Source organism: Eptesicus fuscus, chromosome 7 (assembly GCF_027574615.1).
Source record: "Eptesicus fuscus isolate TK198812 chromosome 7, DD_ASM_mEF_20220401, whole genome shotgun sequence".
In the NCBI taxonomy this organism is placed as follows: domain Eukaryota; kingdom Metazoa; phylum Chordata; class Mammalia; order Chiroptera; family Vespertilionidae; genus Eptesicus; species Eptesicus fuscus.
In genome coordinates this window covers 43,645,094-43,717,182 of record NC_072479.1, presented here as the reverse complement: position 1 = coordinate 43,717,182, position 72,089 = coordinate 43,645,094, and the positions used below count along the sequence as shown (strand labels likewise).

The following is a 72,089-nucleotide window of genomic DNA, read 5'->3' as shown; positions in this document are numbered from 1 at the left end:
AGGACAGTTTGATGACAGAAGATGAAGGAGAAGGGAACCTCATTAAAATTTCAAGTCAAGACTAATTAATTCATTCAATTTATAAATGTGAATTCTTAAACCATGTAGGATACAGTTTTACAAGAAATGCACTATAACTAAATATTTGGGAGAAACTTCTTTCACAATGCAAAAACTTTGGGGATAGGAATTTGTGTCTGCAGAGCTTCTCAGAAAATCATGCCAACAGTAAGAAAAGTAATAGCATAGGTATAGAGAGGGGTCAGAAAATAATTTACAAAAACTGAGAAAAGATTTTAACCTATAGGAAAAAGAAGTTTACAGTCTAGCATGATGATATTAATAGTGAATTTATAAAAACCCTTTCGCAAAGGTGTCCAACTTTTCAGCTTTCTTTGTAAGTTACATCTAATTAATCACTGCTTCAGGGTGATGGATATTCCCTTTTCAAGATATGATAACCTGCTGTGGAAGAGCCACAGACTGGGTGGGAAAATGCTATGAATGTTTTGTGTGTTTTTTGTCTATCCATTCATTCCTTTTGTTTCTGGTATTTTTTGTGTGAGATAGTTAACACTTAGTTTGTTAATGTCATTATAAGATTTGTGAAATATTGTTCTTCTGTTCAGTTGGTTTCTAGTTTACTGAATTCAGGAGAGATATGGTAGCCTTTCGATAAATTGTAAACAAGACTGAGGGCGGAAAGGAATAGATAAAGTACAGTATAGTTATACACTAAATTACTATATAGCAATGATAATGTACTAGTACTTGATACTGCTACACATACAATATGGATGAATCTCACAAACAAATGCTGAGCAAAAGAAGACAAACACAGAAATATCCAACTCATGTAATTCCTTTCATATAAAGTTTACAAACAGGCAAAACTGGTCTATTATGTTAGAAGTTGGAAGAGTAACCACTTGTAGGGATGGTCAGATACAGGTATGAAATAAAAGGGGCAGCTGGAATGCTGGTAATATTTTGTTTATCTGTCTGATTATGTGTGTTTAGCTGGTAAAAATATATTGAGCTACACATTCATGATTTATTCATTTTCTATATGTGTTTTATAGTTTAATAAAAGTTTTCTTAATGTCATTATTCCTCTGAATCAGCTACATCTTTCAGCTATGACTCTATCTACATTTTCTCTAATTTAAGCAATAATTTTCAAGGTTTCCTCTGCTCAGTCTGTACCTCCGACGAAGAATGGGAATGCTGGGGGCCAGGGAGATCATGTGTTTGAAGAGAGACAAAAGGAAGTTGGTGGCTCCTGGACTTTGTCCTCGTAGAGATGGTCTGTGCACCCAAGCTGGAAAACTAATAGTGAAGACAAAAGAATATGTTGGTTGAGAAGGGTGCTGTGCTCTCAGCTAGTTGTTTTGACAACTTCACACAGTCTGAGCAAGATCATGTGTTGAGTAAGATCAAAACTTATCTATTCTTTATCAGAGATTCAAACAATATAGAGGCAGCTGAGTGATGAAAACTGATTCCTTCAGCTTCAATGTCGACTCCCCTCATTGCCACACATTGCCAGTAGAGAGAAGCCACAGGAAAGTGGTTTATGCTGAATTTTACCTCAAGGTAAGACTTTATCCAAAAACATCAAGGAAGTAAGCAGAAATGTTCCTACTTTAGTAGGATCTTTGGCATGACCTTTTGTGCTCTCTTTCCCACAAACACCCCAATGCAGTCCATCATTGGTCTCTTCTCCCCATTCCCAATTCTCCAGCCCCGCAGGGACCTCTCTTTTCAGGTTCCCTCAGAGTTTAATTACAATTCTTTCCACACTTGACATCATCTTGGTCCCTGAACCAAACTGTTGTGAGTACCACTTAGAGACTCATGCTGTTCTTAGCCAGTCCTAGAAATGTGCTCCAGATGGGCTTTCAGGAATTCTGCCAGGTCCTGTGGGACTAAGCAACAAGAAGGAAGTTAGACAATGTCCACCTGGCTTCTTTGGGAAGGAAAAGAGATAGTTTACCTGTCAGCACAACTACGACACTGACTGGTCATATACTTCCTAGTTTTTATTTCCTTTTCTCCATTAACACCAGGTTGATTACTTGCATTTGTAAGTCACTATTCTCTTCAGTTAGGCTTGTTTTGAAACAAAACTGTAGAATAAAATAAGAGTGCTTTGGGACCTTCATCTCTTTCTTTGTATGCCATTATACTCACCATTGTCTCTCTCCTTCTCTCCATTTCCCACCTTCTACTTCAGTCTGTTTGATATTCATACCAAGTCATAAATTATAAAACTAATATCATCTGTAATTTTCAAGCTGCTCCCCTAGATTTCATCTCATTTAATCTTCATAATAACCTGTCAAATTATGTTATTCCAATTCTACAGATAAGAAATATGAGACTCAGAAAGGTGAAATAACTTTCTCCAAGTCACATTGCTACATAATGACAACTTCAGGACTAATAAAGCATGTTTTCCATTCACCATGTTATTTCAGAGTGAAGTGTCAAGCTAAATGCATCTGCATTTATTAGATTTCAGCCATTAGAGATCCAGACAAAGGAAATAGTCAACAAAGAGGGTTTCCTGGAATCCATGAAACCATTCCACTAAGTCACATAGTACCCTATATTTGCTCCTATCATGGCACATATCAATCTGAATTAAAATACCCTGGTTACTTCAACTTCCCAACTATAGGTCACTAGCTCCATTATGATAGGAAGATGGACAGGTCAATTTTTACTTGCTTCTCCTGTGATTCCATTAAATATCATTCTCTCTCTCTCTCTCTCTCTCTCTCTCTCTCACACACACACACACACACACACACACACACACACACACACACACACACACACACACACACACACACACACTACACCACTTTTTCTTTTGCCTGGGGATGGCCTCGAGTAAAATGAAAAGACAAGACTCTACATAATTTCCAATAAATTACATTATTATTCAAACTGAACAAGAAGAGTTTTTTAATAGGAAATCTCCCCCTTACATTAGGAACAGCAATTCCGATAATTATTAAGGAGTACAGTGCCATGAGGCATCAAGGGGAAGTGAGGAGCAAACCACCCCCTTGCTCATGTTGTAAAGAATAAAACCTGCACTCACATGACCCACGCAACCTCTCTGTGGCCTATCCTTTGAGTTAAAATAGGGCCTGGAAGATTCACTCAAGGAAGGTCAGGTTGGAAAGGATGATGTCTCTCTCAAGAGGTTCCCATTCTTCCTACCACAAGCATGCGTGTATGCCTCTGGTGTGACTCAATGGCAATGACTACCCAAGTTCACCACTGTTCTGCTCTCTCCACACCAGTTGAAGATGCTCATGGAAACCACAATGGCAACCACACACATCATCTTCACTCGTTCAGTTCTCCACCTCTTGTTCCACCAGCCCTGGTCATCCTATGTTGACCCCCATGCTAATCAGGGTCTCCAACATTTCCCCCATAGAGACACAGCCTCAGGGAAAACACCCCATGCTCTGGACCCTACATCCTGCCTCAACCTTATCAAAAATGTTCCTGGCCTTTGTTGCTACTACACAAGGTGGCACCAAGTCACTGAGACTGTAGTGGCCAATCAATCCATACCTAGGCATTAAGAGCTAAAAAACACTCTAAATGCAAATAGACAGTTTGCAGGATTCTTTAACATCTTAGCTCAAAGGAGTGACCAATGGGAAATTTGGCCAAAATGACAGATTTGTAGAGGAAAGATTTTTGGATAAATGTCTCTTGGCAACTTCCTGCACTGTTACAACTGTTACACGTGTTGAGCTAAGCCTTACCCCTGACCCTCTAACTTTCCCATAGCATTAACATTTCTGTGACCTCTTTGGAAATATTTGTGGTTGATTGCATTCACTGTAATTGAGGAAGAGTAGAGAGTGTTTTGATATTTTTGCGTAAGATCCGAAGTTGACTTCAGGGACCTTCCACATATTACTACCAGGTAGCCATTAATTAACTGCCCCAGGATGTCCAGAGACCCCTCTGAGAACACAGTCTAATATCATGTTTGCCTATGGGATTCCCCTGTACTACCTAGTGGTTTAGTATTCTCGACAATGACATAAAATGAAGAAGATTGGGGCAAAGAACTGGAAGCCAGCATTACTTTACCTCAAGAGCCACAAATGCTTCCTTCTTTCATTTTTTGCACCCACAGATAGAACCAAAACTTTACCTTGATCTTTTGAGATAATCCACTTTCCCAGATGTCCACATTCGTCACACTGTGTATCTAGGTGATTTATTTCGTGAATTAGTTAAACAACAGCTGACAAGAGCTTCATTCATCACAATAAATTAAAAGTTTTATTCTAATACAAGTTCTGTCCTAAAATCCTGATCTAGCCACAAAAGACCTTTCCACAACTTTACCAAAAGCCGCTTCTCCCCACAATTTAGTTTCTCAGCAGAGCATTTACTGAGTGACTTCTGTGTGCCCAGCCCTGTGCCAGTCCTCATTGTGTAGGAGAAAAGAAGCATAAGAAAAGATTCCTCATTTTACAGGCAAATTAGTAGACAAACCCAAAGACTCAATTAGGGAGCATTAAAGTAACAAACAGTGTTGACATTAATTATGATCTAGATTCAGATCAGAGTGAGAAACAAGTACATGTGCAAATTTCTTCTTAAAAAACTCCTCTTTGAATGCCCCAGGCTACACAGATATGAATGCCTTTCTGGGACAAATGGCACTTAAGACTTGACCGACATGGGAGGAATTGATAAGGAGGCTAGTATTTGAAGTGGGGGGTGGAATGGGATGAGGTGGCAGGGAAGAGTGAGGAGGTATAGGTTATGGGTAGAGGAAATAACATGTGAGAAGGCCTGGAGTTGAGAATGAAAACAGTGCATTCAAATTTTGTTAGTTTATTTTTGTTCATTAGATTACACATATAAGAGAAGTCATATGGTACAGTACTTACCTTTCTCTGACTGGCTTATTTCACTTACCATAATAATTTCCAGGTCCATTCATACTGTCACAAAAGGTAAGATTTCCTTCTTTTTATGGCTGAGTAATATTCCATTATATAAATGTACCACACTTTTTCTTATTCACTCATCTACTGATAGACACTTAGGCTGCTTCCAAATCTTGGCTATTGTAAATAATGCTGCAATGAACATAGTTGTCTTTATATTCTTTTTTTTTTTGTCTTTATATTCTTTTAAATCAGTGTTTGGAATTTCTTTGGATAAATCCTCAGAAATGGAATTGCTGGATCATAAAGCAGTTCCATTTTTAATTTTTTGAGGTAACTCTATAGTGCTTTTAATAGTAGCTGCACCTGTCTGCATTCCCACCAACAGTGCACGAGGGTTCCCTTTTCTCCACATCCTCATCAACACTTGTTGTTTATTGATTTATTGATGATAGCCATTCTGACAGGTGTGAGATGACTTCTCATTGTGATTTTAATTTGCACTTCTCTGATGATTAGTGATTATAGCATCTTTTCATCTGTTGCCCATCTATATGTCCTCTTTGGAGAAGTGTCTATTCAGGTCCTTTGCCCATGTTTTAATTGAATTGTTTGTTTGGTGTTGAATTGTATAAATTCTTTATAAATTTGGGATATTAACCCCTTATCAGATATATCACTGGCAAATATGTTTTTCCATTAAGCAGGCTGTCTTTTCATTTTGTTGATTGTTCCTTTTGCTGTGCAGAAGCTTTTTAGTTGGATGTACCATAGTTCCATATAGTTTCTAAAGGTCTGGCTCTGGAACATTTATGACATTGTGTCAAGATAGCTCTCAGCAACCTCCAAGTATATAATACAATATCATTAATTACACTCACAATGCTGTACATTAGATCCCCAGAACTTATTCATCTGATTAGCTTGTAGCCTCAACATCTTCCCACTCCCACCCCCAGCCTCTGACAACCACCATTCTACTATTTCTATGAGTTCGGCTTTTTAAGATTCCACGTACCAGTGAGATCATACTGTATTTGTCTGACTTATCTCACTTAGCATGATGAATACCCTCAGTTTCATCCATGTGTCACAAAAGGCAGGATTTTCTTCTTTTTATGGCTGAAAAATATTCAGTATGTGTGTGTGTCACATTTTCTTTATCTATTCATCCACTGATGGACACTTAGGTTACCTCCACAATGTCTTATCTATTGTGAATAATGCTGCAATGAATGGACATGGAGGGTGGGAGTTGGAAATAGTGATTTAATTGCCTTCAGATATATACCAGTGGGATTGCTAGATCATATGGTAGTTACATTTTTAACTTTTTAAGAACTTCTAGATTGTTTTCCATAGAGGGCTATACTTGTGTTCTATAAAGTCTCCATTAACATGAATTCGCAAATACTAAACCATTGCACCTAGGGAAGCTACCGGGTTGGCTTCTTGTAAGCCTCTGGTCATAACATTTTTATCAACTTATCAATCATAGCCTTGTTTTATGTGTGTTTCTGCCTAAAAATATCTTACTTAATATATATGTTGATTCACTAACATTGATCTCAGAACCAGCAGCACTGTAACTCATGCCTGAACACAGCTTATGTAACACACGTTTTCTCCATTAAGCATATTACAGCCTTTTCACACTTAGGAGGAACACCAGACAGCACTTCAGCAGTTCGCTTGGGGGGGGGGGGCGCGCATTTGAGATAGCAAAGTCATCGATGACAAGCACAAATATGCAAAAAAAAAAAAAAAGTGACACTAAGTAGGCCACAAAAAGGAAACGAGTTTACAGTGTGAGAGCCGAAAGAAGGCAGAGAGTCCCTCACCTTGTTCGACCTCTGCTGAGAATCAGTACATAGGGCAACTCAAAATTTCATTACTCTGCACATGCCTGCAAATGACCACCATTCACTGCGTGTATTGACTGGGAGGTTCCAAAAATGTTTAAGCGTGTAAATTCTCAAATATTGGATCTGCAAATAATGAGGATTTAATATATATTCAGAAGAAGAAATAGTCATTCTCAAAAGAAATCAGTCGCTAGTTAAAGGAGAGAACAAAAAATAATTTCATAGTCCACATAGCACTCAAGTAAAACAAAGACTGAAGAAGGATCCCCCATATCCGTGGTCGGCAAACTGTGGCTCGCGAGCCACATGCGGCTCTTTGGCCCCTTGAGTGTGGCTCTTCCACAAAATACCACAGCCTGGGCGAGTCTATTTTGAAGAAGTGGCGTTAGAAGAAGTTTAAGTTTAAAAAATTTGGCTCTCAAAAGAAATTTCAATCGTTGTACTGTTGATATTTGGCTCTGTTGACTAATGAGTTTGCCGACCACTGCCCTATATGTTGTGAACATAAGGTAATTGTTGGCATTTGTTAGAGCACTTTCGTGGGGGTGATTGAAGCAAGAGTATGATTGGTATGAGTTGGAGAATAATTGGGGTGGGATTGGGGTGGGGAATGAAGAAATGAAAGGAGGGGAGGTATCATTTGAGGAAACTTGGTTTTGCTCTTCAGAGGGGAAGACATTCAACATTGAAATGTAAACTCCAATTGAGGTCTGGGCTGGTTGGGCAGGGCGGGGGAGTGGGGGTTTCACGCGATCGGGGCCCAGATCAGGCTGGTTGGCTGCTGCAGTTCATGTCATAGCCACCGGTCATCTGGTCATTCCGCCATTCCAATCACTGGGCTTTTATATATATAGATTATATTCATTTATAATTTCTAAATGACCTTTAGAAATGTTTGTTGAATGAATATAATGATTGAGAGCTTAAGCTATATTGCTCATTAAACTAGAAAATGTGTAGATCTTGCTTGTATTATTTATCATAATTTTTCAGCTAGAATGCAATGCTTGGGGTAATGCTATTTGCTATTCTACGGTTTAGGAATTTACCAAATAATTTACATCAAAGGAGGTAGAAGCATAGAAGTCAAGCTTGTGGACTCGAGAGCCTGGGTTTGAATCTTAGCCTCATATTTTATTTTTTGTGCAATCTTTGGCTAGTTAATTTTGTGCATGCCAATATGTCAACTAATGATAATAGTACCTGTAGTAATGATTGGTTATTTACAAATATCTGTTCTTCTCCTTCTAAGTAAATGAAAAAATGGTTTTTGCCCACTTCTTTGAAGTTAAACATGACCATGTGACTTGCTGTGGTCAATAAAATATAAGTAGAAATGATGGGTGTCACTTCTAGTCAAAACTTCTAAGAGTCAATGTGCTATTTGTCATTCCCTTTCTCCTTGTTACAATGACTGGAGATATTCCAGATGGTGGAAACTCTGTCATGCTAACTGACAACTATATAGAGCACAATTTCTAGCTACAGCATATGAAGACTAAGCCAGAAATAAACCTTTATTTTATTAAGCCACTGCTGTATAACATAGCCCATCCTGCTGATATGGTAATTTCTTTGAGTTGTAAATACATTTAAAGAAGTAAACACATGCAACATCCTTGGAAACACTGAATAGAAATTAGTTGTCATTCTTATAGTAGGCTGTTGCATTGGAACTGCATACATATTGGCTATGTCTTTGGTTGCATAATTTTGTTCACTTCTTCATTTGACAACAGTTTTGTAATACAATTATTTTTATAAATAGAATACAAAGGGTATTCAGTCTTTCCTCCAATAGCTAACCAAAATTTGTTTTTTATTAATAGTAGTTTAGAACATTTTTTTGGCTTTATAATTTTTATGGGTGATGTCATGTAAATTTTTATGATGGTTGCTGAATTTGGGAAAGCCTACCAAGTTTCTTTTATAGGCAAATTTGCTGTTTACAGTACTGCTACAGATTCTGATAAATTCTGTTTCCTATAATGCCTATTAAAAGTGATCAAAAGAAATAGTGCTTTAAAAATGTATACACTGCACTATTAAACATTGTTTTGATAGAGAAAAATAAAAAGAAATGTAAGCTCTAGCCCTAGCCGGTTTGGCTCAGTGGATAGAGCGTCTGACTGTGGACAGAAGGGTTCTGGGTTGGATTCCAGTCAAGAACACATGCCTGGGTTGTGGGCTCAATCTCCGTAGGGGGCATGCAGGAGGCAGCCAATCAATGATTCTCTCTCATCATTGATGTTTCTATCTCTCTCTCTCCCTCTCCCTTCCTCTCTGAAATCAATAAAAATAATAATAATAAAAATTTAAAAAAAGAAATGTAAGCTCTATGAGGGTAGGGGTTTTCTTATGTTTATTCCTGCTTCTACAGTGCCAAGGAAAATGCATGGAACATAGTAGGTGCTCAATACAAATTGTTCCCAATAACCTTGGTCTGTTAGTGCTGGGAGGGACCTTTGACATCATGTGCCCAACCCCCTAACTTTACAAAGAAAAAGTTCCAAGGCCAAAGAGGCTGAACAATTTGTCTACAGCCCACTGCTAGTTAGTGGCAGAATTATAGCTAGAAACCCAAGAGTCCACTCTTACTTCAGTGTACATTTTTCCTACACTAGGGAGCCAAAAATAGGAGAGTGGGAATGGGAGGAAGCAAAAGTATTTGGCCACATCATTACAACAGGGATTTCAGTATATGGAGGGGCTAGTAGGCTTCCTAAGTAAAGAAAGAATATTGCAAAACAGTATATATAGCATGACCCCATTTTTGTAAAATAAGAACCATTTAGGCAGCATACTCTTTGGGGGGAAAATTGAGGATCACTATACGGTTAAAGTGGTTTTCTCTGCAGGGTAGGATTCCAGGAAACCTTTGCTTTTAACAGCACATATTTCTGCACGATTTGGATTTTATCTAAGTACCTATCACTTTTGTTAAGAAAATAAATAAATAAAAGAAATACTTTTAACACCCACAGAGAAAAGTCCACCACTGTTAGACCTGTACAATGTTGCCTGCATAGATGGGTGGATCTTTGGCCAATATGTAGAACAAGCTTTGTGAGGATGCTTGCCACAGCCTGGAACAGCCACGGAAGTTTTTTTTCCAATGCCATAGGGATCTAGAAGAAAAATGAGAGAAGATAGAACTTACTACTGCAAAGTAGGAGAAAGAGAAGGTGATGGGAAGGAATAGAGAGGCATTTCCACTGAGATGGGGGAGCAAGAGATGCTAAAAACAAACCACAAATAATCTGGGGATTAATAACATGGGCACCTACTGAGAAAGAAAATGACTCAGAGATTTGTAGTATCATAAACAGAGGGTTTCCTGCCCACCACCACCCCAACCCTCGCCCCCTCCTTGCCCAGCTCACATTCACACATGCAAGCAGAAACAGCCCCGCTGCGCTCCTGCTGCCTGCACAGTTTGTAAATTACTAAACCCCCTTGGAGCTACCTGCATCAGGGCTGCCTGAGGATCCAACAAGCTGAGGCGTACAGAAAGGAAAGCACAGCGGCAGACTCATAATAAGCTATTATCAGGGTGGCTGAATGAAACGGCGATCTTCATATTGCCTACACCTTGGGGAGATTCACGGATTTGTTTTATGCTGCCCATATATTTTTCTCGTAATTAAATGCCATTCTATAACATCGTTTGGAATTGGGAAAAGTCGGGTGTACATGTGTCTACCTGAAGACGACGCTGGAGAGTCTCTTACACGGTGGTTCTGTTTTTTGAGAACATGGTGGACAAAAGATGGTTTAGGGGGCTTGTTAGCCAAAGGTCATGGGGTACTCCTCTTTTTTTCCAGGCACTAAAATAACAAAATCTTTTTGAAAGTGAGCAAAAAGTTTAGAATTCTAAGAGACAGGCATCATGCATAAGACTTTCAACTTATATATCATTTGATAGCAACAGATATTCTCTGTACTGCTTTTTCGGGAATTGTTCAAACATCCAAGTAGAATAGGAGATCACTTCCCCCTCTCACCCTCAAGCCCATGCAATTCTCATACCATCCCTCCTCTACCCTTACAAATTAGAAGTTGTAAAAGAGCATCCAACTCCAGGTACATGACAGCGGTTGCCTCCCTTGCCAGGAAGTTAGTGATGGAGGCACCCTGGTACTAACTAATATGTTGGTGTGTAAAAAGGTGAGACTTTCACACTCAATATAATTGACAGAAACAACCTTCCCATTTGAAGCACTAAGAGGAGATCTTCTTCTCTTCCCTAAAAGAAAAGTCACAAATTATTGAAATATGCTATAGCATGTCAATAATTGAAGCAGTGTAGTACTACTGGATGAACAGAGCAACAACAAAGAACAGAGTCAGAATTAGGACCAGATGCCTACTGGGCTTTTGCATATGATAAAGGGAACATCTCCAGTCAGTGGAGTAAAGGTGGACTTTTTAATAAAACAGGGCTAGGGTAATCAGCGGGTCACATGCAAAAAAAAAAAGTTTTTAAATAAAGTAATACTCATCAGAATACTGTAAATCAAATAAATCAAAGATTTAAACATGGGAGGAAACAGAAGAAACTTCAAAAATGTAAGAAAATGCAGGTGACTTCTTTTGTAGCAGAGTAAGGCAGGCCTTTCTACGATTCAAAGTCCATATGAGAGAGAATAATGACGCACTCAGCTATATAACAAACAAAAACCCTCTAACTGGCAAAACAATAGTAATAATAAAGATACACCAAGAGCAAGTCAGAAGGTAAGTGCCAAACTAGGCAAGATATTTATAACTTATATCTCAGGCAACGTAATGTCCCCACTATATATTTTTCACAGAATGGGTCTATAAATGCCCTTTAACACATGAAATGATTCTCAACATCAGTCACTGAAAAGACAACTAACTGTAAGTCAGAACTGTATTGGGAAGCCATTTCTCGTCAGTTGGATGGGCATCAATCCAAGAGTGTGACAGCACACTGCTGGAGGGCAGTGGAGACGCCTATAAAGGAAAATTTGACAGTAATCATCAAAAATGCATTTGCCCTTCAACCTGGCAATCCCACTTCCAGGAATTTATCCTACAGATATAGCTGCATAAGGAAAACATAATTTGTACCAGTTTATTCATTGCAATGCTGTTTGTAATTACAATATTTCAAACAAACTTAATGCCCATTAAGATTATCCTAATGCCCCATAAGCCCACTAATATGGACTAGTTAGGATAAACTATGGTATAGCCACACAAATAGAATACTATGCAGATGTAAACAGTAAAAAGTGTATGCTTTCTACATATTGATACAGAAACATCACCAGATGTGATATTGTCATATAGTAAGAAATATATATTTGGTCCCTGGTACCTGGCACAGAGCATAGGAAACCATTGTAATTTCCTAAAAAGTAAGGGTGACAGGAGCATCTTTTGTTATATTATTTGGTTTTTGTCCTGGGTTCCTGACACAAGAGCTTCTAAGACCCTTGAAATCTCAGGAGTGATAAGAATGAATGTCTCTTTGTATGCTCATGAGGTGCCTCTAGTTGGGCTCAAAGATGGCTTCTGGATGTGGGCTAGTTTCCAGAGAAACCAAATCAAGGCAGAATCAGAGGGTTTAAATTTCAACCTCAAACCTCAGACCTTCCAGCAGGGAAGAGGGGCTGGAGACTGAGTTAATCATCAGAGGCCAATGGTTTAATCAATTGTGCCTATGTGATAAAGACTCCATATAAACAAAGGGGTTTGAAGAACTTTAAGCTGGGAAATGTATCCACCTGCTGAGGGCATGGCATTACCCAAACTCCACAGGGACAGAAGCTGCTATGCTTGACCCTTCCAGACCTCTTCATGTCATTTGTATCCTTTATAATATTCTTTACAATAAATTAGTAATAAGTGAAGTGTTTCCCTGGGTTATGTGAACCATACTAGCAAATTATTGAATCTAAGAAGGGCATTATGGGAACTCTATTTGTAGCCAAACTGAACAGACGGGTGTTCTGAGTAACCTGGGATCCCTCTACCTGTAGCTGGCATCTGAAATGGGGCAGCCTTGCAGGACTGGGCCCTTAGCCTATGCAGTCTGCACTAGCTCTGGGTAATATACGTCCTCTAGACCTTATAGAAAACATGGAGTTGTTCCTTTGGCCACATACATGTCAATCTAGAAGAAAGGTGATATTGTGGACATCAAGGGAATGGGCACTGTTCAAAAAGGAATGCCCCACAAGTGTTCCCATGGCAGTGGGCATTGTTGTGAACAAGCAAGTTAAGGGAAAGATTCTTGCCAAGAGAATGAATGTACATATTGAGCATATTAAGCACATGAAGAGCTAAGATAGCTTCCTGAAACGTGTGAAGGGAAATGATCAGAAAAAGAAGGAAGCCAAAGAGAAAGGTACCTGGGTTCAACTGAAGTGTCAGCCTGCTCCACCCAGAGAAGCACGCTTTGTGAGAACCCATGGAAAGGAGCCTGAGCTGCTGGAACCCATTCCCTTTGGATTCATGGCATGGTAAGTGGAGGGAAAAATACTGGTTCAAGGATCTTCAAGCACAGGACTGTGATCAAAGGAAGACTCCATATTTGAAGGGAAGTCGGGATATGGGAGTATTGGGTTTGCGCTTACAATCCCTCACCCAAGAAAAGGAATCTGGGTTCTATTGGGCGGGAATGTTGAACAAAGCAGAACTCTACAGTCTGGTGGAGTCAGTCTAATTGTTTACTGGTTACATTTTCTAAGAGAGGCAATATACCATGGTGCCCAAGACTGAGGTCCCCAAAGTCAGTTGGGCTTAAATTTCAGACTTAATTATAGGATGTGAACTTGGCTTAGCTACTCAGTATCTGTAAAGCTCAGTTTCCTCAACTGCAAAATAAAGGTGGTAACTGGTTAAATTATGCACATACAGACACTTAGCACAATGCCTGCTACATAGTCAGGACTTAGTAAACAGTAACCATCAATATTATTTGGCCTGTGCTCAAGGGGGCCTGTTGTCCTGTATCTCAGCAGGTAAAGTATCATGCAGAGGCAATGCAGTTTTGAAGGAAGGCTACCAAAAATTTCACGATCTCCCTGTCATTTTATTTTTCATGTCAACCTAGATTTAAATTAAAGAGAGCGAAGCCCTCATTTGCACAGTTCTGGGATTGTTTTTAGTGTGACAACTCTTTCAAAGAAACCCATTCTTTATGTTTCAAGCCTAGAAAGCTACTCCAATAAGGAGGAGTAAGCCATTTACAGCAATTTAACCACGTGTGGGAGAAAATCTCAACCGAGGATGGACATCTTCGAACTCAGTTAAGCCTTTAAAAGCAGTTCAATCATTTGGCCTCAGAGAATCTTTTTTTTTTTAAGAAAAAGACTAAACATTTCAACTTTATTAATAATTGATCAAATCTCAAAATACATTCCAGTCAAGTTATCAATCATTTAAAAAGTTTATCAAAGATCTATGTTTTTTATTGAATTTATCAGGGTGACATTGGTTAATAAAATTATATAGGTTTCATGTGTACAGTTCTGTAATACATCATTTTTATATTGTATTATATGTTCACCACCCCAAGTCAAGTCTCCTTCTATCACCATTTATCCCCCCTTTATCCTCTTATTACCTCCCCTACCCCCCTTTTCCTCTGGTAATCACCATATTGTTGTCTGTGTTTATGAGTTTTGTTTTGTTATTTTTCTTTGCTGATGGGGGTTGAGAGTTGGGTGAAAAAAGAAAATCTTTTTAATACAAGTGCAAATAGCAGCTTGGCTTCCCCCTCCCCAGATTTATTAATACGTTATTAAGATATAACATATGTATGTTCAAGGTATGCAATGTGATGTTTTGTACATGTACGTATTGTGAAATGATTACACAGTAAGATTAGTTAAAATCTTCATCACCTTACCTTTTTTTTTTTTTGGAGGTGAGAACATTTAAGATCTATTTGCTTAACAACTTTCAAGTATATAATACAATATTGACAACTATAGCCACCATGCTGTACATTAGGTCCCCAGACTTATTAATCTTTCAGCTGAAAGTTTGTACCCTTTGGCCAACACCTCCCCCATTCCCCCCACCCTCCAGCCCCTGGCAAGCATTATTCTCCTCTCTATTTCTATGAGTTTGGCTTTTTTAGATTCCACATATGTGAGATCATACAGTATTTGTCTTTCTCTGTCTGATTTATTTCACTTAGTATGATCCCCTCAAGGTTCATTAAAATCATTATAAAAAGCAGGATTTTGTTAGCTGAATAATATTCCATTGTATATATACACACTACATTTTCTCCATTCACTCATCCATCGATGGACACTTAGGTTGTTTCTATGTCTTGGCTATTGTGACTAATGCTGCAATGAACATAGAGGTACATCTATCTCTTCAAGGCAGTGATTTCATCTTACTCACATATATACCCAGAAGTGGAATTGCTAGATCATATAGTAGTTCAAATTTAACCTTTTTGAGAAACCCCCATACTGTTTCCCATAGCGGCTGCACCAATTTCTATTCCCGGCAACAGTGCATAAGGGTTCCCTTTTTCTGCACGGCCTGACCAACAATGGTTGTCTCTTATCTTTTTAATACTAGTCATATAACAGATATGAGTAGTTTGGCTTTAGCTGTTGCATTGTTCTTCAATTTTCTTTTTCAAAATTCTCTCATTCCATTGTTTATGGTAACAGTGATATCCGTATCCTAGAGGTAACTCGGTAAATACCACACTTTGTGACTAAGAATTGAACCATTACCCAGAGAAATCATTTCACTGACACGCCAGTGCAGGGGCGTTTATCTGTTATCTTCCGAGACACCACAAGCTCTGAGAGGCTGGTGCTTATCTGGGAATCCCGTTTAGGGAAACGCAGCACACTTACCTCCAGTGGTATGTCTATGGCCCTTCCACAGTTTTGCAAGGGGGCCAAATGTAGTAAGCCCTTTATTGGAATCAATGCCCTTGATTGACCTCGTTTCACAAGCAGTTTGGGAATGCTGAGTTTTCAAAAAGCATTTGCAATTTCTGTGTGTACAAGGATGCTTATCACGCCCTTAGTGAGACTGGCGGTGGCGCCAGAGAAGATGGGGGAGGCTGCTTTGATTTGGAGAGGCAGGACAGAGAGGCAATGGAATGAAGAAGAATAGCTTCATGGTCACACTCTGAGGCCCGAAACTGAATCGGCCTCATTGCCAATTCTTCCTCTGCCCTCTGCTAGTTTTGAGAACCTCAGAAAGTTTCCGAACCTCTCTCACCTCAGGGTCCTTCTCTGAAGAATAAGGAAAACAGTAGTATTTATCTTACAGGTAATAAGTTCATTCATGTAGAGCATTTAATACAAAGCTCAAAGCTGCCATATATATAACCTGATAAATATTTCAAGTGGAAATAATAATTGTTCTTACTTCATAAGGTTATTGTGGTACTAAGTGAATTAATATATATAAAACCCTTAAGCTCAGTTAGTATAAGTGCTTACAGCAACAAGGACTCCTCGTCCTATTATGATATGCAATTATAATCCAGTCCTACCTTGCAGAAGAAAAGTTACACTGGGATTGAAGTGTGAACCTAATCGTAGTTTGAACTACATAAATTGATTTGGGATTTGAAAAACTGGCAACTTCCTATGATGCAACCTAATTATTTAACTTCAGCCTCTTTTCATTTAAACCTTGTCTCAGAGAAGCAAGTGGAACTTTCCCTGTTACATATGGGCAATATTATGGGATTGTACTTTTAAGGACAAGCCCCTCGGCCTGGGTGTATCTATGTATCTATTGATGTCACTCCTTTGGCATTCATGTAGCTGCCACCAGGTGAGTAGCGGTGTCTTAGTCTCAGGCTCCACAGAACAGCCAGCTGGGCCTTCCCCAGGCATGGCAAAAATATAGCTATATGAAATACCTAGTGTGGCTATCTTCACTAATTTATAAATTATTTGTAAAAACAAAGTAGTGTACAATTTAGAGTAAGCTATTATGGTATTTATTTTAAATAAAAATGAATACATGAGTCTATGGTAACACCTCTCTTAGACTGAGTGGTTGAGCTTTGTTTGTCTGTTTAGAATAAACTTGGTTTCTATATTCTTCTCTAATAAAAACCTTTTAGTTTTTCACTTATATTTCAAAAGTCAAAAAGATTTTATGTAGCTCCTCATGACTTTAGAATCAGAATCTCTTGCCATTAGTTTATCGACAGTTTTTCAATATATTTTTATTGATTTCAGAGAGGAAGGGAGAGGAAGAGAGAGATAGCAGCCTCAATGATGAGAGGGAATCATTGATTGGCTGCCTCCTGCATGTTGGACCAAGCCCACAACCCAGGCATGTGCCTTTGACTTGAATTGAACCTGGGACCCTTTGGTCCCCAGGCTGACACTCTATCCACTGAGCCAAACCAGTTAGGGCAGTTTAACAACATTTAACTATCAATTTGTCACTGATATGAGATGTAGGTGCCCCTTGTCCATTAATTTCTTCATGGCAGTGAAGAGGAACATACATGGTTTTGTAATTTAAAAATCTGAGTTTGGATTTCAACATATCTGTCTCAATATTTTTTAATTTAAATTATTTATTGTTTAAAGTATTACATATGTCTCCTCCCCTCCCCCATTGACCTCTCCCCAGCCACTCCCACCCCCAGCACATCCCCTAACCCCCTACTGTCTGTGGTTTGACGGTCTGTTTGATGTTTTTATGTCTCTGGCTCTATTTTTGTTCATCAGTTTATGTTCATTATATTCCACAAATGAAGGAGATCATGTGAAATTTATCTTTCTCCGACTGGCTTATTTCGCTTAGATAATGCTTTCCAGGTCCATCCATGCTGTTGCAAATGGTAAGAGTTCTTTCTTTTTTACTACAGTGTAGTATTCCATTGTGTAGATGTACCACAGTTTTTCAATCCACTCATCTGCTGATGGGCACTTAGGCTGTTTCCAAATCTTAGCTATTTGTGCTTCTATGAATATAGTGGTGCATATATTCGTTTTGATTGGTGTTTCTGATTTCTTGGGATATATTCTTAGAAGTGGGATTACTGGGTCAAATGGGAGTTCCATTTTTAATTTTTTTAGGAAACTCCATACTGTTTTCCACAGTGTCAGCCTCAATATTTTTTACTTGCAGGAGACAACATTCATTAGATTGTTCAGAAAATTTAACTAAATAATGTAGGCAAAGGACAAGTCACATAATGCCTTGATTACTGTTACTTCTCTTCTAATAATAGCTAGAGTTTGCTGTGTACAAGGCACTGTGTATGGAACTACTCATGGGAGCTATTCAATAATGTGTATGGAACTATTCAATAACTTGCCTAAGAGATGACATCAACATTTCAAAACAAAGATCTAAACCCAGAAAGTGTAACTCCACAGCCTATATGCTAAACCACCACATCACTCAAGGAGATGCTTTTCCCAAAAGATATCCCAAGTTTATTAATACTGTGGTGCTTTTACTTACTAAATGTTTAGAACTTTATCAACTAAAAGGCTTTGAGAAGTGGCTCTCAACTAGTTGATGCAGAGAAACCCCACGGGGTCTTATGACTTCCTTAACAGTTCAAGTGGTGAGTCTAAAGCTCAGGCTACAAACTCAGGTGTGCAAAAAATAATATTTCGCTCATTTTTCTCTCTAATGGGACTTAACTTTCTTTCAAGTCCCATTCAGGTGGGTGGTAGAATGGAGTCCAGGTCATCACAAGCAGTTAGGAAGCCCTCTCACTTCTCTATCATTCCTGCTCACCAGTGAGGGCAAGAAGGAGACTAAGTCCTCTGTTGTCACCACTCTTTTATCTGCTGAGATAAACTGTACTAGTACATCTTCCTGACTGGTGATCATCAAAGCCCACGGACATGGCTCCATTTCAATTACTTCCGAGCCCTTCTCAAAAGCTCAGGACAAATGTGAGTGCTCTCTCATGCCATCTATGGCCATGGGAAATTCTGGGATACTGTTTTACTGTCTTACAACCTTTCTACTAAAATCAGCCACAGTCATTCCTACTTTTTGCCAAACATGGGCTAGACAGATTTCCAAAGGTTTGCCACTTCTCTAGACTCTACCTAGGGCGTGAAACAGAGATCCCTTTCTTCTCATAGTTCCCAAACCAGAGGTATGCTGGTAAATGTTTACCAATCAGTTCTCCAAGAGGAGAAGTCTTGATTTGTTAAAATTCCCGATGTCTCCATGGCCAATTTCAAGCTCTCAATGTGAGAATATTGAAGGTGCCACAGTTGGCTCCCGAGAGCAGATGCAGCCAGCTCCAGCACACCATTGCCCCAAACTAGCTGATCTCAGTCTTCTAGCCTCCAAAAATGTGAAAAAAAAAATAAATTTTTGTTGTTTAAGCCACCTAGTCTGTGATAATTTGTCATGACAGCCCTAACAAGCTAATACAATGTCCTAAAAAAAAAAAATGCTTGCCCATTTCCACAAGGCAGGTAGTTGTGGGACAGTCCTCAGACTTTTAGAACTTGACTTCAGACACTAAGAGTGCCCCTCCCTCTGCCCCCCTCCCCACCACCCCACTCCCAGATTTCGTAGTGCACTTCTGCTGACCTCCAACTGCAGCCCCTGCTCTCCTCAGCCTGAGGGCTTTCTCATCCCTTTCTTCCGGCAGAGTTACCAGGGTATTTATGTTATTAATGCTTATTCACTTCCCTCCCCATCCCAGCATCCTTCAGCCAGTGACTGACAGTGCTCCCCAACCCTCAGTGCTGAGATGTGAGCTCCCAGAGTGTTCTCAGCTGTACTAAGCTCCAGTTAACCAGCATGGTAGCCGGTTTAATAATACACCTGTTTACTGGATACTTCTCTGGTTAATCTCCAGAGTAGATGCATTTGCTGTAGTTGTTTTCAATGTGAAAAGCATCCTCTGTCTTTTCTCTAACTTCTCTTTCAAGTCCCGTTCAGGTAGGTGGTAGGATGGAGTCAGTGGAGACAATGCTTGAGGTCTGGATCAAAAGATGCCAACACTATAATACACCTGTTAGCATTGGTCCTCCTGGCCCTTGGGCCACTGCCCTAAATTCCTGTCTCACTTGCTTAAAATACTAAGTTAAAATAATTTTTATTCCTCCTGGAATCCCTCACCTTCTTTAAAATAGAGCAATTTTATAAAATAAGCTAGAAAGTAATAGTAATAATTACAATTATTGAGTTCCATGTGCCAGCACTAAGTGCTTCACGTGCTTAAAATTATTTAATTCTCACAATAACCATTTGAGACAAGATATTATTATTCCTATTTAACATACTCCCTGATTGGTGCTCAGAATAATTAGGCAGCTTGCCCAGGGTCACACAGCTAACAAGTGGCAGAATCAAGATTCAAACACTCTCTTGTCTGATTCAAGAGTATAAGCTGTTAGAACAAACACTGACGGATATTTCTTTTTCTAAGCTTCTTTGTGGTCTTGTTAAGATTGTTTAAAGAAAATCTATTATAGGAAGACTTGTGGAAGTTTACTTATTCAGCCAGAGAAAAATATGGTAATATACTCTAACACATTTAATCTTGTATCATCGCCAAGTCTGGATTTGAGACACCTTGCAGAGGCCACAGAAAAGACGAGTTTTAAAGTTAACCAATGCCTTGGACCCATGGAAAACCAGAAGGCAAAGACAGGGCAAACACTCTTTAAAGCAGGTGGGTTTGGCAGAGGGAGAAGCTTACAAGACTTATTATAATTTTCTTTTAATTAATGCGAATAAAGCACCTGCAATAAATGATACATGGCTGTGTGTTTGTGTTATTAACACACATGTAAACACATAATAGGCACACACAAACCATACACAATGTTTTATTGTGACTTGGATTTATCATTATTAAGAACTAGGAGTTTAACAAAGGGAACCTGACACCAGAAAAGAAGAGGAAGACTCGCTTGCAGGATATGCTGACCTTCAGAGAGAAGAAATGGAAAATAGTTGTCATAGAAAATTCAAAAATTCGTGAAGCATGAGTGGAAAATGATCTTTCTCCTTATATGGGATTAACAAAAAACAATTGCTAAATGTCTAGTAACTTATTTTGAAACTTGCGATGGATTTAAGATTAAGTGGATGATTACCTGAAGAGACACTAAGATTAATGTGTTGTGAATAGCAGAAAATACCTGTGCAAATTTTGCATGCAGTTTTAATAAATGAGTGGATGAATGAACATAATCACAATTTGTAAAATGAGGGTCATCAGATGTTTTTCTAGGAGCTTCTCAAATCAAAAGTATTTAGCTCTTAATTTTTATTTTTATTATGTTATTTCAGTAATGACTAAAGAACTATACATATTGGTATATTAGTCTCTACTATTCTGTATTTTTATATTTATTCAAATTTTAAAAACCTGAATGAAAAATTTTTTTCTTGATCCCTACATTTTAATTCTGAATGGAATAAACTGCGATGTTCTTAGAGCATGGATCAGTGATGTTTTTAAACATCAGCTACCATTCACAGTAATTAATTTATGATTAATGTAGGACGATTGTTTATGCCAGGTTGTACTCTCTAGTTAGTAAAGCCCTTCAGATGTTTCATCTTGCAAAATCACAAATTAAAGTTTCTAACATTATTGGTTCTTTGGAACCAAAAGTGTGAGTATGGTCATACAAACCAATTTTCAATTTTCTTTGGATTTTCCACAACCTTAACGGCTTTGACCTGAATAATTTTTAACGGGAACAGCAAATGCAAAGGTACTCATTGTGGGCAAAATTTCTCAGAGTGATAAGCCCAAACCATGATCATACTTTAATGTATGAATGTAAAGCTTCTATGTTTTTCCATAATGTGTGGCATTTTACATTTTACATTTAGTTTAGATTTTTCTTCTTGAAATTATAAAACTTTAAATTCTAATTCATCTAACTTGAAGCACAGTAGGAAATCTTTGATATTGGCTGCATGTTCATCCAGGAACCAACCTTACTATCTTTCCTTTCATCAGTAATTAACGTGGGTCCTTTATCTCTGCATGGCCTGACTCATACCTGATAAGATCTCCAATTCATGGTTATACCAATACAGTTTGCATATATCAGGTAATTGATTCCACCTTCTGGAGTCGCTGAGTCATAATACTGTAGTCACAGACTTTTCTGCTTTACCACATAACGGAAGCAGACAAATCATTTCAGCACTCCTGCCCCAAATGGCCTCTCTGTGAGCTGAATGTAGGTCATCACAGATAGACCATGATGCGAGATGCCACGATTTCAGGAAACACTGCCTCCTGCTTTCAAAAACACGCCTTTTTCTCTCACTGTTTTAGAGAGATTTTGCCTTCAACACAATAGAACATTTTGAATTACGTAACATTGACTATATGAAACACTTTGCAGACCTTAAGCTATTGAATTGTAAATCTTATAGATGAGGAACGCAGGCTCAAAAGTTTAGCCAGTTTGTTCAAAGCTTAATATAACCCCAAAGCCAGTGGTTCCCAAACTTCCTGCATATCAGAATCACCTGGGGTCACATATACAGAATTCCATCTCTGGCTAGTCCCACGGGTGGATCATGGGTAGTTTCTCTCTACAGTCTATTATCTGCTATTTGTGGCTTGTTTTTATTTTCTAGATGCACTTCAGCCAAGAAAGGAAACTAAACCAAAGTACTTTATTTTTATAAGCCAAGGAATATGCGAACAGTATAGTAAATTAATAGTAGCTTATATTGAGCTGCCTCTGTTCTTTCTTCTGGAGTGGGTTTTATCCGAAAATGAACGGAAAGAAAAGTCTTGACACCAGTAGTGGCTGCAGCAGTGGGGCTGTAAACTGCCCAGGGAGGGTAATTGGGGAGGCAGCCCTGATCCATAGCATATGCTCACTTCCATGGTATAAATACGGCCACCATGGCAAATTTTAAACTACTGATGGTTTAATATGCTGCTCACAAAATGTCTTAATATTTTACAATTGGCCCAAAAAACAGATTCAGCATACTACTAGGTTTAGAATATATTGGGGGGAAACTGAACAATTTCCCAACATTTTCTAAATTGTCCATTAGGTGGTTCAAATTGGTTGTGAACTTCCCAAACAACACTCTATCTGTTGGCCTCATGCCCTGACTTCCAAAAAACCTGAGTGCTCCCCCCATCCCCACTCCACCCCCGGCCTCATCGCTCACGCAGTTTCCAAGGACATGCTCTGATATATCTGGGACATAATGATGGCATGGATGGAGCTAGTAGATGGAGTGTTTGGTGGAAGAGAAGTGGATGTCCTCTTTCCCTTACCTGCCTTATAGAGCAGGGGTAGTCCTATGGGAGAACTGCCCTCCACTATCTTTGACAGGCCTTGTAGGACCAGGGTGGGAATGAAACATGAAATACAGTTTAAGCAAGTTTGGCTTTAAACCTGAGAGAAAAAAAGGGGGCGAGTCTCTGTCTCCATTCACCACAGGAGAAAGACACATATGGTCAAAGCCGGGTGTAGGATCATTAGTGTGAAGTTGACCAGCAAAGGGCCAAAGATACCACTGGCCTGCCTTTAATTCATGAGTTAAGCCTCAGGGACAGACTGGTTTCTCAGAGCCCCCCATGACCCACACCCAGCAGGGCACAACCATACCTAGTCTGGTGACAGAGACTTCTTTTTCCTGAAGTAGCCTTTGTGCAGCAGAAACTGAGTGATGATGGCATTTTGACAAAATATGGGCTCTGAGTATGCCAACATGCCCAATGCTACCACCACATGTGAAAGTACCAAAACATATTCCAAAACCAAATGTAAATGGTTCCAGGATCATTTACATTTTAGATTACTTGTTCCTTTGGTAAATTTCCAAAAGTGGGGATAAATATTTTCTGAGTGTCTACAACTACAACAAAGGTACAAAATCCATCCTGGGTAGCCAACTATAACATTGTTCTATGTAAGGATAAATTTGTGTTATTAACTCAATTTCATTCTGGTTGAATCCATTTGTACAATATATCTATATGCCCATATACTCTTTTTTCCTGACTAGAAAGGTAGGTGTTTCATTTATCTTCTAAGAAAGCAAAGTTAAATTTTTAATTCCCAAATGAATCAACCAGAGAACTGAATCACAGTAGGACTCAAGTTTAACACTAGAGAGTAGGCAGCATGGGTAGATTTCGAGTAAGAAGACCTAGATTTGATTTACCAGCTATGAGATCTTGGTCCAGCCATTTAATCTAAGAGTGTTTTCTCATTTGTAAAATGATGTTTTTTATGTTTAAATCTCATGATAGCATCCCTAAGCAATTTATCATGTTCTTTATCCTTAATTCTCAAAATCATCCTTTAGGTGTTCTTAAGAGTTCAGATTCCCAGAGATGCAGAGATGAAAGCAAAAATGAACATGCAGTTTCCATATGCATATATGTGCATTTTTGTCTGAGTTTTCAACCAGGGACACATGGGAATCTCAGCATCTAGGGTGAAGGTGGGGGGATGGAAAAACAAGGGTGGTAGGTATGTGCATTTTGGAAAAACTTCCATTGTGATTCTGATGTTCTCTCTCCAGTCCAGTTTATGAAGTACCAATTTTGACAAAAATTTTTATCACCACTGATTTGGGTATATACTATATGGAGGGATGAAATTAATTGTTAAAGGAAATGAGGAAACTTTTAGAATATTGGAAATGTAATGTTTCTTGGTGTTGGTTTCAGATGTATACATTCTTTCCAAACTCGAGCTGTAATTTTTTAAATGATTGAAGTTTATTATACATGAAAGACTATCTTAATAAAATTGATTAAGCCGGAGCCGGTTTGGCTCAGTGGATAGAGCATCGGCCTGCGGACTGAGGGGTCCCGGGTTCGATTCCGGTCGGGGACATGTACCTTGGTTGCGGGCACATCCCCAGTGGGGGGTGTGCAGGAGGCAGCTGATCGGTGTTTCTCTCTCATCGATGTTTCTGACTCTCTGTCCCTCTCCCTTCCTCTCTGTAAAAAATCAATAAAATTTAAAAAAATAAAAAATAAAATTGATTAAAACATTGAATTAACAATCCCAGCTCCTAAATACCATCAAATCTCATGAACCATTTCTCTAGTAAACTACTTACCCAATTCAAATGCAGGTCCTTTGAATTGATCTTTTAGTATGAGTGATGGAACAATACTGATCCCTCAACATTGCTCTCTCCCCTGGGCAACTCAGTAGGGCTTTTGAGAGGCAATCAGCAGTACAAGAATGGAGTAAAGACCTCATGAGAACCACACCCTAACCCATCCAACACACGATAGATCAAATTCATGTGGAGTGATTTATTCCAGTGTGTGAACCTAGATTTTACCATCTATAGCTTAGCTAAGATAGACTGAGTTATGCAGTTCCCTGCAAGATAGCTGTAATTCCTTTCTTTACTGTAAATCAATGGTCAGCCATTGAAAACTCTGTCCTAGCCAACTAACCATCTCTCAGTTCCAAATTTATTTTGCAACTAATATGTCTCAGTAGACATTTATAGAATCCAAGATGATTTGTGTTCAAAAATCCACTTCTACACTAATTTTTAACTTTTATTTCCATATTTACTGCCTTTGTAACTTTTTTTATCAACAAACTATTTTAAAAGGTCAGTGAAATGTAAGCAAATAATTGTTATGCCCCCAGTTCTTTATAACCCCACTAGAGGTCCGGTGCACAAAATTTGTGCATGGGAGGGGTCCCTCAGCCCAGCCTGCACCCTCTCGGATTGGGCCTAAACCGGCAGTTGGACATCCTTCTCATAATCCAGGACCACCGGCTCCTAACTGCTCACCTGCCTGCCTGTCTGATGCTGTCAACTGCTCCCCTGCAGGCCTGATCCCCCTAACTGCTCTCCCATGCCAGCCTGATCCCCTTAATTGCCTAACTGCTCTCCCCTGCAGGCCTGATCCCCCTAACTGCTCTCCCCTGCCGGCCTGATCACCCCTAACTGCCTCTGCCTCGGCCCCGCCACTGTGGCTTTGTCTGGAAGGACATCCAAAAAATGTCCGGTCTAATTAGCATATTATCCCTTTTATTAGTATAGATGATAATACTAAGATCTTTAACAAACTTACTGTGAATCGATGATTTTGTATAAGCACTTTTGACCAAAGAAAGCAATTTAGAACAGATTATTTGTTTTCTAACCAATAAGCACAAATAATCATATATTTTATCTTCAGTACACTTTATGTACTATTATAAAACTTTTGTTTATTGTTATAAAAACTCTATTTTAAGAAAATTACATTTATCATGATTTGCAAGCTAAAGACATAACATGTCCTATGAGTGAAGAAGTACAGTCAAAAAGTTTGTGTTAAATTTTAAAAAAATTATTCTGCCTTGGAAATTCTATATTTTTCTACATTTATACAAAAATATCATGGACTTGGTTTCATTGCATTTGGATTGCTGCAAAAGCACTAAAACATTTGACTAACCTATTATGAGTAAAATGTTTCTAAAATATAATTATTTGTTCCATGTACTAATATTTTGGAGAAGCTAAACACTTGAAATAAACAGGGAATTGAAATACTTGATTTTTATTTTGAAATATCTACAAAGTTTTAGTTTTCCATTATACAAATAATTTTTCAAAATTCAGACATTATTCAAATGTAAGCCAGTACTTATACAAATAGAATACACACAAAGATAAAAATATACATATTTTCTCAGCAAATTTTGTCACATAAATAAGAAAAATATATACAGCTAGTATTTTAAATCTAAAATAAAGTATCTTAACATTGTAACCACATACGGAAGTTACTAAAAAATAAACATTACAGAAAAATAAAAGAGGAAAACATTCATTTTATGACATCTACAATTGTAAAGATAATAGAAGCAATCTTAGAGAAATATATACTTCACACTGGGATCTTAATTTTTACTTAACTTAGAATATTTTCTGGGTAGGTAAAATTCACAATTCTACCAGCTATTCTTAACACTAAAACAAAAGTTAGGACACGTGAAGAACTTTATAATCTATGTCTTTATAATTTGGAATAAATGTAAAAAGAATTCTTTAAAAGTTAAATTTGTGTAAACCTGTGTCAAAATTTTCCAAGTAAATTGAATTGGCTATTGAAAAATCAAATAATTCTTCTTAAGTAGGAATTGTTAGAAAAAAATCCAAATACTTAAAAAGTCTTAACAGAATAAAGCAATAAAGAAAAATTGTGCCAATAGTTCCCTAGATAAAAGCAACTCAAATAAATGTGTTTAATTATGATTTGCCCCAGAAATTCTCCTTCCTTTTCCGAGCTCGTGCCAGAGTTTGAAAAGCCCGGAGACTAGAAGCTGCAGAGCGAGCAGAAATCTCAGATAATCTGTCTTCGTCTGCAATGAAAGAATTATAGTCAGTGCAAAAAATATCTCTTAAAAATCTTGTTTTATAACAGTAACAGAAAAGAAAAAGCATTAAGCTTTGTAACATCAATATTGACTGACAGAAAAAAGTACTCTATTGAAATATAAGATACTAATATTTTCAGGACAGTTCATAGTAAATTTACCAAGTTTACCATATTCAGAATGAAACATTTAAATGTTAAATGAGCATTCTGTCTCCTTCCTGAAATCCCACAATGTCATCACCTCAACACACAGCTTATGATTTCAGTATTACCTGGAAACAATTCATCATCAGACTGTCCTGTCCTACTTTAAAAAGTACAGCTGTTCTGAGTGAAAAGCTTTTTAAAACTTCTTAAAAACAAAATGCCATAGCTTAGCATGGTATTTACATCACATTTCTAAAATAATCTTACTTAATGTAGAAATATTATTTGACTTTAATATGCTACCTTTCATTATTACTGAAATTCCTCACTCTGAGTAAGCAAATCTATTATAAGATTATTTGTAAATGGTGTTCTTCCATTAAAAAGAAAACAGAAATGGATTCAAATTGTCCAGATATTTGCATTTGAAAACATAACAACTTAATTTCCAGCTCACTGAATTCTGAAAAAAGTTCCAAACTTGCTAAGAAGAAAGACAACCTTTAATGTACATGAACTTAAAATACATAAAGTATTCATTTAAATTTACTTTCAAACCCAAAATTTACAAATTCAGAAATGTCTAAGGATAAATTAAAATTGTCATTTGAGTTGTTCACATCAAGAATTCAAAATTTCTCTGCCCCTATTAGAAGCAAATGAATTTGTCATCATGAAAACTACACAGAAAAAAAAAAGCTCATTTTTCAAAATTATATTTTTTAGAATTAAAAATTGATAAAAACATATCGCATTTGGAAAAATAATGGATATAATGTTAGGCCAAATTCTACCTACACAGAGGGGAAAACAGAGAGGGTATGGACCTCAGTGTGATGTGAGGCTCAATCTTTTATCACCTGTTTGCCTTAGAAACTATTCACCGGGGCTTTAGGTCTCAGTTTACTCATTTGTAAAATAGAGATAACTTCACCTCCCCCTCATAAGATTTCAAGGATCCAATGAAGTAACACCTGGTGGAAGTACTGTGTAAAGTATACAGTGCTGATCAATTGTAAGATGATTATACTATTATAAACTAAATGCCATATAATAAACCTCATACTTTTATCTTGTGTTATTGACTATGGAAATACCTTCATCATAGGCTTCATGCTGCGGTAACTGGAAATTGTTCTTTCTTGCTTTTCCCACTTAAAAAAATAAAAGGCACAAGAAATTATCTTTCAAAGCTACCCAACAGTATATCTTATTTATAGCAAACCCTTAGTGAAAGTTAGCTATCAAAAATTTTATTAGCCCTAACCAGTTTAGCTCAGTGGATAGAGCATCGGCCTGGTGACTGAAGGATCCCAGGTTCAATTCTGGTCAAGAGCACATGCCCGAGTTGCAGGCTCAATCCCCAGTAGGGGGCGTGCAGGAGGCAGCTGATCAATGGTTCTCTCTCATCATTGATGTTTCTATCTCTCTCTCTCTCCCCCTTCCTCTCTGAAATCAATAAAAATATATTCTTAAGGCATCAGTGGAGGGAAACCATGAAGCAACCATTTTGTCCTCCTAATGGCTCAGCATTTGGGAGTACTGAGTAGCACTGAAAGTTGAAGTGAGAATAAGACTGAACCAGGAAACTGGTTGGATACTGGAAATATTGGGGGAAACACTGTGTAAAGTATATGATTGTCTAACCACTATACTGTACACCTGAAACCAATACAAAATATTAAAAGTAACTATAATTAAAAAATAAAAATAAAAACTTTAAAAAAAAAACAGCCTGCCAGATCCTTCTTTAAATTTGCACAGGTGGGCAACTACTCCTCTCCCAAAAGAGAAATGGAGATTTTGTCTCTAAAGGCTTATCAAAGCTACTTTGAAATCATATATACTATTTATCTTCTGAAAGAGATAAAACATGTGATCCATAAAATAAAAACAGGATGCTGTATTTAAAAAATGCAGTGTTAAAAAAAATTCTTAAAAGTTAAAAATACAGCCAATTTCTCTTAAAAAACTCAGAAGATAAAAATGTGTAACTCTTTAAAATTAAAATAAAAAAACAGAGATGGCAAATAAGAGAGGTAAGGTAAGAAAATAAGATTATGGTTACCTGGTCAACACCTGAATAAAACGTGTATCAGAAAAAAAAGGAAACAGAAAATGGAAGGGAAGAAATTACTGACTAAATAATTCACGAAAATGTCCCAGAAGTGAGGAACTGAAAAGGCCTACTGAGTATCAGCGATATGAATGAAAAAAAAAAAAAAAAAAAAAACTATTGTAAAAATTCAGATTAGGTATGAAGAAATTATTGCAAAAAGCTTCCAGGAATAAAAAGACCCATACAAAAGATGAAAAATAAAGAGAGCGTCAGACTTCTCAACAGTAATGGTATAAGCTACAAGAGAGCAAAGCACTGCCCAATAAACCTAAAGGAAAATAATTCATTGAATTCTATACCTAGGCAACATTTGGCAATGTATGAAGACATTTTTGGTTGTCACACTGAGGAAAGGGTGCTATTGGAATCTAGTGCAATGCCTGTATGTGTATGGGAAAGAACTTGAGAGACACCTCACGATTATATAAAAGTAAACTTGGGTACAGTACAATGAACTGTTCCAAAGATTAAACTCCTATTTAAATAAAATACACTAATTAAAAAACTAAGTAACATAATTTATTAATATTTAGTAGATACTTATAGGCTTTGTACCTATGTGTATAGGACTCCAATTTTAAACGACAAAAAATTGAAACCAAAATAATTACCATTATGCTGAAATTCTGGATCTCTCAGAGAGCCGTTAATTCGATGAGAGGGATGCCAGTAGGATGAACCACAGGGTGGAGAAGGAGACTGCCCAGACCTGTTTGTTAGATATTCTGGAATTTTTGAAACTGGAAGAGTGGCTTCAGAAAATTTGGGGATATTGATTTCAGAATCTTCTCTTAAAGGCAAGGGATCAACTGTTTTTATACCAGCAGCTGGAGAAGTCAGGAGGGCTACCACATGACCTTCTTTCTAAATGATCAAAAAAACACATGTGTGTGTTTACATATGTGTGTGTGTATAGTACATATCTATACACATATATATGTGTGTGCGCATATATATATAAAACATTTAAATACACACAAAAATGTCCTATCTAATAAAAGAGTAATATGCACATTAACCATCACTCTGCTACACAAACAAGCCACGCCAACCAGCCAATCAGGAGTGAGTATGCAAATTAACCCAACCAAGATGGCTGCAGCCACAGAGAAAGCAGGAGGCTTGGGTTTCCCCGGTAATGGAGGAAGCCAAGCTTTCTGCACACCCTGGCTGCCCCAGGCCTCCACTCAAGGCTACAAAGTTTTAATTATAGAAGATAAATAAATCCCAACAAAAATGGTAGCAGCCACGGAGCTGGAGAGAGCAGGAGGCTTGAGTTGCTCCCGGCAATAGAGGAAGCCAAGCTTCTGCAGCCCTGGCCTGCCTTGGCCTCTGCTCGAGGCTACAAAGTTTTAATTATAGAAGATAAATCCCAACAAAAATGGCTGCGGCCATGGAGCAAGCAGGAGGCTTGGCTCCACTCAAGGCTACAAAGTTTCAATTATAGAATATAAATAAATCCCAGATACCAGGGCCTCCACTTGGGTTGCCAGGGGGTGTGGTCGGCCTGCAAACCACCACAGGCCCCTCTCCCAGGCTGCCCCACGCCCCAAGGGAACCACCACCCTGATCCGGGACACCCTTCAGGGCAAACCAGCTGGCCCCCACCTGTGCACCAGGCCTCTATCCTATCTAATAAAAGAGTAATATGCAAATTGACCATCACTCCAACACACAAGATGGCTGCCCCCATGTGGTCAAAGATCCTGCCCCCATGTGGACACAAGATGGCCAACAGGAGAGGGCAGTTGGGAGGGACCAGGCCTGCATGGGAGGGCAGTTGTGGGCGATCAGGCCAGCAGGGGAGGGCAGTTGGGAAGGACCAGGCCAGCAGAGGAGGGAAGTTGGGGGTGACCGGGCCTGCAGGGAAGGTCAGTTAGGGGGGTACCCAGGCCTGCAGGGGAGAGAGTTGGGGGGGACCAGGCCTGCAGGGGAGAGCAGTTAGGGGCAATCAGGCTGGCAGGGGAGGGGCAATCAGGCTGGCAGGGGAGTGGTTAGGGGGTGATCAGGCTGGCAGGCAGAAGCGGTTAGGGGCAATCAGAAAGGCAGGCAGGCAAGCAGCTGGGAGCCAGCAGTCCTGGATTATGAGAGGGATGTCTGACTAAACGAGCAGTCGGACATCCCTCGAGGAGTCCCAGATTGGAGAGGGTGCAGGCTGGGCTGAGGGGCACACACCCCGTGCACGAATTTCGTGCACCGGGCCTCTAGTCTATAATAATAAAAGCATAATATGCTAATTAGACCATGCTTCTAATCCTCCAACAGCTTCCCAGTACCAGCAGAACAACATCCCCACTCCTTATCCAGCCTCCCTTTTCCAAACTTACTCCCTACTCTCTTCTTCCCTCTCCAGGATCCAGTCACACTGGCTTTTTCACTCCTTAAAAACTGTTATATATTTGCACTTGCTGATCTTTCTACCTGGAAAACAATCTGTGCCCCAGATCTCTGATTGGGCACCTCCCCTCATTAGTCAGGTCTTAGATAAAACACCACCTCCTCAGAGATGCCTCTCTTGATGGCCCAAAGTAAAGCAGCCTCATCCACACCTTGGAAATCATTTGTGGTTTTATTTCATTCATAGCACTTACTACTACCTTAAATTGTCTTTATAAAATTTGTCTGTTTCTCCCAATAAAAACTCAAGCTCCACAAGGACAAAGATTTTGTTCTAAATATCAATTAATCCCCAGATCCTAGAACAGTGCCTGGCATATAGTAAGAGCACATTAAATATTGAATCGAGTGAATAAAAATGAAATTCCTAATATCCCCCTCTAAAAGTGGTTCCTGTCGAGAGTTCTCTTCCTCAGTGCACAGCACTCTCCATCAATCCTTTTGGGCAAGCCAGAAACCCAGAAGTCATTAATGGCCTCTCATCCCTATTATCCAACCAGCACTAGGCCTTGACATCATTGCCCTTAGACAACTCTTCAGTCTCATCCACTTCTATCTATGCCAACCCTCCTCAGTTCAAGCCATCAACATTTCCTACCTAGACTACTGCAATGACCTTTTACAGGTATCCACAGCCTACTTTCACCTTCCATGGCAGCCAGAAAGTTCTTTAAAATATTTCAATGGCTCCCAATTGCTCTTGAGATAATAACAGAAATTCTCAATATTGCTATCTTTTCCAGCCTCATCTCGTATCTTCTCCCTGCCACACTCTATAGTGGTCTGTTTCTTAAAACCCTAATTGTTCCTCTCTATAGGATCTTGGCATATGCTATGCTTCTCCTCCCTACTCTTTTTACCCGGTTAACTCTTCCTCTTCCTTCATAGCTCAACTAAATTATGACTTCTATGAAGCATCCCTGACTTCCAAGAAGCTTTCTGCCTTCTAGAACTATGCCATTTCCTTCCAGAATAGCACTGTATACTTCTTTGAAACTTATTTGCTTTAACTTTACCTTTTTAGGGGTAGAATTCTTTTGAATAATGTGAATTTCTCTCACTGGACTGTAGGTTCCATAAGATCATGTACCATGTCTACTTTTGCTACTTCATGTGGATAAATTGATAAGAAACATCTGCCGATGCCGTGACCGGTTTGGCTCAGTGGATAGAGCATCGGCCTGTGGACTCAAGGGTCCCAGGTTCGATTCCGGTTGAGGGCATGTACCTTGGTTGCGGGCACATCCCCAGTAGGGGGTGTGCAGGAGGCAGCTGATCGATGTTTCTCTCTCATTGATGTTTCTAACTCTCTACCCGTCTCCCTTCCTTTCTGTAAAAAATCAATAAAATATATTTTTTTAAAAAGAAACATCTGCCGAATTAATGAATGAAGTGAGCTAACAGATACTGGGCGTTTTTTTTGTTTGTTTGTTTGTATGTTTAAATATATTTTTATTGCCGAAACCGGTTTGGCTCAGTGGATAGAGCGTCGGCCAGCGGACTGAAGGGTCCCAGGTTCGATTCCAGTCAAGGGCATGTACCTTGGTTGCGGGCACATCCCCAGTAGGGGGTGTGCAAGAGGCAGCTGATCGATGTTTCTCTCTCATCGATGTTTCTAACTCTCTATCCCTCTCTCTTCCTCTCTGTAAAAAATCAATAAAATATATTTAAATATATTTTTATTGATTTCAGAGAGGAAGGGAGAGGGAGAAGGAGATAGAAACCTCAGTGATGAGAGAATCATTGATTGGATGCCTCCTGCACACCCCATACTGGAGATCAAGCCCACAACCTAGGCATGTGCCCTGACCAGGAACTGACCTGTGACCTCCTGGTTCATAGGTTGATGCTCAACCACTGAACCACGCTGGCTGGGCCAGACACTGGGTTTTTAATATCATTTATAAAATGTATAAATGGTACTTGACTAAAACAATACCACAAGAATTCTACTCTAAAGTTCTATGAGACAATATTGTTCAGCAGTTAAAAATATGGATTCTGGGAATAGATTGCCTGGACCCAAATTCTACTACATCATTTGGTGTGACCCCAGTTTCATCATTTAAAAATGAGAATAATAACAATATCAACCTCCCAGAGTTCATTATAAAGATACGTAAAGTATTTAGCACAGGGCCTAGAAAAAAGTAAGCATTCAGGAAATGCTACCTATTATGAATGTCCCTATATAAATTACCCAAATTACTGCTATCCCATAATACTCCCACAATTCAAAGTATGTCATTAAAAGTTAACAGTAAGCCAAAACCGGTTTGGCTCAGTGGATAGAGCGTCGGCCTTCGGACTCAAAGGTCCCGGGTTCGATTCCGGTCAAGGGCATGTACCTTGGTTGCGGGCACATCCCCAGTGGGGGGTGTGCAGGAGGCAGCTGATCGATGTTTCTCTCTCATCGATGTTTCTAACTTTCTATCCCTCTCTCTTCCTCTCTGTAAAAAATCAATAAAATATATTAAAAAAAAAAAAAAGTTAACAGTAAAAAATTTTCTGGATATCCTCTCTAATAAAATGGTAATATGCAAATTTACCATCACTCTGCTACATAAGCCACACCCACCAGCCAAGCCACGTCCACCAGCCAATCAGGGCGAGTATGCAAATTAACCCAATCCAAGATGGCTACAGCCACAGAGAGCAAGGTTTCCCAGGTAACAGAGCAAGCCAAGCTTTCCATAGCCGTTGCAGGCCTAAGCCTCCACTCAAGCTACAAAATTTCAATTATAGAAGGTAAACAAATTCAAACAAATGGCGGCAGAATGGAGCTTGAGAGAGCAGGCCAGGGTTGCCGGCGGCAACAGGGGAAGCAAAGCTTTCCGCACACCCTGGCCGGGCTCACCCGCTTAAGGCTACAAAGTTTCAATTGTAGAAGGTGAATTAACTGCCACAGAAATGGCTGCCGCCCGGAGGAAGCAGCAGGCTTGGCTCCGCTCCAGGCTACAAAGTTTCAATTGTAGAAGGAAAATAAATTCCAGATACCAAGGCCTCCGCTTGGGTTGCCAGAGGGCGTGGCCGGCCTGCAAACCACCACAGGCTCCTCGCTCAGGCCGCCCCACGCCCCAAGGGAACCCCACCCTGATCCAGGACACCCTTCAGGGCAAACCAGCTGGCCCCCACCCCTGTACCAGGCCTCTATCCTATCTAATAAAAGAGTACTATGCAGATTGATCATCACTGCAACACACAATATAGCTGCCCCCATGTGGTCAAAGATCCTGCCCCCATGTGGACACAAGATGGCCAGCAGGAGAGGGCAGTTGAGAGGCACCCGGCCTGCAAGGGAGGGCAGTTGTGAGGGACCAGGCCTGCAAAGGAGGGCAGTTGGAGGTGATCAACCCTGCAGGAGAGGGCAGTTAGGGGTGACCAGGCTGACAGGGGAGCAGTTAAGCATCAACCAGGCTGGCAGGGGAGTGGTTAGGGGGTGATCAGGCTGGCAGGCAGAAGCGGTTAGGGGCAATCAGGAAGGCAGGCAGGCAAGCAGTTGGGAGCCAGCAGTCCTGGATTGTGAGAGGGATGTCCGACTGCTCCTGTGTTGAGCATCTGCCCCCTGGTGGTCAGTGCGCATCATAGTGACTGATCGTTCCACCAGTCATGCAGCTGTTCAGTCGATTTGCATATTAGGCTTTTATTATATAGGATTCTCCCTAATTTCTATAGTAAAAAGAAATGTAGAATGATATCAATTAATTTATTTATTGAAAAATTAATACATTTTTAAATATTATTAATAATTAGCTTTTCTAAGAAAACAAAGGGGAAAAAATGATTGCTGCCTCCCAGCAATCAAGGGGGTAGAGAATGGGAAATAACCAAATCTAGCTCCTAGTACAGCCCCTGGTAGTGCTGATGGCAGAAAATTCACATAGAAGGAGTGAGAATCAAGTTAATAAGAAGCCTGCTTATTTTAGAGGAGTTTATAATTAAAATGTTACAACTGTGCTATATACACAATGAGGAGGATATTGGCATTAAAATGTTAAAGGCCAATATTACTCTATTTTAATTAATTTTATTTATTCAAAAACTTAATTCCATAATAAATAAAAATCCTACCTAATAATAGACAAATATGCAAATTGACCGCACCTTCGCTACGCCCAAGCCATGCCCACCAGCCAAGCCACGCCCACCAACCAATCAGGACGAGTATGCAAATTACCCCAACCAAGATGGCGGCTAATTTGCATATCAAGACAGTGTAGAAAGAAGCCAAGAGCTGCAGAAGGGAGCAAAGCTTCGGAGAAGCAAGCAAGCCGGGGGGAGGAGAAGGGAGGAGCAGAGGCGGGGCCGGGGGAGAAGGGAGAAAAGCAGGCAGGGCGGGGTAGAGTGCAGCAGGAAACCCAATTGCAGGATTTTTCCTGCAACGGGAACACTAGTAATATATATAAATCCAGCTGCAAATATGGATTAGGGTCACTCATTTTAGCTGAAGGTAGTCAGCCTTGTAGGCAAAGCTAACTAGAAGCTCACACCTTCCACATGACAGTCTGGATTCCTGAGGAAGGAGCAGGACAGTCCATGAGGAGCTAAGATTCCGAAATCTGATTCCAATCAATACTCTGAATTCCTATTGTCACACTTCCTTTAATAAACCAGCAGGCTTCTTATTAACCACTTGATTAGAACTCCCACTGTGTGAATTTTCTGCCACCAGCACTACCAGGGGCTGTACCAGGAGCTAGATTTGGTTATTTCTCATTATCTACCCTCTTGATTGCTAGGAGGCAGCAATCATTTTTTTCCCCTTTGTTTTCTTAAAAAAGCTAATTATCAATAATGTGTGTGGTATGTATGGGTAAGTAACAGGATATAGTTTAGACATTGTCTCTCTAGTCACAATCCTTCAACACAATTTAATGGGTACCAGCTATGAGCAGGTTTGGGGGACTGGACTCTGACCCATTCTCTCACCTCTCCCCAATACCTAATAACTTTCCACTGTGTCCTCTGGAACTTATGAATAGCCTCCAGCAAAATCCCCTAAAGAAATTCAACCTCTTCTTTGAATGTTCTCTATTTTACTTTAGCCACTTACTCCCATGATTATATGTTAAGCCTTGTCATTACTAGTAACTGCAACCTCTTTATAATCTCAACTTCTGACCACAACCTCCTAACTTTAAAACTAATCCCCATAGGTACCCCAAGTCCAACAAGTCCTGCATATACCTTAACTCCCTTTCTCACTTGGTCTCACTCCCTTGACAAAACACGAATCCCAGTTAAATCCAACTCTCTACCTATCCTGCATCTCTGCAGCCAAAAATGCCTGGACAAAAACACACAGCCCATCCTGACTGGTCTTACATCAAAATGGTGACCACTGACCAAAAATGGTTCCTAACGCTGCCCTGCAATATTTCACTTTCCCTGGCCCATTCACTCTCCCACTATCTGAAAAAAAAACTATTTCATGCCTTATTCTCTTTCCTCATACCTCCAAAATTTTCTTCCCCTACCTCATTTCCATCAAGATCTTGCTTTATATCCCACCAAACGCAAAAGAGACTTTCCAAAAGCTCCCACATTTTCCTGTATTTCATCAGCAGTGCCCATAAAATTTGTTCTGCCTTCCCTTTTTTAACAATGAAGGAACTGTCACAGTGCCTAAGGCTAACCATTTCACATTTCTGCCAGGTCCTATGCCCTTTCTCCTACTCAAGAACATCTTTCCAACAATTTTGCTCTTTCCTGCATCATCTTTTCTCTCTCTATAAAACAGACACCAGGGGGGTGAGGACATGAGTGTGTGCGGGGGGTACAATGGGGGGATAAGGACACATATCTAATACCTTAATCAATAAAGAAAAAAATATTCAGAACAACAACAACAAAAAAACCTGCTGTCATCAACATACAAGTGTGCTCTTATCTCCTCTTTCTTGATCTCACTTCTAACTCCCACTCCCTTACGCTGCTCCCTTTCATGGGAAAAACTCTTGAAAGAATTGTCTGTGATGCTGTCTCCAATTCCTCTCCTCTCCGTTCTCTTGAATTCACATGCATTCCGGCTTTTGTCCCACACTACTACCAAAACTGCCCTCTGTCAAGGTCACCAATAACCTCCAGGTTGCTAAATCCAATAATCAGTTTTCATACCTTACTGACCCATCAGTAGCATTAATACTTCCTCCTCCTTGACACCTCCAGGAGACCATAGTCTTCTGTTCCCATCACCTCATGGCTGTTTCTCTTCATCTCTTTGCTGGTTACTCCTCAACTTCCCAATATTAAAAGCCTGGGGCTCAGACCTATATACACCTACTCTTCTCTAAAATCCACTTCCTTGATGATCTTTGCCAGTCTCAAGACCTTACATACCTGTACCACCTACGATAAAGAGCCTTCAAATCTATCTGCAGCCCAGCCTCTCCTCTACATTACAAACTCAATCAACTCCCTACTCAACATGTCTACTTGTATGACTAATAAGCTTCTCAACTTTAACATGTCCAAAACAGAACTCTTGGTCTTCCCTGACAAATCTTTTCCTCACACTGTCATCCCCATCTCAGTTAAAAAGCAATTCCATCCTTATTGCTCAGGCAAAAATCCTGAGTCATCTTTAATTTTTCTATTATTCCCACCCCATATCTTATACATCAGCAAATCTTATCAGCTATACTTTCTATGAATATCCAGAATCAGACTTTATCATATGACTTCCATTACAATCCAAACTACCATCATTCTTGCCTGAATATTTTAACTGACTCATATCACTCTTCTGCCTCTCCAAATGCTTCCCATTTCATTCAGAATAAAATTGAAAGTCTTTGCTATGACTTATAAGGCTCTACACAATTTAGTGGCCCATTATGCCTCTGAACTCATCGCCCATACTACTCTCCCTCTCTTGCTCTGTTCCAGTCCACTGACTTTCTGTCTTTTCCTGAAGAAATGAGCTACCTTCTCACTTACAGGACTTTGCACTTGCTGTTCTTTTGCCTAAAATGCCTTCCTAGATATGCATATGGGTCAATCCTTCAACAACTTCAGCTTCTGCACAAATGCCACCCTCTCAGTGAGAACTTCCCTGGCCACTTCATATTCATTTTCCCTGTTTTATTTTTCTTCTTAGTACTTATCACCATCTACCATACTACATATTTTACCTAGTTATCCTGTTTATTGTCTCCTCCACTAGAATGTAAGTTCAATAAGGTTATATCTTTGGTGCTAAAATAAGGCTGGAACATAATTGCCACACATTAGATACTCAATAAACAGAACTGTTTTTCTTCTCTTGCTGTTGAGTCATTACTGACAAAATTTGAAAGTATATAGCAGAAATACAATGTCAAACACCAGAAAAAAAAATTCAATGACTCTGCCTTACTAAAAATAGTTAACAGATTATCTCCACATACGATACACAAAATTTTCTAAAGTCTGAAATTATCATTTATTACATGTGACTAACAAAATCACTTCCTGAAGAGATGTTTTCCCCCCAAATAGAAATAGTTACCTTTCTAAAATCACTCTTGGAAGTTTCTAAGCCATCCTGCGGAGACATTCTTTTTCTCTGTTCCGGGACTGGAGGCTTCACTTTAGATGGAGACACTAAAACAGCACCACCTGGAAAAATGCAGATGATGATAAGTTTCAATTAAACTACATTTTCATGTAGATAAGGCAGGTGAAATAAGAGCTGCATAGTGTTTGCCTATTACCAACAGCTGGAGTGGTAAGATCGTGATGAGTCCTTTGAATTCCACCAAGTTCTCTCAGCTTCGGAGTAGGAAGCCTGCCTCCTTTTCCTGAGGATACAGAAGAAGAATCTGACCTACAAATTAAAATAATCTATTATGAAGCATTTCCTCCAGGAAATTTGCTATCATTATGCAATAATAAAGTATAAAACGTTTAAGACCATTTTGTTTCTGAAAAAATAAATAAATCCACAGGCAGGCAAGAGTGGCTGAATACTGGAAAAGAGGGAAGATCATTGCAAGTCAGCAAGAACACAGCAGAGAATTCTTTCATTAAATCAGAGCCTAAGTCTCATTTTAACTGCAAAACTCATGAAAGAACAATAAGGGAGCTCGGCCGGCATAGCTCAGTGGTTGAGTGTAGACCTATGAACCAGGAGGTCATGGTTCGATTTTGGGTCAGGGCACATATCTGGGTTGTGGGCTCGATCCTGTGGGGGGCGTGCAGGAGACAGCTGATCAATGATTCTCTCTCATCACTGATGTTTTTACCTCTCTCTCCCTCCCTTCCTCTCTGAAATATATATTTTTTAAAAGAACGATATATATATTTTTTAAAAGAATGATAAGAGATTTGGACTATGGACAAAAAGCACCAGTACCAATGGTAGAGAACCACTCCCCAAAGAAATCTGCAAATAAATCAACAGGAATTACCTATTTGCCAAAATCACTTATTTTAACTTATAAAACACTAGAGGCCTAGTGCACAACATTCGTGCCCTGGGGGGGGCGGGAGCCTCAGCTCAGCCTGTGACCTCTCACAGTCCAGGACCCCTTGGGGCATGTCCGACTGCCAGCTTAGGCCTGCTCCCGCTGCACTCGCCAGCCGTGAGCCCAGCTTCTGGCTCAGTGGCACTTTCCCTGTGGGAGCGCACTCACCACCAGGGGGTAGCTCCTGCATTGAGTGTCTGCCCCGTGGCGGTCAGTGTGTGTAAAAGCGACTGGTTGCTCTGCCATTCAGTCGATTTGCATATTAGCCTTTTATTAATAGGATTATCTTTTCATTCTTTTTTGGTATAACCATCTGATATTTAAGAATATCAGCTATTTTCCTTAAATCATACAGAAAGTCATTCTTCCAGACACATTTACAAATCTGGCAAATCATAATTAGCAGGACATAAATAAAAATAACACTCACTACTTCCTCCCCAAATAGCTCAGTATTCAAAGTGTTCAATTACTAAGTTCAGATGACTCAAATACCTGATCAAATAAAATTAAAAACCATACAGAATGCCTACTTCCTGAGATTAAAATAAAATCTTTATTAGTCATAAAACCAAAAGCCCACTATACTTAATTAGTAACAAAATACATATTAACTGTGTACAATGCTGCTATATATTGATTAATTTAAAACTCTCACCCTTCTTTTATCTTGTCTGCCTTAGATTTTTCATGTACTTCCAACTTCTCTAACTCTCCCATATAAACCTGCTTGTCCCTTCCTCTGTCCTCTGCATCTTCCTCCTGTCTCAGCTGTTTCTGTATGTCTTCATTGGTGATCTCTGCATCATCCCAGGCCAGGCGCCTTCTAACAGGTACAGTGGGAGCATCTGACACGCCCAATTTCTCCATGGTATTTTTCTGGGGCTGTTCTTCCAAGATAGGTCTTTTTTCTTCTCGTTTTGTAGAACATTTCTTCAAAGTCTTATGGCTTGTAGGATCTCTGCATAACAACGTAAGTTTTATTTTAAACTTGAATAGTTTGAGTTTTCTAGTTATACCAATTTTAATGACTCCATCATTCCCTTCCACTATTCACAACTATATATTTCCCACAGATATTAAAGAAGGAAATCTAAGAGTTCATTTTACAGTATAACATATTAAAGTTATGATCTGTAATTGCCATTAAAATACTCCAAAATAAAATATATTTATCTCCTCTTCTCCTATCTTCACATACACATGCCTGCACCACTACTGACAAAATTCATGCATATCCCCTAAACTGGCATTATACACATAAACTAAGACTTGACCCCACATGTTCTAACTTGCTCAATTAGAGTTTGTGCACAAACTCGAATGTACTTGTGGATCTGGTAAGCTGATTCAAATTTTATACTTTAGATAGATTAAGCTTTTCCAGACATTACTAAAGAACAGGTTTTGTGATGAACTTAAAATCAGATGTCACATAATTAGAATTTATAGTTCAATTTGGTATGTGTGACTATATTAATACACTGTAACAACTAAAAACTATTTTATTTGCTACAAATCAATGTGCTATTTCTCTTATAAAAAGTTAGATCATTTCACTTTAAAGCCCAACACAGCAGAGAATTCTCCCATAGAAGTAGGCCCTAAGTTCCATATTAACATGGAAATTTATTAATAAATGATAATGGATATGTACTAATAGCTTACTTTTAAAGTTCTTTTACATCTGCTGTATAATCATCCCTATTCTATTTTTAATTATTAACAAGGGACATTATAAAATCCAGTCTTCCAGATTTACATTATGTATTATTTATACACAAGTGTTTAAAGCGAGTATGTATGGATTTATTTTTCAGAAAGTAAACTAAAAATAATAAAATATAATATATGGCAGGCATATCTCCATTTAAGTAGAAGATGAATTTTGAGTAGTATGTCATTTACCTATTTAATTCCATGATCTACATAAGCTACAGCATACTTTTTCACCACACACAAAGAACATCTCACCCAGCAAGATCTAGTGCTCTAATGTTACTGCTAATGGTTCCTTCTGAGCTCGTGTTCGAGGAGACATCCCACCAACTGTTGTTATCAGACAGAATCTGATTCAGATGGTCCCGAGAAAAATGTGTGCCCAGAACCCGTTTCCTATAAAATTCAGCCTTCTCTCGAAGTTCTTTAACCTACACAGAAGAATTAAGACATCATACATTACTGTAAATGCTCCTTTGCCAACATCACCAAGTAGCATATCAAAGACATTGCGCACATACAACCAGAGACCAAAGAGAAAGGAAGGCAGAAATAGCCACATATGTTTATCAAATTATGTGAATTTTTAAGCAGAAATTAAAACAGTCAAGCTAAAGCACAATGCAGTTATTTCAAGCCAGCACATAGGGAGAAATCTGTAGCAGCTAAGAAAAATATTGACACCTCCTTCTTATTTCAACTGAAATTACACAAGTACTCTATGCATTATTACAGTTTTTTAAAAACTCAAAAGCAACGAACCTCTGCATACCACATGGCATTTAGAGAACCCTAGGGGAGAAATACAGAAACATACTTAATGACAGGTTAATACCATAAATGAATATTAATGGGAATCAATGAAATACCTATTATTCTTCCTTCTAAATATAGGTACCAAACTTGTCAACCAAATTTTTCGGTATTTTAGTAATATTTAATTCAGTAACCAAGATATGTTAATATAACTTCAAAAACCAGCCACATTATTGCATGGCTAAGATGCTGTCCATGACAGGTAACCTAATTAATATTCCTATTTCCTTACTCTGGGACAATTGCTAAAATGCCTCAACCCCCTAAGCCCTCGTTTTAATTTTCTAGTTTTATAAATAGTTACTATCAGTATAGAAGCCCCCAAAATAGTAATTGTAATATATTCAACAAAGTGGCAGAATACAAAAAACCTTTTGATGAACTATACAGCGATCTGAATTCCCTAATATACAAATAACATATTTGCATATGAAATGAACTCTTACCCTCCTTTGAAACTCTTTCATTTTATATATCATACTGCCACCTACTGGCTTCCATAAATATAAGTCCATAATGTAAAAACATAAATTATTTTAAATCCTATTTAAAATCATCTGTTAAATGTTATAAACAATGTTACCTCAAAAAAAATTAAAGTAAAATAAAACAATATTTATTCTCAAAATAGGTCGACCTAATTTTTTTCTATCGTAAAGATCAAATGTAAGCATTCCATCTGGATACTGTCTGATTAAATTGCTTTGCTTTTACTTAAAGACAAAAAAAGCAAATACTAAAACTTAGCATTGGAGAAACATATCCTCAACTCCTTACCAAGACACTACAGAATTCAAAGAAAAATTGTTATATCTCTAGTGAATTAGCCAAAGTCCAAGGACAACATCTGCCATGGCATAAGAAACCATATAAATGCTTTAATGAACCAATCCTGAAACATTACTAAAGGATAACTCAAAATATTGTTTTCTTCACTGCCCAAAAAATTGAGCCATGTTCATTTCTGTCAACGCCTATACTTTGAAGAATATTACGAGTATAGCAGATCCTTAATTTGGTTTAGTTCACCATTGTTTCATTATAACATTGATCAGATGCCATAGGAATGTAACTCTTTTGTTTATATCAATTAGCATATGGTAAACTGGCTTCATTATATGTTGTTTTGCTTAAAGTCACAGAGCCCATCAATGATATTAAGTGAGGACTTACTTAATAGTGGTTTTTGCATTTAACAGATAGAACTGAGACACATGAGTTAAGTCTGTTGAATTATTATCCAAGGCATTCTGAATGCACTAAAACCTTGTTATAATGTACCATGATATAATCCAGATTTTATTTCTAATACATACCCCATGTTTCAAATGTTTCATGGCTACTCCTAATGACTCCTATTTCTCTGCCCCTGGATGACTACTAAAATGTCCCAACCCCCTAAGCCCAAGTTTTAATTTAGTTTTATATATAGTTACTATCAGTATAGAAGCCCCCAATGAGAGTCACAAGGTTTCCCTCTCAAATTCCTCAGCATTCCTTGGAATCAACAGAACCTCAACTTTTAAAAAATATATTAAATATATACTAGTTTTTTAATCCCACAAAATAGTAATTGTAATCCTAAATAATAAAAGCCTAATATGCTAAGTTAGGCTTAACCTCGTCCATTCAACCAAAGTGTAATATGCTAATGATACGCTAAGGCTGCTCAACCAGTCACTATGACGTGCACTGACCATCAGGGGGCACAGTCGACCAGTTGACCAGTCGCTCCAACAGGTAAGTTAGCTTGCTGCTGGTGTCCAGCCGATCATGAGTGAGCGAGACATGCTGGACACACCCTGGAGCCCTTCCGCAGTCCCTCCCCAGCTGGCCAACCTCCCACATCCCTCCCGGCCCCGATCGTGCACCAGTGGGGTCCCTCAGCCTGGCCTGCACACTCTCACAATCCAGGACCCCTCGGGGGATGTTGAGAGCCGGTTTGGCCTGACAGCGGAATCAGTTGCTATGACAGCGGAACAACCGGTTGCTATGATGCGCACTGACCACCAGGGGGCAGACGCTCAACGCAGGAGATGCTCCCTGGTGTTCAGTGCGCTCCCACAGGGGGAGCACAGCTCAGTCAGGAGCCGGGCTCACAGCTGGCAAGTGCAGTGGTGGTGCCGGGAGCCTCTCCCGCCCCCACAGCAGCACTAAGGATGTCTGACTGACGGCTTAGGCCTGCTCCCCGCGGGAGTCGGACATCCCCCAAGGGCTTCTGGACTGCGAGAGGGAGTAGGCCAGGCTGAGGGACCCCCCGCAAATGCACAAATTTCGTGCATCAGGCCTCTAGTATATGATAAAATCTGCTGGCCTTACACTGATTCCTCCTCTGTGTTCTTAAAGCCTTTGGTGTATATCCCCATTAGTACTTCTTTTATCCTACAGGAATTAATTGCTAGTGTCATTCTCTCCCATTAACCTATGAACTCCTTGAGGCAAGGAAGAATGTAGCATTTAAACATTGTTTCAACAACCTGTCCTGAGTGTGGACTATGTGCTCCACCTGAGCTTAAAGACTGGTAGCCAAAGATAAGCAAGAAAGTCCCTGTACTCAATGTGCTCAATTTGGTAGAGGAGTAAACCTCCTCCTCTATGATAATTTATTATCGTAATATTAGTATGGTTTATGCCATAATAACCAAATGAGATATAAGTGGAAAGAATGGATCAAAAGGGGGACTATAAGTCCTATACTGTGTGTAGGGTGGAGTGGAAAGGAACAGCGAAGAAGGCTGCGTTCTATCCACGTGGGAGGACCTTACTATTTGATAAATGAAAGGATGGATGAATATGCTCTCCATGTACACAGTGATCCAGTTTTATTTGACATCAATTTTTTTAAAGAAGGGAGAAGAGATACAGAAATAAAGAGATACAGTAAAACTTTGGTTTACTGTTCTATTTGTTTCTGACATTCAAAACAATGTTTCAAATTTACTTTATCAGCAATCTTTATTAATAATTTTAGTGTTATGTTTTATAAATACATAATTTTAAACTTCTATAATCCTAAACTAAGATAAAAATTAGGAGGTTGAGCCCTGGCCAGTGCAGTTCAGCAGTTAGAATGTTGGCCCTCAACAGCACATACCTCAATTGCAGGCTCGATCCCCAGCCCAAGATTGGGGCATATGCCAGAGGCAACAAATGGATCTCTCTCTCACATTGATGTTTCTCTCTCTCTGTCTGTTCCCCTCCCTTCCACTCTTTCTAAAAATCAATGGAAAAATGAACAACAACAATAAAAATCAGGAGGTTTATATCTCGTAAGGCGTTCTACTAGAGTTTTAAAAAATCGATGGTGTGTACAAAATATTAACCTTTTGCACTCGGATGTCGAGTGTGACTCGACACGGTTAGCATCGGTAGCAGCTCGTATGTCAAATTGTACTGAATGTATCAATAATTTGAAATATAAAAAAATCCAAATAAATAAGTTTGTATGAAAATAAACTCCAGTTTTTTATTCTACTTCTGCGCTTTGTAAAATCTGGGGTATTTAAAAAATTAAATCCCGAGTAGAATAAAGGAATTGAGAAAAAAAGCAAGCGAGTGCAAAGGGTTAAGAAAAATCCTTACAGCCAAGAACCCGAGGCACTAAAAAGGATATAAATAAACCAATCCAAACTCAACTGAAACAACACACACATCTTTTTCCAGGTAATGTCATCAGATTACATGATATAATAAACACTATGAGTAGAATGTTTTCATTTCTGAGTTTATTTTCCCCAACTAAGAATTTAACTAAATCACTTAAAATCTATATACAGAAAATTCAAACTTATAAAACCAGGGGAAAAATATAAAAACTCTCTTTTTCCAAAAATCATCCCCCAAAAGTAAGGAGGCATCATCTTTATATCTAGTAGTCCTTACAATGTCTGTCAAATTATAGAATGTGGAACTTTATCTTAAATAAAGTCCTATCTGTGAAACACATTAAAAATAATTTACCCAGAGAACAAATTGATGGTCAGGAAATGGGAGGGGGTTGGGTGAAAAGGTGAAAGTGATTAAGAAGTACAAATTGCCAGTTATAAAAAGTCACAGGGATATAAAGTATAGCATAGGGAATATAGTCAGTAATCTATATATATAAAAACCTAAGCAACCGTTCGTTTGTTCGACCAGTAGCTATGATGTGCACTGACCACCAGGGGGCAGACACTCAACACCCAGACATGGAAACATGGAACAGACTGATGAATCTCAGAGGGAAGTGGGGAGGGGAGAGGGCAGGAAGAAATTAACCAAAGATCTTATATGCATACTGGAGGCCCAGTGCAGGGATTCTTGTACCAGAGGGGTCCCTCTAGTATTATAACTACTAGAGGCCCGGTGCATGAAAATTCATGCACTGGAGCGGGGGGGGGGGGGGGGGGGCCCTCAGCCTGGCCTGCCCCCTCTCACAATCCAGGAGCCCTCAGGGGCAGGAGACGACCTGGCGATCACACTCCTGCTGTTGCCACTGCCGGCAGTGCAAGCCTCGGCCGGCCCTGGTTACCTGAGCCTCGGGCAGCCGCCATCTGAGGCTTGCCTGCGCCTCAGGCCAGCTCTGGGCAGCTGGGAAGTCACCATCTGAGGCTTGCCTATGCCTCGGGCTGGCCCTGGGTGCCTGGGGGGCTGAGGGGACTGGGCGCCACCATCTTGTGGCTGTGGGCGCCACCATCTTTGAAGACATGGCAGTCAATTAGCATATTCCCTCCTTATTGGTGTGGGCACCACCATCTTTGTGAGGGAGTGATGGTCAATTAGCATATTCACCCTTTATTAGATAGGATGTATGTTCATTTCATAAGGTATACAAATGTCTCATCACTATGTTGTACACCTGAAACTAATACTGTATGTCAACTGTAATTATTTAAAATTTTTAAATTATCTTAATGTAATTTGAATTATTAGATTATCTAACAGTCAAGAAAAAAGGAAATTTAACATGGATTTAGTAGCTATTCTGAGGAAAGGCGCTAACAATTACGATTGCTGGTTATTATTAAAGACAATCCTTTAAGTGAGCATTTTCAAAACAATACTTATATTATGGAGATAAGAAATATACAACCACTGGACAAATAAAACCAACTACCTTAATGTTATATGACTAGATACTTGGGACTTAGAATACAATATCCAATGACTAGACTATAAATAGATTTTAAAAGTAATATCTCAAACAACATAGAAGAAAATGAAGATGATATATGGGCTAGAAAACTGTAATATGATTCAAAAAAATAAGTTAACATTCTAAGATAACAAAGTAATTGACGTCCAAGTGCACTGATGAGTATCAATAACATTCCTTCATTAAATGTTAGGAGTGGAAAAATAAAGGAGTACCTTATGTTTAGACACTTAACATACAGTAAATGCCTTCCAGTAGGAAAAAAAAACAACAAAACAAAACCTAAGATATAAAAAAAATGTGGCCACATTAAAGTCTGTGGCCTGGTTATAGACTTTTATCACCATCAGTGATCACTGCCCTCTTTACTAAAAATTCTTATTCTTTTCTAACTCAATTTACTTTTTGAATAATTTTGCTAATAAAGGTCAAGGCAAACTATACTACTATTTAAATATTTATCACCACTAATGGCAATTAATGAAACAAACTCCCCCCCAAAAGTCACACCAAGGTATCATATTAGGAAACCTTGAAAAGACAGTTCTTTTATTAACAACAAAAATGTTCTCGTCTATCAGGGCAGCATAAGGACTATCAGACATAAGGATCCCCTTAGTCCATTAAGATCTGATGTCTAAATACCAACTCATCTTAGTTTAAAGAAGTCTCAGAGACTAAGATAATTTTTCCAAAACAAGGAGCTTCTCATGAACCAACCTAGTGAAACACCTAAAAAATAGGACAGGTGGGCCCTCACTGGTTTGGCTCAGTGCATAGAGTGTCGGCCTGTGGACTGAAGGGTCCCAGGTTTGATTCCAGTCAAGGGCACATGCCTGGGTTGTGGTCTCCATCCCCAGTAGGGGGCATGCAGGAGGCAACTGATCAGTGATTCTCTCTCATCACTGATATTTCTCTCTCTCCCCTCTCTCCCTTCCTCCATGAAATCAATAAGAAATACATTTTTTTAAAGAAACAGGACAGGTGGAACGGCTGACACCACACAGTCCTCTATGGCCACATTCTGTGTCCTGCCTTTGCCCCCAGCTTTTCCTCATTCCCCACCCCATACTCCTTCAATACAGAGCTCCTCACCAAGGTCTGGCATGGTTATAAACTGCTCAATGCACATATTTTTAACTTGATCTCACCAGAGTGAATATATAAATTTTTCCCCCAATAATAATCTGGAACAGCTTCAAGCTTTGTCTCTTACTCTGACTGTATTGCCTCTGAGCCATGTTCAAGTAGGGAAGTAGAGAGCAGCAATGGTGGAAGGAATCAAGTAACCTCCTGAAACAACATTCCGAGCATAGAAGTCACTGGAACATGAATCTGGGAGCTAACAGTGCAAAAAAGCCAGCAAGCAACTCAGAGTGCCAACGCCTTACCCCAGAAGCTGATGACATGCAATTGTTAGCCATGGTTTTAAGTATGGAATTAAATAAAAGATTCATTCCCCATCCAAATTACTCCTCTCTTTACAATGATAGGGGGAGGAAGTATTTACTGATGTATAACCTAAACTAATATGTTTTAATTTAGCTAATTCACACAGAAAAGGCAGAAAAACCTCAAGATGTGGTTTAAAAGATGCTAACCATAACAACCAAAAAAGCTCCACTGTTTATCCTTTGACTATAAGAAGTTAGTACTAAACTAGCACTTAATAATTCAAGGATTACTCTTTCCCTTATACCTTTCTTTAGGATTCTCAGAATTTCCCCCATATGTCAGGGTATCCTGACATCATAACTCAAACCTCTATCAGCACAGGCCACTCCTTGCCTGTACTTACAGACTGTAATGGTACATAATGATAGGAGCTACCACTGTCAGACAAACTAATCTAGAAAATTAATTAATCTTCAGTTGCAAAGGTAGAAGTCTGGATGTTATAAAATAATCAAATATATCATACCACAATTCTATAAACTGACTTTATTAACACAACCAAATATTGACTGTAAAAATATTTTTAACTTTAAAGACTTTATAATAATCAATTATTATTATCTAAGGAGCTAGTTGGTGTTTTTAAAAAGTAAACACACTGATAAATTATAGCCTAATACATACAACTTTAAGTTCCTGATACTTTTATTGCTATTATTGTATCATACATCTTTATATTGTCTCTATTACTAAATCTATTACTGATAAAGGCTCAAAGAAAATGAAGGCTTACTGAGCTTACGTAGACTCACCTGATTTGGTATATTTTCCTTCACTTGTGTCCATGCCCCAGCTTTATATAAATACTGGGCTGGGCTCAGAAATTTTGCTCTATATTCAGAATTCACCTTCCTAACAGAAAAGAAATAAGAGTAAATATTTCATCATGCCAATCATCTAAATACTATGGTATTTATCTTATAAAATACGTACCCAAGCCTTTGATGTTTCCAAGGAGTGAGCTTCTTTTTAAGCTGGTTTAAGTCTTTTGATTCCATTTCTGCTTCTAATTTTAAAGAATTGTCTGTTTTATTACACTAAAATGAAAAAATTTAAAAGCATATTATAAAGTTTACTTGAATACTGTGTTACAATTTTGTTTTTAGAAAAAAGCTTTAACTACTAAAGATAACATAGAAATCACAAGAAATCAACAAAGAAGTTTTGAAATTAGTATATCTGATTAGTTTTTTGAAGTATAGCTCAGGATATAGTTTCATTTTCTAACAATTAAAATTTTAGCTCCTTGGCTAGAAAAATAATTTGAATTAACAAATAAATACCAAAGTAAATAAACTTTTTGTTACTACCTTTTGAGCAGTGATCTAACATTTGCCCTTGATACTCTAAATTTATATTTAGTTATGTTATAGTAATTAAATATAAGACCCCAATTAATAAGTTACTACATTGCTTTACTTAATAACTTAATCACTCTTTTTTCTCTCCAAGAACAACATAGGCCCCAAAAGTTTTACTTTTAGTCATATAATTTCTATTTTTAGAACCCAAAAAGCATCAGGTATAATATAGGACTTATACCCAATCTATAATAATAAAAGCATAATATGCTAATTAGACCGGATATCCTTCTGGACGACCTTCCTGACGAAGCTGGGGCTGTGAGGGAAGCCCAGGTCCCAGGTGCCTGCTGGCGGCCGGAGGGAAACCCAGGTTCGAGGGAAGCCGGTGCCAGCAGCCAGGGGAAGGAAGGCCTACTCTTACACAAATTTCGTGCATTGGGCCTCTAGTTTACTTATAATTTACAATAATTTCAACCTGATGCTGCAACTTAAATAGCTATAATTTCACAGAGAAGCAGGTGCTTGTATATCCTGAGTTAAAGCATGTGAATTACACTGGCTATAATTTGGCATGCTAAAACTTTGATATAAAATAAATATGTTGAGCTGGTGTGGCTCAGTTGGTTGGGCACTGTCCAGTGCACCAAAAGGCTGCTGGTTCAATTCCTGGTCAGAGCACATGCCTGGGTTGTAGGCTCAATCCCCAATGGAGAGCATGCAGGAGGCAACCGATCAATGTTCCGTTCTCACATCAATGTTTCTCTCCCTCCCTTAACATTCCTCTCTCTCTCTCTAAAAAATCAGTGAAAATATGTAAAATATAAAATAAAATACTAGTGTGTATGTGTGTTTATGTTTTATTTCCATTATTTAATTTCAAGTATGTGTTTCTGTTACTGCTGTTACCTGTGAAGCCCACATCACTGAAAGGTCAATCATTTGATATTAGACATAGCAGACTTACCTGCTGTATTTGTGAAGCATTCATCACTCTGTATTACATTTAGCTATTTTCACTTCTGTCTCCCCAATAGCTCAAGAACTGCTTAGAACTTAGCATAGTTATCATTGTATTCTCAGTAGCTACCCAGTGCCCAGTTCCTACTAAGTGCTCAATGAATCTGCCATTTAATGAACAAACAAATGCCTTAATGAACTAGCAAATAACAAAAATGCCAAGTAGTGGTAAGTGAAAGAAAAAAATGTGAGAGTCTAAAATGAGGATTTTGTTTTATTTAAAGAGTTGATGAATACCTTTTTTTCAGGAGATACTGTTTCAAAATGTCCGTTTTCTTTCAAATCATTTCTTAATTTCGGTTCTTTCACAGGAGACAAACCCTTGAAATTTCTTTTGTATTCACTTTCATGGATTATTGAGTTACCTTTGAATTGTGGAACAAATTTGCTTTTATTGTGGAAAACCTTAAAACAAAAATTAGTTTAGTTTCATTTTTTGTTGTTTAATTATACAGAACTCAGTTTTTCAATAGCTTAAAATTTTTCACGCACAAAGTTGAATCACGGAAAATAAAAACGGCCAAATTATATATGACTCTGTAATTTCATTTCACATGTCTAAATAAAATCCAAAGGGCAACAAAAGCAGAAATAGAGAAATGAGATTGTATCAAACTAAAAGCTTTTGTACAGCAAAGAAAACAACAGAATGAGAGACAATGTATGAAATGGAAGAAAATATTAGAACCTTAGATCTCATAAGGGGTCAATATTCAAAATATATTCAGGAACTCAACACAATAGCAAGAAAACAATCCAATTTAAATATGGGCAAAGGGACATAAAAATAGACAAATAAATAAGTGCTGGCAAGGATATGGAGAAAAGGGAACCCTAGTGCACTGTTGGTGGGAATGCAGACTGATGCAGCTACTATGGAAAACAGTCTGGAGTTTCCTCAAAATATTAAAAATAGAACTGTCTTTGACCCAGCAATCCCACTTCGGGGAATAGACCTAAATTAGAGGCCTGGTACATGAGATTCGTGCACTCAGGGGGTCCCTCAGCCTGGCCTGTGCCCTCTCTCAGTCCAGGAGCCCTTGGGGCAATGTCCGACTGATGGCTTAGGCCTGCTCCCACCTAAGCTGTTAGTCAGACATCCTTAGAGCTGCCGCGGAGGCAGGAGAGGCTCCCACCACCACTGCTGCGCTCGCCAGCCGTGAGTGGTGAGCCTAGCTTCTGGCTGAGCAGCACTCCCTCTGTGGGAGTGCACTGACCACCAGGGAGCAGCTCCCGCATTGAGCGTCTGCCCCCTGGTGGTCAGGGTGCGTCATAGCAACCGGTCGTTCCGCCGTTCAGTCAATTTGCATATTGCCCTTTTATTATATAGGATATCCTGAAACACCAATCAGAAAGACTATGTGTTCCCCTATGTTCATAGGAGTGTTATTTATAATAGCGAAGATCTAGAAACAGCCCAAGTGCCCATCAGTAGATAAGTGAATAAAAAACCTATGGTACATTTTACACAATGAAATACTATGCAGTTGTACAAAAGAAGAAACTCTTACTCTTTGTGACAGCGTGGATGGATCTGGAGATTATTATGCTAAGTGAAATAAACCAGTCAGAGAAAGACAAATACCACGGGATCTCACTCATATGTGGAATCTACTGAACAAAATAAACTGATGAATAAAAGAGAATTAGAGTCATGGGTACATGAAACAGACTGACAAATGTCAGAGGGAAGGTGTGGGAGGGTGGGTGGGTGGGAAGAGATCAACCAAAGAACTTGTTGATTGGACAATGAGCAAAATAAGCAAAATGTTTATTTTTAGCTTAAGTGTTTTAAGCTACATACTAGATGTAATAAATGAATTCGGCAATGTAGCAGGATACAAAATTAACACAGAAATTGATGGCATTTACCATTTCAACAAAAAAAGTTTATTCCTAAAATAATGAGGAATAAACTTAACCAAGGAGGTAAAAGACTTGTACTCAGAAAACCGGAGGGCATTGAAAAAAGAGATAGAGGAAGATATAAACAAGTAGAAGAATATACTGTGTTCATGGATTGGTAGAATTAACATCATTAAAATGTCCATACTACCCAAAGCAATCTATAATACCAACGGCATGTTTCACAGATCTAGAACAAATACTCCAAAAATGTATATGAAACCAAAAAATACCCTGAATAGTCACAGCAATCATGAGAAAGGAGAACAAAGTTGGAGGGATCACAATACCAGATATCAAGTTATACTACAAAGCCACTGTAATCAAGAGTCTGGTACTGGCCAAGAACAGGCATACAGATCAATGGAACAGAACAGAGACCCCAGAAATCACCCCAAGCCATTATACTCAATTAATTTTGACAAAGGAGGCAAGAACATACAATGGAGTAAATACAGTCTCTTTAATAAATAGTGTTGGGAAAATTGGACGGACATAGGCAAAAAAATGAAACTAGACCACTAATTTACACCATACACAAGAATAAACTCAAAGTGGATAAAAGATTTAAATGTAAGTCATGAAACCATAAAAATCCTAGAAGAAACCATAGGCAGAAAAATCTCAGCCATCTCTGATAGCAATATGTTTGTGGATACATCTCCTACGACAAAGGAAACTAAGGAGAACATAAACAAATGGGACTACATCAAAATAAAAAGCTTCTGCAGAGCAAAAGAAACCATCAACAAAATGAAAAGGAAGCCCATTATATGGGAGAACATATTTGGCAATGATACATCTGATAAAGGGTTAATATCCAAAATATATAATGGAACTTATACAACTTAACAAAAGGAACACAAACAATCCAATTATAAAATGGGCAAAAGATCTAAACAGACACTTCTCCAAAGAAAACATACAGATGGCCAAGAGACATATGAAAAAATGCTCGAAGTCAAACAAAATAAACTGATGAAAAAATAGATCCAGAGACATAGAAGCATGGAACAGACTGTGGAATCTCAGAGGGAAAGTGTGGGTGGATGGGTAGGTGGGAAGAGATCAACCAAAGAACTTGTATGCATATATACATAACCCATGGACACAGACAATAGGGTGGTGAAGGGCAGGGGTAGGGGTGAGGAGCCTGAGGTTGGCTAGAAGAGGTCAATGGGGGGGAAAAGGGGATGTATGTAATACTTTCAACAATAAAAATTTAAAAAAAATTCACGAGTATACATCATAGTCTAAAAAAAATCCTATTTTCAAAAAATATATAACAGGGAAAATGTCAAAATACAGCATATCATTAAGTTTAAATAAAAAGGTCAGGATATAAAATTATATGTAGAATATAAGAGACCCGGTGCACAAAATTCATGCACTTGGGGGTGGAGGGATCCCCTCAGCCCAGCCTGCACCCTCTCATAATCTGGGACCACTGGCTCCTAACCGCTCACCTGCCTGCCTGCCTGATCGCCCCAACCACTCTGCCTGCCTGCCTGATCGCCCCTAACTACTCTGCCTGCCTGCCTGATCGCCCCTAACCACTCACCTGCTTGCCTGATCGCCCCTAACTGCTCACCTGCCTGCCTGATCACCCCTAACTGCCTCTGCCTCGGCCCCAGCCGCCAAGGCTCCATCTGGAAAGACATCGGGAATGACATCTGGAAGGTCATTCGGCTGTCCGGTCTAATTAGCATATTAGCTTTTATTATTATAGACTAGAGGCCCGTTGCATGATATTTGTGCAAGAATAGGGCTTCCTTCCCCTGGCTTTGCTCCTGGCCACCTGGGAGCCTGCAAGTCCTCACTCCCGGCCAGAGCACTGCTCCTGTAGCTCCCTCTGCTCTCCCTCCTCCCCCTCATAGCAGGCGTCCCGCCCCTCCCAGCCTCTCTGCGCCTGCATATGCAAACTAACCCACCATCGGCAGCTTAATTTGCATACTCACTCCTGATTGGCTGTGGGCGTAGCTGAAGGGTTCAGGCCAAGCTGAGGGACTCCCCGCCCCCGCAAGTGCACAAATTTCATGCACCAGGCCTCTAGTGTGTGTGTGTGGATGTGTGGTGTGTGTGTGTGTGTCTGTGTGTGTGTGTGTGTGTGTGTATATGCTCAGAACAAGGCTAAAAACACATTGAAATATGTACAATGATTATTTCAGTAATCATTTCAGAGGGGTGATTTTAAGTGTTCTTGCTTGTATACTTTGTTATATATTTACATATTCAGGATATTAATCTTTTATAATATTTCTATAATATTTTACATTTATGCAGTTATGTAAAATTATGCATGTTATATATATAAATGAAAATTGAATATAACATTTTAAATATTAAAATAATTACAGAGAAACCCGAATTCTATACAGCAAAGGAAACCATCAACAACAACAAAACTTACGAAATGGGAGAAAATATTTGAAAATCATATATTAATAAGGGATTAATATATAATAATAGGCCGGTCAGTGTGTGGCTCAGTGGATGTAGCATCAGTCCATGCACCAAGAGGTCACTGGTTCGATTCCAGGTTAAAGCACATATGGGCTCAGTTCCTAGCAGGGGGCCTGCAGGAGGCAGCCAATTGATGTTTTACTCTCATGGATATTTCTATCTCTCTCCCTCTCCTTTCCTCTCTCTAAAATCAACAAAAACATATTGTAAAGTAGGTATATAATAATAATAGAACTCATACAACTCCAAAGAAAAAAACCCCAATTCAATTAAAAATGGGCAGAGAAACTGAATAGACATTTTTTTCAAAAAGGACATACTAATGGCCAATGGGTATACAAACAGATGATCAACATCATTAATCATCAGGGAAGTGTAAATCGAAACCACAATGGGACAATTACCTCACATCTGTTAGAACTGTTATTATCAAAAATACAAAAGATAAATGTTGGCAAGGATGTAGAGAACCCTTGAACACGGTTGGTAAGAATGTAAATTAGTAGAGCCATTATGAAAAACAGTATGGAGGTTCATCAAAAAATTAACAACAGAACTACCATATGATTCAGCAATTTCATTTGTGGGTATATTTCCAAAGGAATTGAAATCAGTATCTTGAAGAGATATCTGCACTCCCTTGTTCATTGCAGCATTATTCACAATAGCCAAGATATGGAATGAACCTAAGTGTCCATCCACAGATGAATAAATAAAGAAAATGTGGCATGTATATACAATGGAATATTATTCAGCCTTAAAAAGAAAAGAAATCCTGTCATCTGCAACATGGATGTACCTGGAGAACATGTGCTAAGTGAAATAAGCCAGGCACAGAAAGACAAATACTGCATGATTGTACTTACATGTGGAATCTATAAAAGTCAAACTCATTGAAGTAGAGTAGAATGGTGGTTGCCAGGGGCCAGTGGGTGGGGAAAATGGGAATATATTGGTTGAAAGTCCAAAGTTTCAATTACGCAGGACAAATAATTTCTGCAGCTCAAAAGTATAGCATGGTGACTATAGCTAATAATACTGTATTGTATACTTAAAACTTGCTAAGAGGGTAGATCTCAGCATAAAAAAAAATGTTCTCACAATAAAAAAAGGTAACTATGTGAAGGGATAGATGTGTTAGTTTGATTGTGGTAAACATTTCATTACATATGTACACATAAATATATCATTTTTGTCAATTATACCTCAATAAAACTGGAAATAAATCTGAAGATCAACTTTCTATATTCATTACTACTATGTTCTGAATAATAGCTATTATAATCAAAATAATGCTTAACCCAAGAAAAATAATGCACCATATCTTTTCTATCTTTTCTCCCCAAAGTCTCACATCCGTTTGGTAATGGAATTCATAGAATAGACATCTATATATATAAAAGCCTGAGCAACCATTCGACCGTTCAACCGTTCGAAAAGTAGCTATGACACGCACTGACCACCAGGGGGGAAGAGGCTCAATGCACAGGCATGGAAGCATAGAACAGACTGATAATCTCAGAGGGAAGGGGGGAGATTAATCAAAGATCTTATATGCACACTACAGGCCCAGTGCATGGATTCGTGCACTGGTGGGGTCCCTCAGCCTGGCCTGCGGGAACCAGGCCAAAACCAGCAGTCTGACATCCTGCAAGGGTTCCTGGATTGCAAGAAGGCACAGGCCAGGCTGAGGGACCCCACCGGTGCATGAATTCATGCACCGGGCCTCTAGTATTTTAATAATATGAACATAGAAATTAGCTTTACAAGGCAACTCTATAGTCAGCTCTACCATTTTTCCCCCTCGACATGTAATTTTTTCTTCCTGCAATAGAAAATGCTTAACATTTTGAATGTCTGGTATGTTCATTTCTTCAGTTTTTGTTTCTTTGCTTATTTTTAGTTTAAGGCAAGGGAAAAAGTCACATAATTATTATGTTCCTATTTTTAAATGTTTCCTTTTATCCTTAATACTTCATAATATGGTTTCCATTTTATGGTATATTACTGTTTACCAGGAAAGCAAATGAAAAAGATAGAATTCTCAAATAATATTATTTCTTTATAACTCTGAATACTACATCTTCATAGAAACTGAATCCAAACAGTGTATCTTTTTAATATACAATATAATCTCAAGTACTTATCTGCCAAATATTGCTTACTCCTTTACATATTAATATAAGACATCCTTTCAGAAAACAGGAGTCTGATGAACAGAACTAAACAGCTCCTGTAGAGGTTCCCATCAGCAAGCATTTCATTTCTTTAAAGAGCTCTTCAGTCCACAGACCCTGAAACTGATATGCTTTGAAGTAACAAAGGGTATTTGCTTCCCCCCAAAATTATTTGGAAACCTCATAATAAAAGCAATAAAACTACTATAGTATTGCTAGTGATTTACATTATACTTCTAATCCTATGAAAAAAAACATTTCTATACAATAGTCTCATTGAAATATGTAAAAGTTGTTAATGGTACTTTAATTGGAATCATCTATATTTTAAAGGTGATATACTCTATAAAAACGGAAGAATTTACAATTCTTAGGTATTAAGTAATTTTTAGGTACACTTACTATCCAAGAATACTAGTAAGCCAGCAAAAGTATTGATCCTACTTACTAGGTTCATAAAGGGTATATATCATTTTATATTATTTTATATGTTCCTAAAATGTTATATAAATTTCAGGTATTTTAAAAACTGAATAACAAGTAAATAAGCCCAAAACTTCCACAATATATAAATCACTGGTATTATCTTAGTGTAAAATGATTTATGTTCTTGCCTAGCTAAATCTAACTATCTTCTCAGTACTTAGGGGTTTATAGTGAATGTTGCAATACAAGAGAAAATGAATGTGAGGATGTGTAAAGAGAAGTGTGTGCGTGTGTATGTGTGTGTGTGTGTGTGTGTTTATATGAAGAAAAACACAAAGATGAGGAGAAACAAAAGTCTGAGCTGTCATGAGCCTCTGAGAACATTCTAAATGGCAGTATTTCCTACCTAGGTCTAGGAGTACGTTTAAGAACGTAAAGAGTTAAGAGCCTAAGAACTGTCTAGAAGATGACAGGAGTAAAACAAGAGTATTTATTGGTTATGGTAATCCAATACTAAAATTGTGTAAGGGTACAATGAATCTAATATCACATTTAGTCATCCTTATAGCTTTTGAATTTTATAAATGTTGTTAACTGTGAATTCCTATTACTGTTCCTTTAATAAAAAGATAAAATTGTATATCTTCTGTTAATATCAAGATATTTTATATTTATTAAAATAAATATCCGAAGCAATTATGCCTTTCTTACAGGACAAAAAACATGTAATATATTAGTCGACTAAACACATTTTAGAATAAAACCAAGTTAATTTTTAAATAAATAAAAGAACTCACAGCATGCAAAAACTTATTATTTGAGAAAAAAGTTCTCATTACCCCTGTCTCATATTTAGCATATATAATAGATATGGCAACAATGATCATCAGTAGCCTAGGACAATATAATATGAATCACAAGTAATCAAATAATTTTAGCAAGACTCTCATTTTCACTTCTCTAGAACCTACCTCCAGGCCTACTTAAGTATCTAATTTCTTTTAGCAATTAGTTCTATGTAAATCTACATAACTAGATTAAATGATGATATTCAAAAATATATTACATCCATTAAACTACCTGATTGGCTGCAAAAACTGGAGCAGTTTCTTTAGGGGTCTTCCAAACAAACTGCCTTTGATATTCAGAATTTCTCAAGACATTTTGTGAAGGAACAACAGTCAATCCAGCTTTCTTCTGCAGAAATCTATCCAACTGTTAGGGGAAAAACAATCCCACCCAAAGTCATTAAAAATTTCCATTCAAATTTTTCTTTTTTACTGTGGTTAAAAAACATAACATGAAATTCACCCTTAACAAATGTTTAAGTCTACAGTACAGCATTATTAATGATATCCACATTGTTGCACAACTTTTCTCAACTGATAATCTACCTTTTAAATTGTCAATCTATTTAAAATTCCTTTAATACTGTCAAGAAAGTATTATGCATCTCAGAAAAAGATTAAAAAGTCTCAGTTCCTTCCTACCAATTATTTTTAATTAAATCTATTACTGAGAAATAACAGCCTCTTGCTTCACCCACACATTGCTTCTGGGACACCACTTCCCCCTGTTAACACATCACCTTCCTTGATTCCCCTATGCACCCTGGTTTTCACAGGCCATGGATTCTTCTCCAGCACTTCTAAATGCCTCTCCGTGGTTCCAGTCAGCAGTGCACATGAAATGGGGAAGAAGCACAGTGCAATGGAGAAAAACGTGGGAGGCAGTGAGTTGTCTGCACAGGTCCCTGCAGCCTCTGCTTATGTGCTCGCAGGGACCTTCTGCAGGCCAGCTATGACATAAGAGAGAACTGCAAGATCTTTGAGATCCAGCCAAAACTCTCCTTTCTTTTGCATTTCATCAATTGAGATTCTGTTTGTTTTTTTCTTCCTGGTATACAATAATAAATTGAAAAGAGCCTAAGTAGAAGTCAGCTCACCATCCCTGCCAGAGGTAATGACCTACTCCCCTTCTCTGTCTCAACTTGATCTCTCCCTTAGGACTCAGGTACTGATATATGATGAATAAAATCCAGAAGCAAGCTGTCCACGCAATGAAGAAATACCTTAGTATAACCAGTACAAAGTGACTATTAAGAATAGAGAAGGCAGGGGAGGATGGAGGTGGGGAATAAGAGATCAACCAAAGGACTTGTATGCATGCAAATAAGCATGATTAATGGACACAGACACTAGGGACGTGAGGGCATGTACTGGGGGGTGGGAGTGATGAGAAAAGGTCAATGGGGGAAAAAGGAGACATATGTAATACTTTAAACAATAAAGAATTAAAGAAAAAAAGAATAGAACTAATTCACAATAAAGTCAATATCTTGTTAACTATGCTATAGAAAACTACAGAAAAATTTTAAGCATTAAATAATACTGAAATGATGAAATCTACAAAAACATTATATGCTTTTGTAAGGAAATACAGTGAATGTACTTACCCTATTATCTTTTTTTTCTGAGAGAAGCTTGGTACAACTGTCCTGTTCTACATTTTCATTAACTGGTATGTGGTTTATTATTGCATCCGTATTATTTTCCACGATATCTGAAGCCCTTTCCGCTCTGGAGTCTGGAGAGTGACACGTGGTTCTCTTGGGAACCTTGGTGGCTTCTAGTGCAAGAACTCTTTCTTGGTTAACATCTCTTTGTTCTGCCCCTTGTGTTTCCAGTGCTTCTGGGGCTTCAGGTTCTGGTGACACAACCACACTGTTCTCTGAGGTAGCTCCATTCCACTCAAGAAATTTTGAAATCTGTGGGTCATGGTGAGGGACTCTTCTTTTTGAAATAAAACTTGGCTCTTTTGTGATTCCTACAAAATATAGTATACACAAGTAGCAGATACCAAAGCATAAGGTTACAAAGACAACTTTTAATAACACTTATAAGAGGAGAAATGAAATATAAAATTCAGCTGAGAATCTAAGCATAGTTTTTCAACATAAAATCTTTAATTTTGCTTTAAAGAAATATTACAAGTTTGACCACAAAAAATATTAAAATTGGGGTCACAATGTTCAAGTTATCCTCACACAAGTCACTAGAATCACAACGTGATGGGCCTGGCAAGTCAAGCAGCACATGCTGCTCCGTTTCTAATTTCTTTCCTGTGCTACTTAACAGAACAATGGGCCCTGGTACTGTCAAAATTTGGAACTTTTCACAAAGCTTCTCTTATGCAGAGCAGACCAAGATGAGAAGGGATGAGATGTCATTATGATGGATCTTGGTTCTACATTTGCCTTGATTTCCTGAGAATTAAAGAGAATGAACCCTTTTAACAAGAGCTAAGATACTATTTCTCTATATTTCTGTCTGGCAACAAATGTCCAAAACCTTAACCTGCTGCGAGGTAAGAGGAGCTCGGTGGAATGACAGACACTAAGATACTGCCCCAGTTTGGTGCCATTCTTTATATAGAAAGAAGATTGTACAGAGTGAGGAAGAAAGATAGATTAGAAGGGAAGGGAAGGGAAGAGAAGGAGGAGGAGGACAGAAAATCCGGCATGAGGTAAAAACAAAACAAAAAAACACCATAGTTCTTTAGCCTCTATCGTAGATGTTCCAACCACTGGCCACAGACAGAGTCCCCATCCTTTCCAGGCTTCCCTAAACCAGTGGTCTTCAAAATGGGTGCATATATGTCTGGAGGCATATATAGGTATTCTGCAGGTGGGGGGAGAGGGTAAACAGAAATGGGCAGCTCAAGGAAATCATTTTCCAGATGCTAACTTCCATATGTTACTTCCTGACACTGATCTGCCTAAGAGATGCACCTGCCATTTGTAGTTTTATTTCCCACCACACCTTTCATAATCACCCCTTTCCCACTTCACAAAAGAAAGACACTTCTCAACCAGCCTCGGGGAATAAAAACTATCTCATGGGTAGAGAAGGAAAACAAAGGAACAATTCAAGAAAACATAAATCCTGGCAGCAAAGCAAAGAAGGCAGAGATTAGAAATAACAAAGGAGCCACGCCTTACTTCACCCAGCTCCACATCTTTTCCATCTACCTATCTTAAATTAAAATTCAGGTGTGGAGGGTCATCAAGTGAAATGAATATATGCATATTAACACATTTATTTGGATTGAAAAGTTAGACCTCTTTTTTCTCACAGAAAATAATTTTGATTATTTTTGCCAAGGACTAACTTTACCAATTATCTATGATGAACATTTACCATAAACTGAATGAGCTAAATTGGAAGCTCCAATTTTAACAAAACATATGTAAAATACATGTACAATAATTAATATACCAGAAATCACATTTTTTAAACTTTTTCATACTTATGATAAAAAATTAAATACCAACTTAAAAATGTGAAGGAATATAAAGACCTTTTAAGTTCTTTTAGGGGTATGAAAGCTTGAAGTTTGAAGCCCACTAGACTTCTCTCTGCTTTAACACAGACAGGCGCTTCTGGTAGAAGAACAAAATAAATGGAGAAGATTTTCAAATGGCCTGCCCTTATCTCCCAGCACCAGCAAAAACACACTATGGGGAAAAAATACACTTGTTAACAAAACACCCAGCCAGTCCTAGTTAACACTACTGTTGTTCCTGGCAAACCTCCCACTTTCCTTTATGAACATCCTGGAGTTCTCACTCAGGCCTCCCCCTTACCTAATACTCTCCATTAACATGCCTCCCTAGACCATTCCTCCTTTTATAATATACTAGAGGCCTGGTGCACGACATTTGTGCACTGGGGGTGGGTCCCTCAGCCCAGCCTGCGCCCTCTCGCAGTCAGAGACTCCTCAGGGGATGTCCGCCAAGGGGTCCTTGGCGCTGCTGCGGAGGTGGGAGAGGCTCCCACCACCACCCCTGTGCTCCTCAGCTGTGAGCCTGGCTTCTGGCTGAGTGGCGCTCCCTCTGTGGGAGCACACTGACCACCAGGAGGCAGCTCCTGCATTGAGCATCTTCCCCCTGGTGGTCAGTGCACATCATAGTGATCAGTCATTCCACTGTTTGATCGATTTGTATATTAGCCTTTTATTATATAGGATCATTCTCCAAAGTATCATTTCATTACTTCTCAACCCTCAAACATACCTCATCTAAGTTAAAAGGACATGGAAGCAACTATTTGGTTACCCAATTTCTCTCTAGACCCTCCGTGGAGCATCCACACTATAAGAGATTTATTTTGGATTCTTATCTAATCAAATTTGTGGGACTTCTGATCATTTGGAGAGGATTATGAGCAACACCCTGCCCAAGAAACAGGGACATCCAGCCTTTGAAGTCAGGTTCTGGGCAAAGGATTCCGACACTTCAAAGGATCCCTAAAAGAGCCACCCTTCCATTTAACTCTTCCCTTTATTTCCCAAACCTAATCCTGGAAACACTCTCATTTCACTAATTTCCCCGGCCTGGCACCCACTCATAAGCCTTTCCTTCCCCTGGCTCAAAACATCTAACATTTGAGGAACTTATCTACCACATATCAGGCACTTTCACATATGAGGCACCAAGCATTCATCTGTAGGTATGGGTCTGGCCCTTAACAGGCAACAGCTCATTTACTCCCTCCCAGCAGTTCTGTGCAATGGGCTTCCTAAGTCTCACTTGGTGAAATAGGCCAAATTTTCCCCAAGGTCTCACAGCTAACGTGGATTCAAACTCAGGCTTATTCATTCATTCAGAAATTAGTGTTAATAAGAACTAGAGTGTGTCAGGTACTGCGTGGTAACTAGGTGGTGAAGACAGACTGTCAGACAAAGCGCTGCTCTGAGATTTTATACTCTAGTGAGGGAGAATAAGTAAGCAGGCAGAATAAAGTCAGTCTCTTTCCCCGCTGCCACACTCGGGAAACCTTGGCCCAGGGCTCTGACTTCCTTGGTATGAAGGGAGGAAACATGTATGATGACAAGAGTGTGGCCTCTGAACTCATGGTTTTGAACAGTACAGACTTGATTTCAAATCCTGGTCCCATCATTTACTAGCTGTGAACCTTGGGCAACATAATCTATCTAAGCTTCAATTCCTCAATACCTTGGGAATACTCCTCCCCAGGCTCGTCTACTCTGTCTTCATATATCAGCTCAAATGGCGAATCTAAAGTATATTTCCTCCGCTCCATCCCTCCCCAAAGTTATCTATCATGCTCTCCTACAATTTTAAAAAACAACCTGAAATCCCCTAGCTTACTTAATAAGTTACTTATTCTGCTCTTCCCTACACTTAAGGGTCTTTGTCTAGTTCGAGGCTATTTCCCTAGAAGCTAGGAATGGTCCTGGCCTCTAGTAAATCCTAAAAAAAATATGTGTTATATAAACGAATGCATAAGTCAACCAGGCCAACTGATCCAATGCTTCACAATTTTTTAATCATTTTGCAAACTTACCCCAAGGCTTATTCAAGTAAAAATGACTATTCATTTCCCCAACTTACCTAATTGATCTGATCTAAGTCCAGCCCATGGGGACCTTCGACCCACTGAGGGATTACAGGACTCTGATAAGTATGACTTTTTCCACAGAAAGTTCCTCTGGTATTCACTCAGCCCCTGTAATGCAAAGTACAATTTGAGTACAATGTAAGTAATGAGCGTTGTTTTAAAGAAGGCATCAGTAAAAATCATTTCTGAACCTCTAAAAGGTTTGCAAGACTTAAGATTGACAGTTAAACAAAGAAGAGCTCCTTAACAATAGCTAATATTTACCCGGCCCTGTGCTAAGCAGTTCACATGCTTTCTATCCTTTAATCCTCACAACCACTTGAGGCAGACGCTAGCAGGGATCTGAGACTCAGAACATCTACCCTTCCGCCGGCTGCCCGATCCCAAAGCCTGAGCTCTTCTCTAATGACAGTGACAATCGAAAGCCTCACCACTATAATTATCCTAAAGAAGGCCTCGAGGAGTACACAATATTATCATGTATTATGCCTAGTACCTTTGAAAATGTTGTCCAGTCAATTGAAGAAAGACAAATCCCCCTCCCAATCTGGATACAAGTCCTTAAGGCACAAAGCTAAGGCGGTCAGGGTTTGTGGACAGCTTGGTCAAGCGTCCTGTTGAAGGGTGCTTGACCCTCTCAGCTGCCTAGAAATGTTAACGAACCAAATGCGCGACGACGAATAATGTGAATTTCTCACACCCCGTCTTCATCCTGTCAAGGTCCCATTTCTCAAGCCTTTAAAAGATATACGCACTTTAAAAGTTTTAAAGGGGGGGGGGGCGTTAAATGCTCAACTGGGAGGTGGGCCACAAGTGTCCCAATCTGAAGCCCATGCTACGGTGCTCTCCCTCCCGAACCCATCTCAACACCATCTAACGGGACCACATGGTAAGTCGGGAGTGAGTGCGAGCGGAGAGGGAGCTAGGAAAGCGGAGACGAGCATCCTCCAGAGCTGTGCCAGGCAGGCAGGCTCGGAGGCTGGCAGGTTCTGCGGGGGCCGAGAGGCGCGGCGCAGAAAGCCAGCGAGGCCGCCACGCCTCGCACCCGCCCCGCCATGGCTCCCCCCATCAGCCTTCGGGCCCGCGGACCCCGGCCTCACCTTGAAGCGCACCGGCATGTCGCCCGGCCCTGGAGCCCCCCGCACCCCGACAGTTAACGGGACCAAAAGCCCCGAGGGGGCGGGGCAACAACAGTCGGTTTCCTAGCAAAACCCTGGGCCCGGCGTCCCCGACTACGCGCCGGCGCATTCCGCGCTTCCCTCCTTGAGCCCTGTCGCTCTGCCTTTCCCCGCCCACTCGGAGGCCTAAGAACCAATAGGAATTTGGAAAACTGCTTGCCGTCATTAAGATTTCACCAATCGGTGCCCGGGAGGGGGACTCCCGCCTCCCGTGACAAATCCCGAGGGCTAATAGAGACGGCGGGCGGAGGGCCGGCCAATGAGGTTCCCAGAACTGCGGTGGGCGGGGCCCCGCGGGAGCTTCGTCTTGAAAACAGCTCACAGGCTGCAAGTATCGCGGTTCCCGCGCAACAATGGGGGTCGATGCTGGTGAAGTTCGTGAGTCGCAGGCCTCGCTGGGCCAGGTTCCTGACGTCATAAAGCATAAAGGTGTGTTCTTAATTCCAAAATGTATGACGGAACCGAATGTTTGTTTTTCTGAAGTGAAAGTGATCAGGTCTGTTCTCCTGAATATCAGTTCCTATAACCGAAAGCCATGTTAGACTACTTACTGCCACATCGAAAGGGATAGGCCAAAAAATAAATACAGCTTAGGCAGGGTAAAAAAAAAAAAAAAAAAAAAAAAAAATTATTAAATCTTGAAAGACAAACTGCTGATTTCCAGTGGTGTTCTTGCCTCCTCCAATACCCCCTCAAAAAAAAAATGTACATATAACTCTTACATTAGAAAACGTTAATTAATGATGCTTGTGAGTCTCACTGTCTCTCCTCCCAACCAACCCTTTTTTAAAAATTCGATTTCATTTTAATAGACCTTAATATATTCTACGATTGACAGAACACCGTGCAGACCCTGAGAATGGGAAAGAAAGAAATCGTGTGGACAGTTCTTTAATATATTTGAGTAGTATTAACAAATATTCATTAAATAAAAGTATAATGCATCATGTGGTAAATTTCCAAATGACTGGTATAAGTGATAAGGGCTATCAGAATTGGAGGAGGGAGTCGCACCAAGGGCAGAGATGATTAGAAAATGCCTCAAGGAGAAATATTTGGACTCAGCCTTGAAGATCAGAAGGGCTGAAATAAGTCAAGAGGGAAATGCCACAAACAAAGGGCAGATGTCTGAATGCACTGGGGCAAGGCTTCTCCAGGAGCAATGAATGCAGTGTCTTTTACTTTTGTCATTTGTTGACTGAAGGAAACTTTCAAATATTAATACCAATCCTGGATGCTCTTTTTAAAGCATGTTGTGCACAGGCTTGCCTTCCTGAATCCTGACTGATGTCTCTGTTCTTCTTCTTCATCACTGAGATACTTAAAAATTCATTTAAAGGATCCACCTGATATATCTGAGGCAAAGAGAATATTAAATTAGTCCCAATGTGCCATGCATGCAGGGGGCCCTTGAAAAATGTTAATTGGTGATGATAGCAGCTCTACCGTGTAAATTAAGAATGGCACAGACAAGACACTGTGGAACGTAAAACAAAAGGCAGCCCAGATCTTACAGAGCAGGGAAGACGGAGCTCTGGTTGAACACAGCTTTGTGACCGAGTGATGCCATGGTGAAATCAGTAACAGCAAGCATGTGGGGTGTAGCCTGTCTGCTGAACAAGAGCAATGATAACTGCAGTAGTAGAGCTCCACGGAACAGGGAATAAACGACAAGAAAAATCTAACAGCGGATGGTAAAAATAACTTAGTCACAACCTGAATTTGCTAATATGTCTTATAGGGAGAAGACTATTTTACTTTATTTTTAAATGAAAATCTACCCCAGTTTTTTGAGACAAAGATGTAGAAATGAGAAAAAGGGACAACCTTAGCAAATGAGAGTTTGTAGCCTGTTTCGCCTGCTCTTACATTCCCCAATACTGCAGGAAACAGACCCAGTACCCTAGAAAGTTCCACCCCAAGTGTTTTGGGGAGTCCCTAGGAAATGTCTCACCTGTGCGTATAGCTACCACATAAACTGTACCCAGCAGCACTGCCAATAGCTGTGCTATTCCGATAGCCACACATCTGTAGATGTCATTCTTGCTGCTGGCCACCACAGCCACACCAGTTAAGGCCCTCTTACTGAGACAAGGGTGCCTGCTATACCTGGCTCCCTCATCCATTTGTTAATTTCTCTGTTTCTCAGACAAATTTGTTTATTGCCTTCAAGAGACTAGATTGGTACAACCTCTCTAAAGAGGAATTGGGGGGAAAAAGCAAAAACAAACAAACAAAAAACAAAAACAAGAGTAACTGGGCAATCCTTTTAACTCAGCAATTCAACTTCGGTAACTTTATCTTAGAGATATTCTTGCCCATATGTGAAAAATCTTTATTTGAGGTTATTTGCTGCATTGTCTACAGCAGTGATGGGCAACCTTTTGAGCTTGGTGTGTCAAACTTCACCAAAAAACTGAGCATAACTCGGGTAGTGTGTCACTTTGAGGAAAAAAACATTATTTCGCGATATTTATAGTTTAAATAACATAAATGTATAATTGTTATATGTAATTGTATTTAATAAACCAAAAACTAAATATTTAACTTACCTGCTTAATGACTTCTTTGTTCATCCGTCAGTCAGTTTCTTTTGTTGGTCTTGATATTATTTAGCTTGTGTGGGGTGCCGTGAACTAAGATAAGTGAGGGGGAGGGGGAATTCATTAACTAACCTGCCTATTAGTGACTTTCTTGTTGCTGAATTTCATTGGCTAAATCTTCAATTGAAGGTTGGTATTTTGTATACTTCAGGCCCAAGCAAGCGCTACTAACGTCATCTGTCAATCTGTTTCTTTTGTTGGTTTTGATATTATTTAACTCTGAGAATTAAGGCCTCACAAAAGTATGTAGAGGGAAAAAATTGTGAGTAAAGCCATTGCTATATTTTTCAGGGTGCTAAAGTGTCTGGTAGTCGGTTCCAGGCACTCCAAATTTCCTGTTCGTAGTGGCACTCCTCTTGATTCTCCAAGCGGCACCTTTCCAGATTCTCAAGCTTTGACCTCAAGTCGACAAACACCTGAGCCCAGATACTGTCTTGAAATTCTGCAAGTTGCATCTCCAAATCATCAATTTGCATCCATTGGAAACCATTTAATTCCAAACTACTGTAGACTGCTACATCAGGATACCTAATTATTTTCATGGTCTGTTCTAGACTTCTAAATTGACTAAATCTATCACTAAACTGGTCAAGTAACGAGTCTAAAACATGCTGGTACTTCATATGCAAGAGTTCCATTTAATTTTGTACAGCTGCACTGGCCTTCTCAAAATACTTTGTTACTCGAGGAAAATACTTATAAGTTTTAGTTTCTACATCTCGCTTGAAAATTTTAACTTTACTTTCAAAAGCTTTTATGTATCCAAACATAACGTCAATACTTTTGCCAAAACCTTGTCACTTTAAGTTCAGTTCATTAATATGAACAGAGAGATCAGTAAAAAACATCAGAGTGTTGACCCACTTATCATCATTAAGCTGAGGAAAGTTTCCCAGATCCTTAACGTCAAGAAATACCTTAATTTCTTCAAAGCACTCCACAAAGCGCTCAAGAACTTTGCCTCGACTCAGCCATCTTACATTATTGTACATCAGCAGTCCACTGTAGGTGGAATCAACCTCCAGTAAAAGTGCCGAAAATTCTCGCTTGTGAAGGGGACGAGCAGCTATTAAATTAACTATTTTTGTAACAACTGACTTTAAGTCGTTTAAGTCGGTGAATCCTGCCTTGGCACATAAAGCCTCCTGATGGATAATACAATGAAAAGGCACAATCGGATGTCCAATAGCTTCTGTAAACAATTTGACAAATTCGACATTTTCCCCCACCATATTTGGTGCCCCATCTGTCGTCACTGACACAACTTTAGAGATATCAATGCTTAGGTCACGAAATGTTTGTATAACAACCTTACATATTTCGCTTCCTGATTTACTTGTTGACACTGATACTAACTTTATCAACTCTTCTCTCATTGTGAGACCATCAGAATATCGACAAATAATGGCCAACTGAGCATGTGATGTGACATCAGTAGTTTCATCAAGAGAGATCGAAAAATATTTACACTTCCTTATGTCTCTCTTTAATTGATGTTGTACGTTTGTGTTCAGTCTCATTATTCGGTCTTTTATGATATTTCTACTGAGTGGTAACTCAGATATTCTCTTAATAATTGCATCTTTATTCTGCATATCGTGAAATAGGACTGGTGCACATCTTAGGAGAGTTTCTTTAATAAATTCTCCCTCACTGAGTGCTTTTCCATGCTGAGCTATAGAGTGAGCAATGCTCAAACTTGCAGATGTTAAATTTGTAGAGCCTTTCATAAATTTAAGGATGGAATTAGATTGGCTCTTATAAAGGTGTAGCTGCCTGGAAATGTATTCCTTCCTTTCATCCTCACTTTTTTCCAAGAGCTGGGAATGATTAGTTTCAAAATGTCTATCCCACGTTCTGCTTACTACCGTTTCAGTACATAGAACGCAAAATGATCTGCCATTTTTTTCTATGAAGCCATACATCTTGGTCCATGTCTCTTGAAAGGGTCGGCCACTGCTACTACCACTTCCTTTACTTAACCTTAGTTTTTTATTTTTTGGGTTCTCCATCAGGGGGGGCAGTGACAGAAGATAGAATTATAGATAGCTTGTTAGGCCTGCAGGCAATTAGGGGTTAACTAGCCTAACTAACCACAAAATGGTGCATATAACTGTCTTTTAGGAAAGGGCAGGGTTAATAAGCAGAAATAGAGGTTAATAAGGATGCACAACAGTAATAGTGGTGAAATGGAGTCTGCACTATGGAGCAAGATGGTGTTCCTTATGTGAATTAAAATGGCTGCCGCTATTTCTAATGGCGGGAAACGGCACCCATAGCACGCCACAAACCCTCGCCTCTCCCAGCCTCCCCCTCACTTATCTCAGTAATGATGGATTAGAAATCCATGACACCCCAGAACAGTAGATAATGGTTGCTGTGGTTAACTGTTATTTGGTTACTGGTAATGGCAGGGCCCCCAGAGATGTGTCCTCCGCTGTGTTCCGCTGCTCCCTGCTCTGCCGGCGGAAGTGAGGGCAAAGATCCCGGCTTAACCGGAAGTCCCAGAACTAGACGCTCTGTGCCGGACTTCTGTTGTTTTGGCCTACAGACCTCCGGCACAGAGTGTCTAATAGGGGAGGATGAAACATTTGCGACTAGAGTCTTGGAGTTAGAGACTCTAGTCGCAAATGTTTCATCCTCAGGAGCAGCAAATGTTTCATCCTCGGCATGCGGCCGCTGTCATCAGAAATGGCTACGCATGTCAGTGCTGACACGCGTGTCATAGGTTCGCCATCACTGGTCTACAGTAACAAAAGTTAAAAAGAACATACTTTAAATATCCATCTGCAGGGAACTAGTTAAATACATTATGGTTTCTTTAGGATCCAGAGTAAGAACCGGCTCTTCAGCAGGTTATCATACACAGATAACTTTTCCCCTCACTTTTCAGCCTCCACATGCCAGTGCAGGCTGCTCTGCTCCTTCAGATCTTCTGACCCTGCAGATTCAGGGATGGACCCCTGTGGAGTTGGACCCCCTTCAGGTCTCAAGTACCATATTCATCAGGATCCAGCCAGAAAAACAGAAACTGCCAAGAAGCATTTCAACAAATAAAACTTAATGTAAGCTATTGGTTAATTAGTTACTGGAGAACTTTAAAAAGCTAAAAGGAGAAAGAAAAGATAGTAATTCCAGGAAGCAGCTCACTCCCCTGAGGCTGAAAGAACAGAAGGAAAATGTTGAAATTAGTTGAACACTGAGGTTTGCTGGAGAGGCCTCATGAAGTTGG

At 39.2% G+C, this 72,089-nt stretch overlaps 1 protein-coding gene across 2 annotated transcripts; it reads right to left on the bottom strand.

The window, feature by feature from the left end:
* Nucleotides 1-26,391: 26,391 nt before the first annotated feature.
* MDM1 (Mdm1 nuclear protein) lies at nt 26,392-66,309 on the bottom strand. 2 transcript variants are annotated; one of them, XM_028156474.2, is made up of 15 exons: nt 66,177-66,309; nt 65,070-65,184; nt 61,110-61,480; nt 59,735-59,869; nt 51,921-52,088; nt 50,296-50,399; nt 50,115-50,214; nt 42,720-42,749; nt 42,213-42,388; nt 40,897-41,199; nt 39,486-39,598; nt 39,281-39,390; nt 30,006-30,258; nt 28,373-28,429; nt 26,392-27,111 (listed from the first exon to the last, which is right to left on the bottom strand). In XM_028156474.2, the coding sequence occupies exons 1-15, from the start codon at nt 66,192-66,194 to the stop codon at nt 26,999-27,001; spliced, it is 2,166 nt and encodes a 721-aa protein (XP_028012275.2). In that variant the 5' UTR covers nt 66,195-66,309; the 3' UTR covers nt 26,392-26,998. The 2 variants fall into 2 exon arrangements, with proteins under 2 accessions (XP_028012275.2, XP_008146989.2); XM_008148767.3 differs by lacking the exon at nt 42,720-42,749.
* Nucleotides 66,310-72,089: the final 5,780 nt, after the last annotated feature.

Bases quoted from the DNA above. Each gene is read 5' to 3' on its own strand.
- MDM1 (XM_028156474.2), bottom strand. The intron at 59,870-61,109 runs GTAAGTACATTC...TTCCCCTAACAG, and splicing joins CAGAAAAAAAAGATAATAGG to TTGGATAGATTTCTGCAGAA. The intron at 52,089-59,734 runs GTAGTTTAATGG...TTTTGTTTTAAG, and splicing joins CAGTTTTTGCAGCCAATCAG to GTTTTCCACAATAAAAGCAA.